This window comes from Mercenaria mercenaria, chromosome 8, assembly GCF_021730395.1.
Source record: "Mercenaria mercenaria strain notata chromosome 8, MADL_Memer_1, whole genome shotgun sequence".
Taxonomy (NCBI): Eukaryota; Metazoa; Mollusca; class Bivalvia; order Venerida; family Veneridae; genus Mercenaria; species Mercenaria mercenaria.
In genome coordinates, this window is record NC_069368.1 from 60,840,323 (window position 1) to 60,912,411 (window position 72,089).

Here is a 72,089-nt window from a genome sequence, read left to right on the forward strand (position 1 = left end):
AGCCTAGTTGTGAATATTATAATATAACTCAGATTTTATTTTAGCAAGAATACCAAACCTCACATAATTATAAATCTCCCCTGACTCAGTAAAAGCAGAATTTTCCCCTTTATAGGGTTTTAAAAAGTATGAATATGGTTATCATTCAAAAGTACATTAGTTAAATCAGCAAACCTTATATATTTACTAATTAGCACATTAGTCTTCTTATTCACATAAACAAACTATTCAACAGTGGATATAAATGCACAGTACAGTATTTGCTTGTTGCTTTTAGCTCACCAGAGCCAAAGGCTCAGGGTGAGCTATTAGGATTAGTCACCGTCCGTCGTCCGTCGTCCGTCTGTAAACATTTACTTGACATCTCCTCATAAACCGCTAGGCCAATTTCATCCAAACTTCACAGGAATGTTCCTTGGGAGAAGCCCTACAAAAATTATTCAAAGCAGAACTCTGGTTGCCATGGCAACCGAAAGGAAAAATTTTAAAAACCTTCTTCTCAAAAACTAGAAGCCCTAGAGCTTAGATATTTGATGTGAAGCATATCCTAGTGGACCTCTACCAAGTTTGTTCAAATCATTTTGAAAATCTTAAAAAATCTTCTCAAAAACCAGAGGCCCTAGAGCTTAGATATCTGACATGTAGCATTGCCTACTGGGCCTCTACTAAAGTTGTTCAAATCATGACCCCGGGGTCAAAATTGACCCCGCCCCAGGGGTCACTTGATTTTACATAGGAAAATCTTCAAAAAATTCTAAAAATAAACCTGAAGGCCTAGAGCTTAGATATTTCACGTGTAGCATTGCCTAGTAGACCTCTACAAAATTTGTTCAAATCATGACCCCTGGGGTCAAAATTGACTCCGCCCCAGGGGTCACTTGATTTTACATAGGAAAATTTTCAAAAATTGTCTAAAAATGAACCAGAAGGCCTAGATCTTAGATGTTTGACTTGTAGCATTGCCTAGTAGACTTCTACAAAATTTGTTCAAATCATGATCCCGCCCCATGGGGTTTCTTGATTATACATAGAAAAATCTTCAAAATTTTCTAAAAATAAACCAGAAGGCCTAGAGTTTAGATATTTGACATGTAGCATTGCCTAGTGGACCTTTACAAAATTTATTCAAATCATGATCCCCGGGGTCAAAATTGACCCCGCCCCAGGGGTCACTTTATTTTACATAGGAAAATGTTCAAAAATGTTCTAAAAATAAACCAGAAGGCCTAGAGCTTACATATTTCACATGTATCATTGCCTAGTAGACCTCTACAAAATTTATTCAAATCATGACCCACAGGGTCAAATTGACACCGCCTCATGGGGTTACTTGATTGTACATAGAAAAATCTTCAAATTTTTCTAAAAATAAACCAGAAGGCCTAGAGCTTAGATATTTGACATGTAGCATTGCCTAGTGGACCTTTACAAAATTTGTTCAAATCTTGACCCCTGGGGTCAAAATTGACCCCCGGCCAATGGGTCACTTTATTTTAAATAGGAAAATATTCAAAAATTTTTCTAAAAAAAAACCCTGACAGCCTAGAGCTTAGATATTTGACATGTAGCATTGCCTAGAGGACCTCTACAAAATTTGTTCAAATCATGATCCCCAGGGTCAAATTGACGTCGCCCCATTAGGTAACTTGATTGTACATAGAAAAATCTTCAAAATTGTCTAAAAATAAACCAGAAGGTCTAGAGCTTAGATATTTGACATGTAGCATTGCGTTTTGGACCTTCACAGAATTTGTTCAAATCATGACCCCCGGGGTCAATATTATGTTGTCCAACATATTTGAATGTTTCAGATGATATATAAGGGCTACTCTGCATAGAAGACATTGTATCGAGTGCTTTTGTGAAATAATGAATGATTCTTCACTTCAGCCCATCGAGAAGTTCTATTTTAGATTTTAAGCTGATTTATGTATTTTCTTATCATGATTTACTTTCAGAATTTCTAAATGCAAATCAGAAAGTGTGGTGACGTCAAGGACAGGAGTTATTTGAATAGAGTTAAAATGGTTACTTTTTCTTTGGATTTGATGGTAATAATGAATCTTATTTTGTTTTCTGACATTGTAATTATAATTCCCCTATGGGTGGGAGAAATGTTGATTTTGCCTTTGCTGTCCGTCTGTCTCTCAGCATTAATCTTGTCAGGCTTTCACAAAGGTCAAACTGCTGGTCGGATTTCGACGAAACTTCACAAAGCTCAGCCTAGTTGTGAATATTATAATATAACTCAGATTTTATTTTAGCAAGAATACCAAACCTCACATAATTATAAATCTCCCCTGACTCAGTAAAAGCAGAATTTTCCCCTTTATAGGGTTTTAAAAAGTATGAATATGGTTATCATTCAAAAGTACATTAGTTAAATCAGCAAACCTTATATATTTACTAATTAGCACATTAGTCTTCTTATTCACATAAACAAACTATTCAACAGTGGATATAAATGCACAGTACAGTATTTGCTTGTTGCTTTTAGCTCACCAGAGCCAAAGGCTCAGGGTGAGCTATTAGGATTAGTCACCGTCCGTCGTCCGTCGTCCGTCTGTAAACATTTACTTGACATCTCCTCATAAACCGCTAGGCCAATTTCATCCAAACTTCACAGGAATGTTCCTTGGGAGAAGCCCTACAAAAATTATTCAAAGCAGAACTCTGGTTGCCATGGCAACCGAAAGGAAAAATTTTAAAAACCTTCTTCTCAAAAACTAGAAGCCCTAGAGCTTAGATATTTGATGTGAAGCATATCCTAGTGGACCTCTACCAAGTTTGTTCAAATCATTTTGAAAATCTTAAAAAATCTTCTCAAAAACCAGAGGCCCTAGAGCTTAGATATCTGACATGTAGCATTGCCTACTGGGCCTCTACTAAAGTTGTTCAAATCATGACCCCGGGGTCAAAATTGACCCCGCCCCAGGGGTCACTTGATTTTACATAGGAAAATCTTCAAAAAATTCTAAAAATAAACCTGAAGGCCTAGAGCTTAGATATTTCACGTGTAGCATTGCCTAGTAGACCTCTACAAAATTTGTTCAAATCATGACCCCTGGGGTCAAAATTGACTCCGCCCCAGGGGTCACTTGATTTTACATAGGAAAATTTTCAAAAATTGTCTAAAAATGAACCAGAAGGCCTAGATCTTAGATGTTTGACTTGTAGCATTGCCTAGTAGACTTCTACAAAATTTGTTCAAATCATGATCCCGCCCCATGGGGTTTCTTGATTATACATAGAAAAATCTTCAAAACTTTTCTAAAAATAAACCAGAAGGCCTAGAGTTTAGATATTTGACATGTAGCATTGCCTAGTGGACCTTTACAAAATTTATTCAAATCATGATCCCCGGGTCAAAATTGACCCCGCCCCAGGGGTCACTTTATTTTACATAGGAAAATGTTCAAAAATGTTCTAAAAATAAACCAGAAGGCCTAGAGCTTACATATTTCACATGTATCATTGCCTAGTAGACCTCTACAAAATTTATTCAAATCATGACCCACAGGGTCAAATTGACACCGCCTCATGGGGTTACTTGATTGTACATAGAAAAATCTTCAAATTTTTCTAAAAATAAACCAGAAGGCCTAGAGCTTAGATATTTGACATGTAGCATTGCCTAGTGGACCGTTACAAAATTTGTTCAAATCTTGACCCCTGGGGTCAAAATTGACCCCGGCCAATGGGTCACTTTATTTTAAATAGGAAAATATTCAAAAATTTTTCTAAAAAAAACCCTGACAGCCTAGAGCTTAGATATTTGACATGTAGCATTGCCTAGAGGACCTCTACAAAATTTGTTCAAATCATGATCCCCAGGGTCAAATTGACGTCGCCCCATTAGGTAACTTGATTGTACATAGAAAAATCTTCAAAATTGTCTAAAAATAAACCAGAAGGTCTAGAGCTTAGATATTTGACATGTAGCATTGCGTTTTGGACCTTCACAGAATTTGTTCAAATCATGACCCCCGGGGTCAAAATTGATCCCGCCTCATGGGTAACTTGATTTTACATAGGAAAATCTTCAAAAAATGAACCTGAAGGCCTACAGCTTAGATATTTCACATGTAGCATTGCCTAATGGACCTCTACAAAAGTTATTCAAATCTTGACCCCAGGGTCAAATTGACCCAGCACAAGCGGTAACTTGATTGTACATAGGGAAATCTTCATAAATTTGCTAAAAATAAACCAGAAGGCCTAGATCTGAGATACTTGATATGTAACATTGCATAGTAGACTTCTACAAACTTTGTTCAAATCATGACCCTCGGAGTAAAATTGGCCCTGCCCCAGGGGTTAATTGATTGTACATAGGAAAATCTTCCAAAAAATTTCTAAAAATCATCAGTTTTACATTTGAAACATGTAGCTCATATTACTCTGGTGAGCGATCCAGGGTCATCATGACCCTCTTGTTATGGAATTGATGCCCATTTCAGCAGTATGCATGAACGTCTGGTCAGTAGCAGGGCTGGAGCCATGATCTTAAAATCAGTATGAGATACGTGATTACAAATCAGGGATTTTAACCACTGGTCTAAACAAGCACTTACATTTAAGAAAAGACCATTTATGACATCATCGTTTCAGCCCAGTTCAGTTTCTAATAGGAACAGATATAAAGCAATGTTATAACTACCATAAAGGACACTGAGGCAGTAAGATGCTGATCAAATTCAATCAGGTGCCCATCTGAACAAGAAAATGAGTCTCTTTAAACAAACACTACGTCAAATTTCATCTAGACAAAATTAGCAGGTATGCAATACAAATCATATTTGATTTCCATGAAACTTGGTCATAATCCAAAACAGTATCCATTGTGTAAATGATCGTTTTTTGTTGGGTTCTGCCATGTTTTTTAGCACAAAAGTAATACACTGTGTCATAACATGACTCTCAGCTACCTAATTCCTTTCAGAATATAACTGAAGGTAAAAAACAATCAATTTCCACAAGGGTGTCAAGTTTTCATATAACAGTGTGCTTCAACTGATTGTCATTTATCTTTCAGGAATGTTGCAGAGGAGCTTTTCACTTCAGCTAAAAAAACAACAGCAGTTGAGACAGGATACAGGAAGGATATCAAGCTGCCCAGAAAATTTGATGATTTAAACGTTTTGACAAAGTCTAACATTATCAAAGCACTCATGGACAACAATTCAATTCAGCCACAACATGATTGCAGCTAAGGTGTGTAATGGGACGGAAATTGTTTAGGACTAATGGTTCGTTGACATTTTGATCTGTTATTACAATGATATTCTTCCTTAGTGTGTTTCATAGTGTAGTTTTATGATAAGTTGTGTAGGGGGGTTTAATCCGCAGTCTTGGTTAAATGCTGTTAAAAATAATGTCTAGACTTATTCTTTCAATTAATCAACCTAATCTGTAATATAGAGTTTCTTTATGATTGGCTGCTTATTTAGTAATACTAAGATATAGATTACTGTTATTCTGATAATTGTCTAGGATTGTTGAACTTTTTCTTTTTTAATTTTAGAAATATCTTTAATAATGTAATAATTATTGTAGTCAATAATGTATTTTTTCCAATCTAGAAAAAACATTTTCAGAAATGATGTCAGTACCACCTTTCAGTTAATGTATTTTCACAACATTAACACTAATAGATGTAGCACACACACACTGTTTAAAATAGTATAGCTAATGCTCCAACAGATAGTTATTAAGTATAATAGAAACTTTGCAAAAGTGCAGCTGGACGTCCTGGTGACATTCACCTAAATTATGGTGTCATTTTGATGAATGAAGGGGGAAGAATATAATGTATAAATCAAGTACGGTTTGCTTTTTATAGTATACATGTTACTGTCAAACTGCATAACAACTTACACAAGATCTGAAGAGATGTTTGCCACCACATACTGAAAATCATTATGAATGAAGCAGCTAGCGAATTTGGAGGTAGAAATAAGAATATAAAATGTTGATAATACATATAGATTATGTATACTTCCTGTTTTAGATTTTGGGCAAAAGTTAAACTATTGTTTGCAGAATTCTAAACGAAGAATTAAATACGATTAGTATTGTTTATGGGAAATTCTAAAAGTAATTTGCAAATATAAGATAAGGGAAAATTTAGGAAATCATCCAGTTGTATATACAACATCGATAATGTCTCCGAAATATGATCGGCTTGGGCCAGGCGAATGCTGCTATCAGTTTTTGGAAGGGCATATCTTCTTACAGTGTAACAAGCTTTAAGTTAAGTGAAGTCAGTGGAAATATTGCAAATCATGAATTTGTTCTCGTTTTGCTTCATTGAAGTATATTAAAGCTAGAGACAAAGCCTATACATTTTTTGAACAACCCTTGTATGTAAATTTTTTGTGATGGGCAAAAGACATTTGTAAATAAATAAAAATCATAGAAATGCAGTCGAAAACCTGTCAAAATATTAGAAAGAAGCTCTTCCTGATGTTTTAGCTCACCTGAGTAAAAAGTTCTCATGAGGTACTTGGATAGCTGAATATCCATCGCCCATCCCTCATTGTCTACAATTTCTTTAAAGGATATAGCGTTCTAATACACTTTACAAGTTTTAAGCAGACTTCTTAGGAATGTTTCTCTGGTGGTCTCCTTTCAGAATCCTTCACACATAGATCATTCCTGCAGAGTTCTTGTTTTGCCATGCCAACTAGAACGGAATCATTTAAAAGATCTTCATATTAGAATGAGCTCACCGATTTTGATAAAGTATAACAGATATGTTTACTGGGTGACATAATTCCTTCAATCATTTTTTTTTTCAAACCATTCAGCCATATGGGAGAAATAGTTATCCCTATATGTATATGGATATAAAGGTATCTTTAAAATATTCTTTGAAACTGCAAGCTTTATTTCAGAATGATTTTACAGCATGTTTATATATATACATACGTAGTGTCTTTATTAGTTATAGAACAATAATGGAATACTTGTATATGTTTGAAAGAATAACTGAATACTTGCAAAGTGCAATAAATTTTGATTGAAGGACCAAAACAGATGAAAAATATGCAATGAGATGAAAGTAAATTGTTTTCCTGTACACTTTTTATCTAAACATATATGTGAGAAGCATTATCAGTTAGTTTGTTTAATTGAGAATATATTTATACGCAAAATAAAATTTTGTTGTACTTTTTGGAAACTGTTTTCAGTATGTTTTGTTTGTGTTTCTTCATGACATCTAAGCTAAATGTGTTCAAGGTGAGCCAAAGTTTTTCCTTTCTTTCTGCATTGTAAACAATTGGACTATTAACACTCCTTACAATTTTAGCCCAGTCTTAATAAAAATTGTCAAAATATAATCCTCAATCAAACTGACAAGTTTGAAAGACATAAATATTGACCTTCCGTAATATTATCAATTAATTCTACTGAATCAATCTAGCAACAGCGGGCATTTCTCCGTAATTCATCTCTATCTCCTGTTACCACGGCTGGATATAAAGTTGAATACAGCTGAAAATGGTGCAACAAGAAATCTTTTTTAAGGAATGACTTGCCCTATGAGCTGGTTTACCGGCTTAGAATCGGTAATACGTACGATATGTTTTTCTGGCAATAAGGGCACTTGCTAGCAGTCTTAGCATGCTAATTTTCTTTAAACAAAACAGTTTTACCCGTTTTCAGACCAAAACTGTTCATGTGTTCATAAAACCGATTACGTGTGAATGTAGTGCTCACTTTTCGTCTAAGTCTGCGCTTGTTTTGGTTATATTTGATTAAGAAATAAAGAACATAAGCTACTTTGAAGAATCGAAGCGACAGAATTCAGCTTGCCGTTTCAGCCATAAAATGATGTCAAAGTCACGTGGTATGGGCACACTGCATATGCTGCCTTTTGTAGCTTGTACCTGTGTTTGACAAAATAATATCACGCAATTCATAAGCTGATTTAACCAATGCAATAAGCAGGCAACCTTACTGATTTTTCCTACTCTATTCATCAGTACAATTACTGTTGTCTAAACAGTGTAGATTAACCCATCAGCCTGTCTCTTTCCAGGTTGTGTAAATGTGTTAATTAGGATATACTTTGACAAAATCATCTCTTACACTACAAAAATATACCTTTGCAATTGTCATTCCTCCAGCATTCATACTAGTATTGAAAATATCCTAGAGTTTTTCATGGAAGTTCCTCTTAAATTCCATGGAAATCCGAACACCAAATATTCAGATAAATTTTCAGGAAATAGTTATTGGGCACTGCGGAAATCTTTCCACCAACAGATTCTCACAAGCTCTCTTCCATGAACATCAAGGAACTAACAATCTATTTTCAACATAATTCAAGGTCTAACTTTAGTGAATTTTCCAATAAATTCTATGTGGAAAGTGCGACGATATAGTCCGTGTTCATACCAATCATGAACATTTTGAAAGGTGTTCATTTTGATTTCAGAACTTCCAGTGGAAAATGTCTGCAAAGATATTCGACATGATATCCAATTTCTAACTGTTCTTAAATACATACTTTCCGTGGAAATGTTGCATGTGACAATAGGTGTTTAATAGTAACTCTTAAATGTGTACAGTTGGATATCATACACTTGATCAACAATGTCCAAAAATCAGACTGATCAACGCAGTAAAATGAATATGCATATTCAAGTATTGATGTTCATATAACTCAATCAGACTTTTATAACTCAGTCTGAGACTGTAAGTTTCTGGAAGAACTGCAACATGAATAGAAAGTGGATTAAACATAGTTTCTTGTATGTGCTATCCCTTATCTTTTCTTATCTATATATTCTATATACAAGACAATAAACATGTTTGAGCAAAATGCACGCGATACTCTTGTTTCTTACTTCTTTGAACAGACTATAATCTTTTTTAGTTATACATCATCACATAATTGCTTGTAAATTGTATCAAAGGACATATTTATTATGCACTGATATTTGTTTTGTTTTCATTTTGGATTACATACCTGTTTGAGATATTCTTAGTGATTTGATGTACATCTGTACGTTTATGCCAACTATATTGTTTGTTCTTTGTTTTTCCTTGTGAAATAATTACTCAGTTTCAACGGTTAAAACATGGTCGACGATTCCATATAACTTAGAGTCATTTAAGTGGGAGGACAGAATAAGATACGACTCAGATCATAATTCCAGAATATTCCTTAGTCCTTTAGGTTGCCAGATTAAAGAGTCATATAAATTGGACTTATAAACCTGTAATAAAACTTTTACCTGGAGGAGCGATGGCTGGAATATATGATCCTCTTTTTCGTAGTCAGAGATTGTTACCACTGGACTCTGCACCACCGCTTCTATAAACATGACATTTGTGAATTTATGAACCAGCATTGACGAGCAATGCTAGCATTCAGTAGTCTGCATAAACAGGTTGAACGAAATGTAACAAACAAAAAGTCCAATTGCCTAATAAGTGATTGCCTTGACTGATACTCCCAACTATATACTTTCTGGAAATTACAGAGTATTTTAGAAAATGATAGTAAATAAGCCTCTAGTAGAATAGAGGGGTTTAATTGATAGTATCAGAAGAAATGCTTGTAAATCAGTTATATCTTAGAAGAAGGAATATTTTGAAATATATGGCTGTATCTCTCAATAATCCAATGATTTTCATGAGGGTCTACAAACACCACTTTACTACAAAAAATGTCCATGCTAGACTTAGTTACTTATTTCAATATGAAAACGATCGAAATAAATGGCAAAAATGCTGTATCTAACCAATTCAAAGAAATGTTAAGCTTCATTACATGTAAAAAATATTTACGTGCAATGCTCCATTATCCAATTTAGCCACTACCATTCATTTTACATTCAAATGTAAATTGACAACATCTTGAATAATTTTGACGTTGAAAGTTCTTTAGTCTTTGAACTATCGCATTCCAGGTATTGACATGTGAAACAATTCCACACTACACATGTTCTCTAAAGTGCCTATTATTCCCATAATATGAAGATCTAAAGACTCAAATGGTTCAAACATGAGCTTCAACAACTTCATGACAGGACGGCGAATGGTTCAGATAGTTAGGCAAAAACGGTGGAAAATAATGCTTTTTGAAAGATGAAAATGTACAGTACGCGTTTTATAAATGTTTTGTTATTAAAAATGGTCTTGTAGAAATCACGCCTTCCGCTTCCATGTATATGCAATTCATGTTGATATTTTTTTCCTTTTTTTTCGCTGGATATAGAATAAAAATGTTAATCTGAAATCTGCCAAGTAAGCTGAAGGTCCATTTTGATTCGTTTTGACGTACAATGATGTATTTTCCACATAATATCTTATTGCGAACCGTCTTGTTTATATCTTATCAAATCTGATGCACTTAGTGTTATTCTCACCAAGAATATATTCGCAAGTCGCAACATACACAGCATGAATTGTAAAAACAGAATTCGTAGTTGATTGCATTCTTGGTGTTTCATCTATCTCAGCCTTTGTAATACTAATGATGATGTTTAAATCGAAAACAAAATTGCTTAACTTATTCATAAAATATGATGATGTACTAGTTTATAAACGTAACATTATTTTCTATAAAACATTTTTTGGATTGAAGCATGTACCATTATGTATATAAGCATCAATATTTTCATATACTTTATGGTACTGATCCAAATTATTTAGTTTTTCACATAACCTACATCCTGACTGCTGTAGGCTAAAGAATGGAGGTCCGATAGTAATATACTTGTCTTTATTACGAAGAAAGTCGGTATATTCTTTTTCATTTCTGCTGACATGCGTCATATATTTTGCTAAATGCTCAGCGCTTTGAAAATTGGATGCATCTATAAATGCGGATTTATCAAAATGCTCGGAATAATTCAGACCTCCACGAACAATTAAAACAACATCTAAATCAAAGTATGTGTAAAACTTTTCAGTCACATAATCTTTGCAGTAATTGTTTTCAAATGAAAGGTAAAATAGATAGTCTTTGTCAATCAGCTTAGTTACACTTTCTTTCGTAAGATAATGTTTGCTCTTAGAACATCGACCAAATACATCGACTTGTATACCGGCGTCAATAAGTTTTGAGACGTACTGTTCTCGTAAACTTTTAGTGTTACAATTACTTACAACCCAGGCTGCAAATTTTGTTTTCGTTTTGAATATGGCTGTGTAGTCTCGGGTAATTTTAATAGAACGTCTTCTCAAAATTTGTATAGGTCGAAATATATCCGAATCAGTCCTATATCCCCATGACCAATTCATAGTATTCCGCAATATTGGATTTTTGTACCAGGCTTGTCTGCCTATTTCTGGTGGTTCCATTCTAAAAAATATCCACACCTGATTTTTCGGACGTTCACTTACAACTTTTTGTAAGCTGTGCCTCATTGCATTGCTGGCTTCGAAAATAATCGCATTCATTTCAGTTTGAGTATGTGTTTTATCCACCATAACACAATTTGAGTACGGACATTCGGTTTTTAAAAACTCATTCAAACCTTTTAAGTCAAACCAGTTTGGTTTATTTATGAATAATATGGAGATCCCTTTTGTAATATTTGGTCCATGTGTTGATCTTGTCGGAAATAGAACGTCTATTAATCCAGATTTATTAACGTCAAAATTATAGTGTGATTTAGGAAACTTTATCAATGTGTATTCTTCAGGTTTATTATATTTAATTTGTAAAACGCGCTTCTCCTGTATATAAAACATAAACACACAAATAACAGCGAAAACAGCAAAGTACAAATACTTTTGTTTTGTCCACGACATCATTCTTTCACGTCGGCTAAATAATGATTCAGGGCTATATCAAATCCATTTATCTATTTTTGTAAACCGTTTGGTACATTTGAGCCGATATTGGAACATACAAAATTCGCATATTTTGAAAAATTTGTTGTTCAATTAATATGCCGCCGCCACTTTTCATTTAAAAGAGTAACCTATATATCTATCTACGCAGAAAAAAAGTACATTTACTGTTTCAAATAAATGATAATATCAAAAGGTTTTCATTTACTAGTATCATATTTCAATATAGGTGAAACAATAAAGCCATGTATTTATGATTTTCCATATAAATACATATTCAATGCACTTGAAACTATTCTGATTCAATTCCTCAATTGCTGTAAAATGCACTTTTGACAACTACAGTTTATAGTTTATAAATCATGCATCAGCAACATTCTAATGGGCTTTAGATGTGGTAGGAAAGATGACACATATATTTATATATTTAGAAATGTCAATATGGTTTAAAATATATTATAAAATGTGTAAAATGCCTGTCCATAGAATTTTATAAAATTATAATAATTATTTTGCAATGTCATAGATCACAAATAATAAAATGTTTATAATTACAAAACGTCATACAATACTTTTAACGAAAAAAAATATAAACAATGTTCATTGCTTAAAAACAATAAAAGATTTTTACTGCACAGATCAAGTGTTGTTGACGTTTTACAGTTTACCATTAGATTAATAAAGAACAGTTGACAAGTAATATTACAATTCATTTAGATTAATTAAAACAAATGTTACAACAAACGTTTTTAAAAAATACTATGATTTTTGGTTGCATGTATAGCAAATTAAGCCTGGAAGCTTATTTCCTATTTGATCCATTTTAAACAAAAGGAAACAAAACGGATCTAAGAATATTGATAAAGTACATATTGTTTTCAAATGTACCAAAACTTACCGAGCCGGAGTTAAAACAGAAGGCAACTAAATATTTGTTCAGACTTTTGTGAAACATTTGAATGAAAATTAAATGAAAAATTAAATAAAATTATTGTCTTTAAGAACAATGGCTTTCTTGCGAGGGTTGAAACAGGGACATATGAAGATGCTGAGATTAAAATTGTTAATAAATTTTGTTATGTTGGCTTAGCATTTAGTACATAGTTATCTATGTATATTATGGTTCATGGCCTGCGTGTAAAAGGAATAGAGTACTTATCTCTATTTTAAATTCACTGTACAATTGTGGTCAATTTTGTCAACATGTGTTTTTATTTTAGATTTTTAATTGTAAAGTATGTCCGCAATTCCTGTATGACTCCGAAACATGGAACTTGTATAATTTTGACATATAGATTTTTTTATTTACTTTTAGATAATGCATTACACTAGGAAATAACTATTGTTTTCCATGGAATGAGATAGACTAAAAGTTATTTAAAACTGACAAGTGTTGATATAGATATAAGATCAGTCATGAGAACAAATAGCCACATTAAAACACGGGCAAAGGAAACTAAACAGAAAAAAAAACATAAGCAAAATCTGCAACATTCACATGCTGCTGTTATAGAAAAGAAGATAGGAATAAAACCATACCAGATTCTATGCATTTTCTACATAATTTTGGAGAAATCGCCAATGATGTATCTTATTGAAAAGTAAAAATATTCTTTTATTCAGGGAAGAAATATATACAGCTTACTATTTGATTCCTTTATCTGTTACCCTTCTTAAAGTATTTTGTCTTTGACAAAATACAGATAGGATATAATGTGAACGCTAATGTTGGATTCAAATGATATTAATCGTTTCCCATATTCAACTGTTACCTTTTGAGTACAGCCAAACAACTCATTAGTCCAAGACAATATTGTTTTGATTAAATGAAAAAAAGTAACTAGTAAATTATGTTTGTAACAGACTATCAGTGCTTCCGAATTATTAGAATATTTACGAATTGAACAATCAAAAAATGAACAACTGATATAATGCCTGATCAAATGGAAATGGTGTTTGTAGAATTAAAATCAATTTCGTAGACTTGCGTACGATTTTGCGTAAAATCAGAGGTCATTCTATCTTTATTCTTCAATTCGAGGACTCAGCGTGAGACTATTCTAACATAGTATTTTAAAGAAAATGGTTTTTATCACATTTTCTCTTACAAAATCTGGAATTAAACCATTTTGTCAGTTATTGTGATTATATTCCCAGATTTATTTTTGTTTTCAAATACCAAAAATATATTCTATTTCTAGTTAAAGATTACCTTGTGCAAAACTATTCTACCTCAAGATAGATTAGTTTTGCAATACAGTTTTATATCAATAATGTAACTACTGTGATATGTTTTATGCAATACTATTCTGACTGAATTGATGATGTCATCACACGAGATTATGATGTCATAGCCCTTTTTATACCACTGTATTGTCTGAAAATGTTTGCAATATTATGATTTTCTGGCCATCTTTTATAAAACGCATAATGGAAGTCTATGTTTGAAGACTTCGAGAAAGTTAAAGTATAACTGTTGTCTTTTTAGGAATGTCCTAGTATATAGATAATGACATTTGATAATATTCATTGACACTTTATAAGAGGTGTAATTAACAGTGTTGCTAATATCATGAAAATAATGACGACCAGCTTTTTATAGCTTACTTTATGTTGAGTCTTGTCTAAACAATTTTTCACGGTTCTCATAAAAGAATTGACCATATTTTTATTTGAACCAATTTATTAGGAATATCGTGTTCTGTTATATTTTTTTATTTCTGTGACACATTCAGTGATATTTTTTTGCTGAGTTTGATGTTGTTTGATGATGTACTGTGACAATGTGACTAATTCAATATATCCTGTAAAGACGCATTACTTAGTGGCACCAGTTTCAAAACTGTACAACTGTTATGCCCATATGCCTTTGCTCTTAAGTACAGATTTATAATGAATTAAATTGACTTCATTTCTAACAAGGATGTCAGTTTTTGCATTCCCTTTATCACTTAAATGTGCATGTTTGAATTGTGATAAGTACTAAATGATTTATTTGGTTTTGAGTATCGATGTAGCTCAAGCTCATTCATGTCTAAAATGTTTGCTTTTCCAAGACTTTAATCATACCGTCTGATTCAAACAGCTTACCTAGATACGGTTTTGTCCTATCTGTGTTTGCACAGGAAATTTAGACTTGATATTGGATAAGTGGTTAAGTTAGCGACATAGAAATATTCAGTTCACGAAATAGTTTCCCATTACTGCAAATATGAGCCAAACCACCTTATTCACTTGACTGTTATACGCACCTGGCATTGTAATCGACGATTCCTTAACATTTCAACACGCTAGATTTCTTGAATTTCAAATTCACAAAATTTTTGATACCAACGTCCCGCATATATGGACAGTTTTCACATAACATATTACATACCAATGCAACATTTTCTAAGGAATAGGGCAACGTTCTTACAAAGTACATAAGTCATAACTAAATATCATGTACCGGTAATTCATGAAGACACTATGAAGTTTGATATTATGTCTATAATTGATGAATGCTTTCAAATGTTAATATCTTCTTTTTAAATCTAATATGATTCTATTTATAAATTGGAAAGGGAAATAAATAAAAGATATGTCTTTTGGACAGCGTGCTCGGCTATCCTAAGAAATAATGGACGTATGGATTCACAAGACAAACGATGTAACTCTACTGTATTTGCGGTTTTGGATATTTCTTGCACGATATGACAATGTGTGACAATAAACATAAGTGAGTTTAAAGTTCAAAGCGATATATCGAACAGTTTAGCCAAACTATGGGAAAGGTATGCGAAAATTAACTAATTTCTATGTCAAAAAGATAGTCTTTCTTACATATGTATACTATGATGGTAAACAATTGGTCGAAGTTTCAAACCTGATGGCAGACACTAATTAGGCCAGATATGGACTGGTAGGAAATATTTAATTGATTTCCAAGTCCAAATGTGACATCATTCAACCACAATAGTTAACAGAGGTATGTACACATGCATACAGATGGAAGTCATTATGATAAACAAGTTTAAAAGCAACATGTCAAATAGTTTTGACAAAACATGGACTTGTACGAAAACTGAACCAATTTCAAAGTAACAAAGGGTCATAATTCAGAGTTAACTGAGTTATTAACTATTGTCTACAGGTAGAAACTAATATGTTAAACAAGTCTTCAAAGTTTCAAAGCCACATATCAAACATTTTTTGAAAAAGTAAAAACATGGACTTGTACGAAATCTTGACCAATTTAAGTCCAAAAAGGGCCATAATTCATCTAAAATACTTGACAGAGTTATATACTCTGGCCTACAGGTACAGACTGCTATACATTATACTAGTATTACCATTTCATAAATACTTTAACCAACGCCGACGCCATGATGAATAGTATGGCTCTACATATTCTTCGAATAGTCGAGCTTGAAATGAGATTACTGCTATGGAAAATAAGGAGAGAAATAAACTGAAAGCCAAGTCAAACCAACATAATAGTTTTATTGCATCATATATCGACTTACAGGAACTTTTGGCTTTCAGTCTGCTCTATATAACAATCATATACTTAAAACTTTTAACTTAAGTGTCTATAATCTTGGGACAAGTGAAGCACACTGTTATGTTTAGAATGAATTTTTGTCGGAAAAGAAACATAAATATTTCCATACTTTTGTATGCTCTGCTTAAATTCAATTTAACTTCAGTTGGACATAAGTACCTTGAAAAGGACCACAATTTAAATGAAAATGGTTCAGGCTGCAATTGAAACAGCTAGTCGTCAATATGTCTCTGTGTTACAACCAATCTAAATGGGCTGCCATCATAAGAGCAGCAAATCCTAAGAATCCATATAAAGTTAAAATAAAAAATTGACATTTCATATTTTCAACTGTAAAAAGAATCGAAAGTGCTTTGAAAAAATTCGACCTTGACGCAGACATAGAGAAGGTCTATTGTTCCATTTTTTCTTAATCTGGCCCATCATTTTGGAAGAGTTCGTGTTATTTAAAACACCAACAACAAAGATTTAGACAGGTTAAATGCATATCAGCCCAATATTTCTTGGCAGAAATACCATGATTTGCCATTCATTTGCAGGAGCGGTATTATACCAAAAGTTCATCACTTGTTTTATTTGGTTCTTCCTAATGACAAAAAGAGTACCAAATGAAAATGTTTGAAACTGTTTCTAAAAAGTGTTTTGGATATCTGCAATGAATGTTGCTTTTCAGAGTACTTTACATTTCAGAGAATCTTTTTTCTTAACATCTATTGTTACAGTTTAATGTTTTATGTCTTTGTAGAATTGCTTTATAATAAATGTTTTTACCAATTGTTAAATGAAATACAGTGTAAGTATAAGTAATGATAAAAATGCAGTTAATTCCATATTACTTTTACCGGTACTTAAATTGCCATTGTGAGTTGGAATATATTTGTAATTATTTTATTTAAGTTATCTAAGTTATTTGTGAAAAAAATGTTAATAACATTCCATTATATATTAATTGCTAGACTGCTTAGACATTTTATTTTCCTTCATAAGACATGGGTCTGAATCACCTCAGATATATTGAAATATTCGAACTGCAGTACTGGAGTTAGAATTATTCTGAAGAAAAAGTTAAGATTGGATTCAATATTTTTAATGTTAAACTTGTCCAACTTGAGATAGAAGAGTCCCACATAAATGATTAACTAAAGTGATGTGTGTCTCTGCTACAAAACTATGCTAAGTTTAAAGATGTTGATAAAATCAAAACACATCATTTCGTTGAAAAACTGAAAAGTGTATTGTATTAATTTAGCCTTTCGAAATGTACTGATCATGCGAAACAATTCATATGGCCAAATCCAACATTAAAACACAACAGTTTTCACTTCCTGAATAATTTCTGAAAGTCAATTTAGAACAGACGTGCTGAGCCTTCAAATTGCTCCGTAGGTTGTGCAGAAACGTATTTCATCGACCATAGAGATTTATGAAAATATTTCACTTCTTATGCGGCGTATCATAAAAGAATGAATCTAATTTAACAAGAACGATTAAAAAGTTTTTGAGGACTTGCATAAGTTATTAATTAAACAAAGGCAATTTTGTTACCAAAATATCAGTAGTTTTGAAATGTTATCATCCATTTCACCAGCTTTTTTATGAACAAGTGTATGCGGTGTACACGTTGCTGATTGTATAGTACGAAAAGGCTTTCTGCCGTTGTAACTGTGTCACATCAACGTTTACTTATATCATATTTTTTTCAAGCGATGCTAATAAATTTATAAACAGGAGAGGACATTTTTTTTTCATTTGTTTTTCTCTTCATGTTTACATTAATTTTTAAACTTATTGACTTACGTATATCCAGTCAGGTAGAGGAAACATGTATAAAAGTCTTATAATAAACGCTATCGAACGAACAAGCTAGCTACATAAAAACGTACCAGTGCGCATCTGATATTGGGGAATGTAAACAAAAATTGGCTATTTGGCATATTGAGAAATTATACAATAAGACATTCACCTGTGTTTGAATTGCTCGGTCTATGTCCTTAGAGTAAAATGGTATGTACTTTTTGCTATCTTTTTAAGACTTTTTCTTCTTTGTTTGTTGCTATTCATTCTGTTTTCTGTTTTCATAAAATAGCTTTAGATGTTTAGTTCTGGGGACAACAAAACATATAAAAAATAACATAATATAATCTGTATTGGGCATAAAATCGCATAAAACATTCATATCCATATATAAGTACAATTGCAAATCATGTGAAATAAAAGAAAACTTGTCACATTACTTAAAATGTTTCGGAGAAGGCTGTCAGACAATTATAATTATAATGACCTTCTTTAAAATATTTTAAAATACAGATTTTTAAGTTAGTTACAATACTGAATTGCGAAATTGAGATACTTTGACAAGTTGTTCAGTTCTTTTGTACTTTTGCTAAACCTCAATGTTTAAATTTTTTAAGTGTTTGCCATTTTGCAAAGAAATAGTTTAAGATATGGTTTTCATAAATCATAATATCATGGGAATGCAATAAGAAAATTAAACTCGTTATCTAGTATATGCTAAGTATTTTTCAATAGCAAGGATATAATGCGAGAAAGAAAAGTCTAAATTTGCATTTATAACATTAAGATAATGTTCCTTTTTTTTCAAACTCGTGACTATAAATGCTTTAGAAACAGAATCTACTTGAGTTTTTGAATACCAATTGTACTTATAGACATTTTTGCATTCTGATTTTATCACGATTTTATCACGATGAAATTAATTTAATAAGTATTTCAAGTAATCAGAAGGTTATTACCCTCTTTTGTTGAGGATTGATTTGATATTACTGATTTGATGATAATACTATTTTCCTCTCTATACAAATTTCGATCATTAGCATCATTTTAATGGGAAAAAGAACGTTTTTACAGTAAGATATTTTCAGCCTTTATATAAAGATTATTGTTTAGAATTATTTTTAGACAACATATTAAGAGTATAATGTTTCGTTGTATTTTTATTTGGTGCCAGCCAAGCTTTCCCTAAAAACCGTCTTAATTGTAGACTGTTTAACAATGAGTTATTTCTGTAAATGTTTGCTATGAACGTACTCAATAATTTTGATTCTTCATATCCAAAATCTTTTGCACAGTAGACAAGCATTGAAACAATTTTGTAGAATGCTTTATAGGTTTATAAAGAGCATAATTCGAATGTTGCGCTGGATGTTTTTGCTTGCATTACAAGTTTCCGCTCTAAATTTTACTCCTTAGTATTTGAATTTAGTCAACACTTCTATTGCATCATTATTTAGTTTTGATTTGAAATTAAAAGGTATTCCTTGATCAAATATTACCATTTTTGTATGTAATTTGTTAACCCGTTTCGATAAAGACCATTGAGCTTAGACACCAAGGCTTCTGGTGTTTGGGCAGAGAGTATTTTGTCGTCTGCGAACAAAAAAAAATGTTTTCGATTATAAACAATCTGTCAATATCGTTATTTCAATCATTTTCCTTGACCGTAAAGAGAGAAAGTAAAGTAGAACTTTGGTATCCCTGTTTTGCACTATTGTTTGATTAAGAAAATGGTGATGTAGATTTTCTATACATATCTGAATGGCTTTAACAAATTAAGACGTAATCGCTTGGCTACTTGTAAAAAAACGCATGTTTTAAAGGTCCACTACTACTAACATCCGAGCGAGTATTACATGGAAACCAGAGTTTGTAGCTGAGACTTCCTATTTACTGAAAATATGACCCACTGCATCGGATCTGACCAAGTAGTCGGGAATATGTTCAACAATAACCAACAAATAAACAAACAAACGAATGCCAATTTCAAACCGAAAGTATGTTTTCCGACTGCTTACGAACCCGCATCTTCGGATTTTTTCGGAAGAATCCTCCGAAACGAGACTAAAACTTATAAATAGATGCAACATATATTATATGCCAAAACGATAACGTGATTTTTACAGACTGAGCATAGTGAATCCAACATTTTTGTAACTCACAAAAACTTCATGAAAATCATTCATGTCTTAATTGTAACCTTATATGTATTTTTTCCCGTTAGACATGCATGACTGAAATAATGCATGAAGTTGTAAAGGTCTTTTGTTTAAAAGGCTTAACATGTTTCTATTGGACCCTTCTTATCAACTAAATATTTTATATTTACGTTCATTTTATTTCTATATGGATTTTTAGTAGATACATTTTTATAATTTCGTAGACGGGTAAATGAAATACCGTTTATATGCACTTTATGCACGCTTTCTGGTCAACGAGTGGGTGTTCCACTGATATAATTTGGTACGTGCATACCTATTCATTTATATTGGTTACCAATTTATTATTGGTATCCGCATGCATTATACAAATACTTATTTCTCTCTCGTTTACATACACCATATCACAAAACATTGTGAGGCATTGTAACTGAAAATACAAACTTCAAATAGGAGCTATCTATATTAAATATATGTGTAGTTAGTTAACTGCATCAAAATACAAGGACTGAAAAAATTATTAAATATCATTTCCTGAAAATGAGTTATTTGAGCTGAAAATAAAAAGACCCTGGATGCAATATTTGGAAAAAATGGAGACAACTCCGCAAAGACTTTATGATATGCTTAGGTGACTATTGACATAGAACCTCATGCAAACTATGCACTTTTTACCTCTTATCATGAACAAGGCATGCATACTTGCCACATGGATTAGCAACCTGAATACAAAACTATGTAAAGATCAAATAATTGATTAATTGCCCTGGGGAAAGTAGGACATTTTTGTCGTGAAATTTGTCAACAAATGGACGATTTTTTTTTTCAAAAAGTCAAAACCCACAAAATTTCACATGGTGAAATATGTTGAAAAGGCTACTGCTGGAAAGAGAACAATCTCAACTACCCATACATATGCGTCAAAGAATGGGAAAAATATCTAGAAATATGAAAATATCGAAGAAATTAATTTCAAGACTGTATGCATAACTTATTTTCATACATGGCATTTATCATAGAAAGGTTTCTTTTCCTCTGCACTGATATAACATGGGCAGGATTAGGATCAAGAAACGGTTTTACTCAACAATTTCACTATATAAACGGATTGTCTCAGTTGTGTAAAGAAGGCTTAGGGTAAGTCTCTACAAGATGCTAGATAAAAGTATCGTCCGTTTTTACATTTATATTTATTTTGTGTTAATCGCTGCCAAAAGAAAACAAGGCACTTAAAGGCGTTTTAGAAATATACGTACCTTGCATAACGACAGCTTTGAGATATGATAAAGATTTGATACATAAGATCTATACCCCTAAGATATAACGATTTGATACAAACCGCCTAATATTTACATCAGATTCACATCGTATTACTTATGAAATTTGCATATTGTATAATTGTAAAGATGTCATCAATTAATCATAAAATTTATCAATTTAAAACATTCCAATATTAGTAAGAGCACAAAATAGCTAGTATTTGAACGTTTTGAGTAACACGTGTAAAACGAGCATTATTACAAAAATGAAAACGTTTTCCGAAAGAATATAGAACTTTGAAAACATGTTAGACACCAGTTTTCGAGTTTTGTATCTTTCATCTTAAAGTAGAAACGTATACATAGAGAATAACAGGTTACTGTCTTTTGAGAATGTGTTTCTCAGGCAAGGCTAGATATGGTCCTGGAAGGAGCGAGGCTAGCCATGAATTATTATCTTACCTTCATGCAACATAAAGGGCAAAACATAGCGGCAGAATAATTTTCTTTAGTTTTTTATTTTTTTATATTTTTTTTCCCAAAACGACACCATTTTGTTTTTCAGAATAACTGCTAAAAGACATGTTTACCTAATTATTTTTGATAAATGCGCCCTTACTAGGTACATGAGTCAATTTACAAGGATTTTAGTCCTCTGCACATCAAGGAATATTGCATGTGGGATAGAATGCTATTTAATTAAATCATCGAGGAAAAGGAAAAGCCTTTTTTCTGCCATGCGGCGTTTTGGGGAGTGCCTTTAAATCATGTCTAACGTTTTCTTGGTGAGAATGGGTATCCGTCTTGCAACCGAACTTCGAATAAAGCTTGGCAGCAAATTAAAATTATTCATTCTGCAGAACAGAGATGTCGGGTACCAAACACAAGGTTAGCCTTTGATTTTCGCTGTTGTTTTATACCATTTGGGATTTTTAAGACATATTTCAGTGCAGTAGGAGGGCGTTTTAATTTTTAAAAGCAAGACAGACACATGCTTATGTCCTCGGAATTCATTATAGGTTTACACAGTATAAATTGTTTTCAAGTCAATGACATGAGAAAGGCTGCTTTTCTCAGACAGGCTTTATCAGACAGTTGTTATAGTAATGGCATGATAAAAAAGCATGATGCCCATTAGATCTAATATTTTTCTAAATAAAACACAAATTATCAAGTATGAGCATTACCTGAATATGACCAGTATTATCTACTCAATATGTAAAGTCTTAAAATAGGACATGTGTGCAGCAAATATTTGCTGAGGTGTTTTTAACTGCAAACATTTTGAAATCTAATACAACTTTTGATTAATAAGGTCCCAATAGTACAACAATAAATGGTCTATTAAATTAAAGGAAATAACGCAATAATATTTTATTTTTGATCTGACATACAAGTATGATATCCCTGAAATACAAGAAACAGTAACAAAAGTATAAATAACATATTTTCTCCGTTGATGATTTTATAAATTTTAGTGCATGTTATATTGTGTCATTTTATAAAACATGCATTTAAGTCTTATATGAGATCCAACATCTAGTTTCCTTTACTCGTTTATATCCGCTTGACAAAATGTATGTCTAAATGTGACAGAAACTCAGAATATGTTGCAACTGTTTGCCATTTAAGAAAATACACGTCAGTAATGTCTATGCTCTATGTAGGTCAGCTTCTTTTAATTATGTACAAGAATGACTTAAGCATAGTTCTTGAGCGATTAAAGACGTTACGCAAGGTGTTACATCGTTTCGTTTTTTCGCCAGGGTGTGAACATTGTGTTTCAAATTTCTTTGCATATTATTCAGGTTAATCTTATTTTTGTATGTATCCTTAAGTTTGTAACGGACGTGTAATTTGTAACTGGCAAAATTTTGGGTTTAGGAGTTGCAAGAATATTAAAGGCTCTCGCGGTAGTTCTACCGGAAAGATCGATATTTACCCCAACTCCGTCCAATCTGGTTGTTCCTAATCCCAGTACCAAACCCATACCTAACATCCGTATTTGAGTTCTGAGAAGGACGAAAGCCTACATCTATGCCATCAAAATACTTAAGAAACAAGTAAAAAACCGCTTATTTTGAAATCTGCTGTTTGATAATATGATATTTTTCTAGTTACCATGTTCAAATCTTTGAAGTCTAAACACTGAAAAGGGTTTCCGTAGCATTTGTTGAGAATCCTTTAACCTGCAACCTTATTTGGGTGATTGGCCAAATGTAGTAAATGACCCCTATAGCTTTTAAGATCAATATGTTAAAGGTTAAGGATACAGTAGCCGGATGATTCCTCTCTGTTTCTTCCTTTAAAAATAGTGAATTTATTCCAGACGTTTCTCAAGTGAGCGACCTAGGGTAATTTGACCATCTTGTTAACTGTATTTGCCTTAATCTGAGGACAATAACAGAATACTGTCAAAGATTTTACCTGAATATATGCCACTGTTTGAAATAGAAATTGATTACGTATTTCGTTCCAACTTGTGTTCTATAAATGTGCGCCACACCCCAGCTCGTTGTAATTGATGGTGATCTACAACGTTTCTCTTTTTTAGATTAGGTAGACATCAGCAAATACATGTGCAGAGTATTATTTAATTCTCTTTTGAGAAACCTGATAAAATGGCAGAAATACCAACTTAAGATGGACAAAAATATGAGGAAATATGAAAAATACCCATAGGTCTGCTGAACAACTATTGCTCTTTTTTACAAAATCAATTTCGTTTAATTTCTCTATGCATGTCTCCACTAGAAATATTGTTTTCTGTTTAGCTTTCAAATTTATACTAGTCATTGTACTTTATTGAAATACCTAGTAGGTGTATGGAAAATTTGAAAGATGTTCAAAATAGCATCATATCTGGCACAAATAAAACTGAATTATGGCTAGTGACCTAGTAGTTTTGTATCATTTTTCAATACATTATAACATGGTCTTGTAATACAGAGCATTTCATCAAAATATATTTATGCGGAAAAAATGGCGAAACAGCCACGAGCGTCTTTAAAAAAATGCCGTAATGCAAAAATTATTCGCACACTTTATTGTGAAAGAGTTATTAGTTATTTAAATATTGCACGGGTTTACACTCATACACTGGTCAAAAGAACGCTACGACCTCCTCACAAGTAGGTTTTAAGTCGAATTTTGGCAAACTCGCACGACGTCCGTACGGATATCGTTAGCTCATATGAGCGTCCAACGAATTTCTTTGAGCTCGTAGTGGACTCAAAAACTCGGTGAAAATGTTTTACTGAGCTCCCGAGTTCTCTACGAGCTCATAGAGATTCTCTATGTCGGGCGCAGCTCACAAGAGCTCCTTACGGGAACCGCACGAGCCTGGAAGAGCTCGTAGGAGCATCGTATGACATCTGTTCGGATTTGGAAAACTGCGAGGCTTGTCGATGCTCACACGGCTATCTATCGCAGGGGACCCGCACGGTCAACGTATAATGTCCGTACGATATTAAGAGCACCGTGCGTAGGACGTGCGATATCCACAAGGGGCTTGCGGCGTTACGATTCATGATGATTCAATGTGGTATAAAAACACTCTGCAGGCTTCTTGCCAATTTCGCACGACTAATCTGCGTTGTCCGTACGGATATCCTACGATTGCTTCCTCGAAAGATCGTCCGGGGCCCTAAGTACAGCGACCAGTCTCTTTTATTGTACAGAGACCGCAAGTATTCTAAAACTGGTGGACTCGTACGATTTTTTAAAACCATACGTACACCCTACGTAACGGTCTTGTGACCTAGGCACTTTCATGAAAATGGTTCTTTTGAGTTCTTTTGAAAGTGGAAGTTATTTCTCGTTTTAATGAACAGTAAAACAAAGAAATAAATTCACGCATTCCATAATGGCTGTCTTGTCCCACTCTAACTTCTGGGTACTCTTAGAAAAAAAATCTATTCTTGTAAGATCTTATGGCGACCCCGACCCAGACCTCGGCTAGCATGTCTATTACAGCTACCATGTCCAACTAACATTAGGTCTGAGGCTAGGTTTGCAGCTCTAACACTAATAAAGAAATTGGAAAATAGCCTCAGACCCATTAAGGAGTAAATTTGGGTTTTCCAAGGATATGCACCATACTATACCCAGGCCGTCTTTCTCAAGGACGACAACACGATTCAGTTTAAAATTTGAGTGTCGGGGGAGCTTTAGCCCTAAACCTAAATAGGCGAAACATTTCGTTATGTAGTAATGCCTAATACAAATTATGATTATAAGATACATTTTTTTCTGAGAAAGCGACCATACTATTCATACATAGATCGCAGTCTTATATATAGGTCACACGCCCGAACAAATATAGAAGTTCTTCGGTTGAACTGGGATCCTTAAATTAAAAAAGCAAGAGATATCTGTGATCAAACCTTTATTTCGCTGAAGAAACTTACGGCGCCTACATTCTCTTGGATAGGCATATCACTTATTCTGAGGAATCAGCTTGTTCCTGGAGCAGCAAATAAACTCATCAAAAAAAATATATATATCACTTCACACACGTATGAAGTTGATTATTCAGTTTCTACAACAGAACATAAGGGACTGAGAATAGATTAATATTTTCAGCAAACTTTAGAGAAATACGTCATACAATGGGTAAAGTGCTATGCGCATGTACGAACTAACAGTGTATTAATTTATGCATCATTCGTGTTGTTTTCCACAATATTGTCTGCAATTATATGTACACATTTATGAGTAGAGCGTTACAAAAGCCTAACGGTATGTTCATTTTTGTAAAAACGAGTAGTAAAGACAGTACTTCTTAGATATCAGGGACCGAAATTTTGAAGGTGAACACTAATATAGGCACCTCTGTCATTTTGAAAGGATTGATATTAGACACATATCATCACACAGGCTTTGATGTTTTTTAGGGGATATATGCTTTGAAAAACTATTTCCATGAAATAACATACAATGTGTATTTTCGATCTACATTATCTCAGATTTGCAGCAACACCACTGAATAAAATAATGTATACAACCTGGCGTCACGATGCGTTTACACGATATGACAGTTATACTCAAGGAATTGGCAGTTGTAGTTTAATATTGGCACCCAACGACACTGATTTCGAAATAGATAATCTATTCGTCTGTGGTATTACTAGGCAATACAAAATGGAATATATGCGTCCATCATTTTTAGAGACCCACGTAGCTCTATCACGAAAGAAGAAAAACAAAAAGCAATACATTGTTACCGAAAAATAAATGATGGTTTTTCTCATTTCACATCATTTCTATAAAACATTATCGGCACACAGCAGGACCTACTTATATACTGATAGCTGCTTACATCGGGTTTGAATACCCTAAACTTTCGACATTTATCTTGATTTTGTGTGTTCAGAGTTACATCGGAAAAAGTATCTCGGTACGCTGTATAAACCAGTTTATAATGATGTTCCGTTGTACGATTGACCTCTAATGTTTATGCCAGATATTTGTTTTTGAAATAGGAGTTTATAAATAAAGATCACAACATATTAGAATGTTTTCAAACATTAAAGCAACATAACCAAAAGCAACGGTAGGTAAAATCTACATATTATATATACATAGTTATACGTATATAGATGCATTTATAAAATTGAAAAATAAATGTTGCTGAAATAGATAACATACCACATAATTAATACTTAAACTGCATTGATGTTTTGTCTCAGAAACATTTACCATCAATGTGCACGTTGAAAATGGGGAAACCCAATTCTTAAATTTGTAAATAAGACTTCCTAAAACTACAATTAAAGTCAAAAATCCTGGTTCTTTAACTTGCCCAGTGTATAGCACTGATACACGCAAGGATTGCCTGGGTTCCTGACCAGAGCACTTCTAGTTGGGTGGGAAACACTTAAAAGCGTATGTGAAAATTCCCGAGAAGCTGCCGGGGATCGAACCTCCGATCTCAGGATTGGAAGGCCAGTGTGCAAACCACTGAGCTATCGGTCTACCTCTAGTATATTTCGTTTTGAAATTTATTTCAATTACATCAAAAGCATCATTATTTCACGTTAATATTGATTCTAAGTGCTAGAAAAACGTTTACATATACAATTATAAGCATAGTTTGAAATGAAGCTCTACATGAACGACAGAAGTGTCTGAAAAACATACACGTATATGTCTAAAGAATAAGTGACATATAATGTACAGTATTAAGTGATACATATCATGTTCTACCTAAAGGTTATTGTAAACAGAATGATTAATAATATATTGACAATGTAATGACTATGCACATGATTATATAGTTTTTCAAACACTATTCGAGTACCTAACAGGCAAATAAATTTGATTTGCAATGTTTAGATCTTACAGTAAAGATCGTTAAAGGTTCTATTTTATTTCAGTATCCTTGTCAAAAAAAAAAAAAAAAAAAAAAAAAAACACCGATCGTGATAGTGGCAAGGAGCAATTGATAACTTTGTTCTCAAACGTTCTTTCTTGTAAACAGTACGCTGATACTTAATTTTGTTTGAATAAACAACAAAAACGTTCAAAATACAAGGAATCTAATATAAAGAAAACAGAGAAAATAGTAGCACACATGTCATATTCTTTCGAGATAGCAGAAATGATGAAACGCTTCATTGTCCACATTTGATACTGTTACAGATATACCTAAACACCACTAAGATGCTTCTTCAGATAATTGTAGTTATAGAATAAAGGTAAAATTAAGTGCAATGAATGATAAATGAAATCACGACATGTCCGACTTATATTGTTTATCCAAAACAAACAGTGAATCTTAGGTGCGTTGAAGTCTAAAAACAAGGTAAGAAATTGAACTTCATATGCGAAATATATGTTTGATCAAAGACCGTGTAAAACAACCTCAAACTAATATTTTACGATGAAATCTGAGTGTTATCCTAGAAAAAGCAAATATGCTGGGCCCCATTACCTACATCGTGTACAACAGCCACAATATTCCATAAAAATACAGGGTCTAGTAGGCCCTCCTTTATACTGCAGTCAAGATCTTTAGGAACGGAGTCAAAGTACATGTCTGGCTTGGAATATCCCTCTCTACAACGGCCACCTGGAACGACGCGGACATTTAAGGTCTTTGGAAGCAGTGAACAAGAGTTTTCAGTGGGTAGCGACTGTCACCCGCTATATCCGCCACTGATCCCATCCAAAACACATGGCCCCATTACGCTGTCAAGCTATTCTTTCAGACTTTAATTCCATTTTTCATTTGTGCAACAGCCATAAAATGGCAATCTAAAATTGACAGCCTCAGAGCATTCTTGAGACCCGCTTGCGAGCAGAAAAGACTTTTCATGAAGTACCTCAATATTTGGCCTTATAAACCGTTACACTTTACAACAGCCACCTGGGTCCACAACAAACTCAATGTCCAGAAAGGCCCTCCTGTATGTTGTTATAAGTCTCTAGCGTCAACCTTGGCTTAACTCTAGCCCCGGGTTCATTTCCAACTAAACAAGAGTTTTTTTTGAATAACGGCCACTGTCTTCTGAATTGGGATACCCTCTCTTCAACGTTAACGAGATTAAACATGGGAAAGGGCTGAAACCCCTATTTCAACCTAGTAAAAAATTGAAAAACAGTATCAGACCAAATTTTATCCTCTCAAGAACACAATAGTGTATTCCTGCTATTAAGCAGTTCCCTCAGACATTTACCCACAAGAGCGGCAACCAGTCCTTTCCAAAGTCCCCTAGGGAGCTTCTACCCACTGATGTGAGGATCAAGAGCTATCCCAACTCACGCCTTGCCACGGGTCATCAGTTGTGCAGAAATGGCCTCAACCCGTGTCTTGTGAATGTTTTGGCGTCCAAACTTAATGCGTGAATATTCTTTAAACAGACTCAGACTAATTATTAAACCTAGTAATGGACAAAATTAAGATTGAAATGATGATAAAGTCCCCATGCTGGTCCGATATAGAGCGTCACCCTCTGCAACGGCTACATATTAACATCCTAAACTCAGGTTCCCTAGGTCCTCCGATTCTACTAATGTAAGTCATAAGAGCAAATCTGGATAACGCCTCTTTCCGGGTTTCTCACAAAAAAAAATATTTAGGATGGCAACCGTCTCCCGGCAATTCTGTGTTTTAGCAATTAATTCAAGGTCTAAGTCAGAGATTGGGCACCCAAACTGAACAAATGAAAATTCCTATCTGACACATTTATTTTCCCCTTTTGCTATAATTAACAGATCCAAGATTCAGAACCTTAAAAATAAATTTAGAAATACAGGGGCAGATTATTTGTTGGATCAAAAATGAGAATTAAAATAGAAATACAAGGGCGGATAGTGGGAGGAGGTATGTGGATGATGGGTGTAATCCCTATGATACAGGATCAAGAAACTGAAAGTACAAAGGAACCAGATGGCCATAGTCCCCCTTAGTTGTTCACCTGACAAACTTACAATGACTAGATTATCTCAGATAAATAAATGACGCACTGATTAAGAAATGGCTTATTTTTGTTTAATTTTATTTTATTTTTTGTGGGGCGTGGGGGTGGTAACGCCATTCTTCAACAGTTTTTCAGCTAATTAATAGCGGGCAGTGTAAACTATGTTCCTTGATTCTGTCCCAGTACAAACATGTTCTTAGCAAGTAAAAAGCCAATTGACCCTTAAATTGACCAAGCGCAACCGATTTGAAAACAAATCGGGAAATACAATTGTTTCATGAAAAAGAGTCACTAGTTGTATTTAATCGATACTTTAAGTTTAAAGCCATATCCATTACACTTTATGAAAAGTATGAAAGCCATTTTCAGTCTCCACGCCATTGTGGCCTTGAAGTTTTTCCTACTGACCCAGCAAACATTTAGGTTCCTTTGCAAGTGTTGCTCAGTCATAATATAAATTTCGAGAGCTGTAGCTTTTATGCTCTGAAACTAAATTTTCGGAACTGAGTTTTACAGGCAAACAGAAAATTCCATTCCTTAATACATCCGTTTTCTTCTTTTTTTTTTCTTATTTTTTTTCTCGAATGGAGCAAATAAAAATACAACGGACCATAACTCAAAGCGACACTTTTCAGTCGCATTATACTCATGCATAATTACGTTCAGTACACATTTATGTAGGAAAGTTCAAACAAAAATTGATAACATCTTCTGCTTAGTCTCAAATTTGCAGCGCCACTATCGTTTCTTTCTTACGCAATTGACAAATTTTGTCAACGTTAACAAATTATTTCTCAGAAATGAAGCGACATGTAAATTATCACAACCAGAGTCATATTTCTTTCCGAAATAATTCAAATCTATCATCCTCCATCCTTCGAGATAGAAAAGTGATTTACCGGAGGCCTTGACACAATACACACAGAGAAATAAGCTTCATTGAAGTAATTTTGAAAATAATCAAACGAGAGAAAATAAAAGTCCATCGCTTTTTAACTTGGCGCCAGAACAGACGTGTATGGTAATGTTTGCGACGTCGCTACAACTAAAATGTTTCACTTATAGCAAACAAAATAGTTGCAAATTCATGTCGGATGTAGTTTCTACTTTAAAATTAAATTAAAAAATTACAAAGTGTAATTTCCCCTTAATGAATCAATTAAAGTTTTTTGATGAAAGTTTTAAAGCATACATATTGATGCATTGTTGTTAGTTATACCATGCTAAAATCAAATATAATGTGTAAACAGTATAGAGAATGGGATTTCATAAAATCATCACGGAGAACATGCCGTGCTCGTTGGTCGTTCTCTTGACTCATTTATCCATAGATCAGCGCTCTCCATATTGTCCAGTGAGAGCGGGCATCATGAATGCTAATATATGTATTTAGCACACAAAAACATAAATCCGGCAAAGTGCACCTATTTGAACAATATTAGGGAGGACCTTAAATGATTATACATACCAAGTTTAATAAATATAAACCACGGGATTTATGAGGGATTTTAAAGGTTTTTTTTTAGCTCGAATGGACCCTTAAATGGACCAAGTGCAACAGATTTGAAAACAAATCGGGAAAATATAGTGCATTTTATTAGACCTAGCGGGGCGTGGTTTCGCGACGGTTCATTACATTATTGTGCAGGGTATGTAGTACATGTAACCAATGTAGCGTTGAATGTTATCTTTGGTTACCGAAGATTACGGAATTAAACAGTTATATTGCTCAACCTAATTTACTCGTTTTTTTTTTAGATTACCATTATTTGCATAAGTGAGAGATTAACTCCGCCCCGCCAGGTCAAATAAAAAAGACTATACTTAATAATGATGAATATCTATCAAATGGTTCATGAAAAGAAGTCACTAGTCACTAGTAGTATTTAGTCGATACTTTAAGTTTGAAAGCCATATCCATTGCACTTAATGAAAAAAATGAAAGTCATTTTCAGTCTCCACGCCATTGTAGCCTTGAATTTTTTCCTACTGACCCTGCAAAAATTAGGATTCCTTTGCAAGTGTTGCTCAGTCATAATGTAAAGTTTGGGAGCTGTAGCTTTTATGCTTTGTAACTAAAATTCCGGAACTGAGACTTTACGGGCAGACAGAAAATGCCATTCCTTATTACATCTGTTCTTTTTTCTTTTGTTTTTTCTTTCTTTTTTCTTCTCGAATGGGGCATATAAAATACAACGGGCCATAACTCAAAGCGACACTCTTCATACAGAAATAAGCTTCATTGAAGTAAACTTGGAAATAAGCAAATGAGAGAAAATAAAAGCTCATCGCCTTTGAACTGGGTGCCATAACAAACGTGTATGATAATGGTTGCGACGTTGCTACAACTAGAATGTTTCACTTATAGCAAACAAAATAGTTGCAAATTCATGCCCGGTGTAGTTTCTACTTTAAAATGATATTAAAAAGTTACAATGTGCAATTTCCCCTTAATGAATCAATTAAAGTTGTTTTGATGAATGTTGTAAAGCACACATATTGATGCATTTTTGGAAGATATATAATTCTTAAATCAAATATAATGTATAAGCAGTATAGACAACGGGATTTCGAGTACAAATTAACAAAAAAAAACTATGAAACAATTTAGCTGGAAAATGTGTAGCCATTTATAACATAAGATTGTGAATTTCAAGTTTTCTTAAGAACCAGCAGAAAATGTTTTATGGAAACTTTCTGTCAAGAAGGCTAAATTTTAGCAAATTTTGCCCACTTTCGGCAGCTTTATACAGCAACTCTAAAGTGTCTGTATTATTTTTATTCTATTTAAAAAAAAGTAATTGATTAAAAACAAAAAACGAATACACAGACAGCAACAACTACTTAAATTAGGAATATAAATAGGAAATAAAGGTATGTTTATTCTGCCTCGAATTAATGAGACTTAATACTGTGAACAATATATCATACAATAATACGGCATGCTGCAGCATTATTTTATGAAAACTAAACAATATTGCAGCACGATACACTTGTTATTTTTTTTTCTTGATATTGTACGTTGTTATGCTTGAGCCCTGATATTCTACCAATTAGTATAAGTAATCAGTTGGCTTTTTTTCTTTTGGAGAATGCAATCCATATGGATAATCACATAACATGTTCACATATTACACCAACTGGTTTCCAGGTCCGAAAGAGTCATCCAAATTGATTATTTCACGTTCATTTTCTTTTTTGATTTTAACTGTGTTTCTGGCAAATTATTCCTGCTAATTAAATCTTTTTTCATTTTGTATTGAAAATTTCAATTTTGAAAATTTATTTAGTTTGAAAGACCATAGATTTTGAGTAGTACTCTTGGTACGTTATTATATCTATTTAAAGGTACAAACGCATTTTTCTAATAGGATCGCTGGTGAGAATCGATCCTGACTCCCTGGCAATGTCACTTAATATTTAATAGTGATGTAATCGAAATATCACGATGCTAGCCTACAGCACCCCAAGAAAACCGCCCTTTTTGTTGTCAGCTTTACTTTAAAATGTGTTGTTTTATCACCAGATCATCACCAGACTTTGATAATTGTTTTTGCTGACACGTTTTATATATTTATGCTACAAGTTTTGCTTGATCACTTGATAGGGACACAGTAATGATTCCTTTACCTTAGATATTTTCGACCACAGTTCTTGCTTAAACGAACGCTAATACACGTAATATTTTTGAGCAATAATTGGTAACATTATTTACCCCACAAACCAGATCCTTCGTTTCGACCTTGATTTGTCACTTCATTTTCTGTATTTTGATTTCTTTTCCCCTCTTATTTGTTATAAAATTTTCAATTTCATAATTCTTTGTTTCTGTTAAAAGTTAAGGAAATCAATTACATTGTATTTCTATTTCAGTATTAAAGTCATTATTATTATCATTTAAAGCTTTTCCTTAATATTTCTTTTGTCTATCTGTTACATTTACTGTTTTCAATATAACTCATTCCTATTTTTTTTTCTATACAAACATTTACAAGTTCGTTTGCAGTAATAAATGTAATAAATCTGTTTCTACATACATAACAATTGTATAAAAAGAATATCATCTTCTGGTGGAGCATTTGATTTAGTTTTTACTATATGCTTATGATCTAATAAATGTCTTCTTTTTTAAAGTCTCATTTAAAATGAATGCAGCCAAATAAGCTTTAAAGTTTCCTATACTAGTAATTAGACTGGTTCCAGTACTTTTGTAATTTTTTTTATTGTGATGATTTCGTCAAGAGGCTAATGGACAATTGTAAATATTAGTATTGACTTTAAATGTATCGAGTAAGTGAATATTATGTGTCTGTGAGTTACATTTATCAGGTGGTTGCAAATATACAAACGCATGCTTTCGATCTGTTACCGAGCAGTAATTTGGAAAGCAATTTCTCTTAGTTGGGTATCTAGTGGTTGAGTTAGTAGTTAGTCGGAGGTATTTCCATAAGCTTCCATGTATGTTTAATTGAATTATAACCGTCAGCATTGAATATTATTCTTGGATACCATAATATCAATTTGCACTACCTTCGTCAGCACCATTTTTGAAAGTAATTTATCATTATTTGTAAACTAGAGTGTGATTTGGTTTATGATTTAGTGGCAGCATATAACTGTCCAAAATCTGAAAAAAAAAATGAATAGATACTTGATTGAATTTTAATTTTTTCCGCATTTATTAATGACCTTCTACTTATCATTCCCAGCTTGACCGTCGCTTCTCGTGAAGATAGCGTTGATGCCTGAATAAATTTAAAAATTCATTTGTTCAACTTGATTCTACATAATCTTTAGATAATTCGACTTTTTTATAATATTTATCACTTAAATATACAAATTGTTACAATTGGAAACAGTTTATCCCTTTATTTTTTGCTTTATAATAACAAATTTATCAATAAGTGAAGATTAATGATTGACTAATGCCATTCGATCTCCATATACATAATTGTTACCATTAGCAAGCTTATTAACAACAATTAAACCAGTCAAAATATGAACTTCTATTATATATAATAGCTTTGTAAATGGATATCTACTTTGTAAATTGATGCTCCTTTACATTGTTTCCAAGAACAGATATCAAAGCAGTGTCTTATTGAATATGTTTTGTTTGTTCGTATCTTTTACAATAGTTTGCTAATCTAAACATATATGAATATTTATACCAGAAAATATTTTTTTTATTCTACTGTCTATATTTATAGTGGTTAACTTTGATCATTCTCCACTACCAAACAATAAGTTATTTATTCTTATATTATTATCATAATATTTTATCTCTAAATCCCGTTCCTGATGGGTAATTTCAATTCTGTCCTATGATCGACATGGATTAATCATTCTTTGCTTTCTTCATAAAGGTTGTATATTATATTATTGACTGGTATTATATCCATTTTAGAATTGAAATATCCTCTGGGAGCATAAAATGCAACCAAGCTAAATAATAACTGCCTTTGTTCGATTAAGACTGTTAACTTGAGTCTGTTAAAACTTGTTTCAACTCGAATAGAATTGACTATTCTACCAACCATAACTAATGTATGTCGTGTCTGTTTTCATTGGATTTATTTTGTTATTTATTAATTTCAGAACATCCAACTCTGTTTGGCACACTTATAAATGGATAAGCCTTAATTATATTTGCATTACTCTAAACAAACAAAACATGTTCAAAATGTCCGTCAGCAAGTGAATTATCAATTAGAGCACAATGAATTTAAAATCTTCAGGTCATGTCTATATGCAATTCCAATCTCCTTTTCTAAGTATAGCATTAAAGATTCCTGAATTTCTTTCACATGCTCCTATATGCTACATTTAACTTTATTTTTACCTTTACCCATATTTTCGTTAACCCTGAGTCTATTCTAAGATCTTTCGATGCTGAGTAAGTGTTGCAATGGAACTTAATTATTTCGTAACTTATTATTTGTCATCTGTTTGTGACAATCTATATTCTATTTGTTAATGTGATGGAATTAAACAATAACATTTTCTTATTTATCAATCACTTGTTTTTAATTACATGGCTAGATACTTAATAATTGAGATTGAATAATGCTTCTTTCCTCGTATCCTTATATAAACCTGATTTTACATTAACAAAAACGCGTATGAAGAAAACTTAAAGTTTCAAGATACATTTATATATTTTTTTTTCTTTCTGCTTTTTGAAAAGTAATGTAGCAATTTCGTAAAAACATTTACTTTCCTTTTTGGAAATTTCCATTTGATAGGTCAATGTGATCTTGTGCTAATTCATCACTCCTGTTTATTTATGTAGTTTTTGTTTTATTTCGAAGACTTTTTAGGCTTAAAGCTCCAGAGGAATTGCTTCCGAGTCCAAATTCATATATAAATTGCTTGTTTAACAACTATTTGTTTTGGTATTTTCCAACACTGATTTTGACTGAATGAATGTTTTTTATGAGAAAACATACTATTGTGACTTTATTTGCACTGTTACCGTAACAAATATCATGACTCGTGTATACTGCGTCCAGATTTTTATTATCATTTTAGTTCAACTTTGCACCGACACAATTTAGGTCATACGGCGACTTTCCAGCTTTGATGGTGGAGGAAGACCCCAAGTGCCCATTGGTGCATTATTTCATCACGGGCGGGCACCTGGGTAGAACCACCGACCTTCCATAAGCCTTCATCACATGAAGAATTCAACGCCCCGAGTGAGCTTCGAACTCACATCGATGAGGGGCAAGTTGTTGAAAGTCAGCGACCTTAACCACTCGGCCACGAAAGCCCCTTACAGTTTATTAACAAAATGCCTTTTATCAAAAGGGTCACAATAATAGAAGGGTTAACCTTTTTTAGGCGAAATGGGCTGAATAACTTTATGAATATCAATTGGCACCAACATTGTTTGTTTGTTTGTTGTTTGGATTGGATCTTACCTTACTGGAAGATGCTCATATTGCTGTGGGATCAATTTAAAATGTTTTGATGTGGCATATTGAGGATTATACTGAAAGTATTTCTTTCCTTGTTATATAAACATTGTATTATGAGTACTCATATATTTAATACGTATTTAAAACAAATTACCAAACATCATTATGTTCCCGCGTTTACATTTAACATGATTGCAGCATTCAACAATATTCTAAGACACTGCACTGCATTTATTAAGATTTTTTTATATCAAGACAAACCAAGAACCACAGCTATAAGAATTCCGCATACATGTTCTGAATATATTGTTTAATTTATACATAATTATTTCATTTTTGGTCGATTGTGAAGGAAGTTCTACAACTTATATTAATCACTCTCAATACCTTATTCCTGATGGAATTCTTCGCCACGAGGGTATGAGAGAAGAGGCCAGTTTCCCTTTACATGCTAAGCGTCAAGCAAGGGAGCTGATTGTACCATTTTTCACGTCTTTGGTATGACGCGGCCGGGAAATGAACCCACGACCACCCGCACTCGAAGCGGAGGCTCTACCACTAGGCTATCGAGGCGAATTATTAATATTATTAATATATTGTGTATGTACCTCTGTAACAGACATGAGGATTCCTTACTTATGTGAATACTAAATCAGTGACCCAGAAATATAATGTTTGCTACAGTTTGGTCATTAAACATTTCCCAAACGCAGCAACGCAATCGTACTACTTTATAAAGGAATTTTGATGATATAATCTAAAAAAAAATACTTAATATAATAATAATTAATGCTATCCTAATATACCTATGTTTGCTGTTTTTCAGGGATTGTCACCAACAACCATAAAATGTCAAAGATTATCAGATAAATATGTATGTATGGGACTTTTAACAGTTATGATGATTTTTAGTCTATTTCTACTACTTAGAGATAATATGACTGACAAAGAAAAATTGTCTCCAGATGAAATTCAAAACCAGTTCGAAATTAAGGCCTTTAACACAAAATACATTAACAAAACATCTGGTGATGTGATGTTTGACTACAAATCAGCCATGTCAGCACTGAATGCAGCAAAAGTGAGTGCTGACGATCCTTTACTACTCGGACTTATTAGAAGATACTATATTGAAAATCCGTCAGATCTTGGATACAATTTGGAAAACCCGCACATAAGAGACACCTCAAAGGGCCAAGCTGCATTTGTGGATGAAGCTTTGAATCATACGGTAAGATTTATAACATTAGATTAATTGTACATGTAGCTGCCTCTCTCATTTCTTTCTTTTCTTATTCAGTTTATATTGAAGAACGGTTAAGGCAGTTTCGATTATATACAATTCAGGATTTTGTTGTTTTCTACCTCTAATTAAACAAGTTTCTAGAAGTACTTTCAGTTAATTGTAATTCCTGCCTTAAGTTCATGTTGGCATAGTTTAAGCAAACATTTGCCCGATGACAGGATGGATTAAACTTAAAGTTTAAACTTTAGTTTCAAAATAAATTATGGTTATTGTAAATTTTACTTACAAGCTTGTCTACTCGTTAGACTAGACATTCTCATATGCATTACTCTGTTAAAACACTATTACGCTAGAATGACGTCACATAATTGTGCGGCGACGTCAATGTTTTTATTGCGACCGAGAAAGAGCGCTTTTATATTTAATCTACTTTTTTACATTAAGGGCATATTAGAATCGAAATAATATATACCCAAACCATATTTTAACAATATTAATGCACTCGGACAGTAATACGTCGTCCAAATAAGTTCACGCTCTCGTAAAATTATTACGCCCGACGTATAACCACCCATCGTTCATAAATAAGTGTTGAAACACTCTTTTGCTATAAATTATTTCTTAATTAAAAAAAACAAACTTTTCACGCAGAAATAAGCTGTAACATTAGTTAAAAATATCAGGCCATATAAAGATATAATAATAGAATTGTCAATTGACCTATGTACTCGAATTTCTCCAAAGTCAGAGCAGCAAAAGCATAACGTTACAGGTACAACTTGGCAAGTTGCAAGACAAAAATCTATTACCTCCGTCTCTTTTGTCAAGATTTAAGTCCATGAACAGGTTCAATCAAAAAGAGCCCGCGGAATTTTCATATTTGTCGTGTTGAGCGACCTGTGAAGTTCTATTTTAAGAGAAAAACAGCATTATTTCTAAGACATGATTAGGCATCGATCCGTCAAACATTTTGTATTATGATTAGTATTTCGTATAATTTATAAGCTACATTTACAAGGCGCAACACATCTGCATATGAATTGTGAAATGTTTTTGTTTCAGCCAGACCTTTCTTAAATTAAACTTTTAGAGATAAAGCTTTGAAACTTCAAACAATAGGTAATAATTGTAAGATTAGTAGACAGGTAAAGAAATGAAACTTTTACTTGTGTTTTGTCAGAGCTCTGGTCTTTTGTAGCTTAAAACAATTATATTTTTTTTTGTTTTTTTAGGTCCTTGATTACTATCAAAGCTATTGCATTAAAAAAAAATTAATAGTCCTGAGCTGATGAAGAAATCCAGCAACCATCATTTAAAGTATTGACTAGAGTCAAACACTCACAAGATCAAAGTTGTTGCCGCACGCAGGTGTTTTTCATGAAGTGACTTTGGCCAGTATTGACAGTTCGATATTACGAACGGATTTTGTGTAATGGAAACGACCCGAAGCCTCTAATCTAATGGAGGTTTTTTTCCAACATGCTTTCTCTGATAGCGATAATAAATATAATGGTAAGAATTCTAAAAACTATTGCAGCATATTAACCTAACAAGAGGGCCATGAGGGCCCTATATATCTCACCTGAGTTTTAATGCTCGGTTGAACAAATTTCTTTGCTAAAGTTACAAATAAAAAGAATAGAAAAAAAAACCTTTGAGAGAATGTCATAGTAAAGATTTTTCAAAATAAGTACATGGAATATATTAAAAACTAAACAAATTTCTTTAATGTAGCTTCAAAGAATAAGAAAGTAGGTCAGTAGGTCAGTTGCTAAGAACATTTAAGATGAGTAATGATTTCTTTTTCTAGGTTACTGACGTTGTCCAAGTTTTTATGCTGTTATGATCGGGGTGCAAAGCCGACATGTCGTCCAAATCTCAAGGCTGTATCATAAACAAAAAGATAATAAATTAAACACATTAATAACATTTCTTGTTTTTATGAATGTAGCCACTATTGCATTTACAAGTTTCATGAAAATAAATTGAAAAATACAGCCCTTATCGCATACACAAGGTTTTTATTTGATTTGACCTAGTTACCTACGTTTTGACCACAAGCTCATGTTCAAACTCGACCTAGATTATATCAATGCAATCATTCTGAAAAAAATCATGATGACCAATTGAAAAATACAGCCTCTATCGCATACGCAAGGTTTTTCTTCGATTTATAATTTTCACCCCCTCCACACACACAAACACACATAAAACATAAATGAATTTGATCTAATTTAGTAGAAACTGTAGCATAAGTTGCTGTGGTAATAAACATAGCATTTAATGACAAATAGCAGCAAATTTTAATTTTTTTTTTGAATTTTGGTAATGTCACAAATCGGCCATGCCGAGGTTATTCGGAAATATGTTGCTTAGGAGCGTATTGAAGCTTAGCGTGCCTAAATCAATCTGTAATGGACACAAAATCTGTCCAGCGGTTTTGAAGATTTTTGAAATTTGCAAAATAGCCATGTAAAGAAAACAAGCCCCGTCCCCTGAGGACAATGTTTAACACAGAAATAGAACTTCTAAAGCAATTTTGGCAGACGGTCACCTAGAGATCATTTCTATAAAATAGTTTTAATATCCAGCAATCAGTTTCTGAGAAGACTATTTTTAAGATTTTCCTTTCGTTTGCCATCGCAACCAATCCTTTGGCAGTTTTGAAAGGGGACAACCAAGGATAATTTCTGTAAAGTTTGGTGTAAGTCTTCCCAGTAATTTTGAGGAAAAAGACGTTTATAAAAATTGTTGACGGAAGCACGACGGCCGACGGACACCAAGCGGTCACAAAAGCTCCCATTCTGAGCTAAAAAAAAAACAAACACCAACAGGTAACAGATGAAAAACAATATAATTTTGCGTCAAAATTTTTATTATTAAACCTATCTCAACAGTATCCTTCCCCACTCCGAACACAATCAAAATGATGCAAAGTTTATCTGAATCTTGCAAAGTTAATCGGCTGTTAATGAAATACCTTGATTAAGTGGATCAACGAGTATAGTCAGCCCTCAAACTTGTATTAAACTGTTTAGAGATACATAAACATATTGCTTGAAGATATAAAAGTCAGTTTATACTAAAGAAATTGATACGGTTTGTAATATACACTATTCCCTATTGAAATAATTCTTGAAGCTCAATATCTATGAAAGAAGTTTTTCTTATATAAGTTTTGTATTTTTTTTCATATTAATTGTTCGATTTTTATTTATATATTCTATATACAGCATTTTGTGAATTGTTCACACTTATCTAAAATACAGGAAAAAGGATTCTACGTAGAATGTGGCGCACAGAGCGGAGAATTTCTTTCGAATTCATTGTTTTTCGAAAGATTTCGAAGTTGGAGTGGCATTTTAATTGAAGCTAACCCGATGTGGTACAAGGTGCTAAAGAACAAACACAGGAAAGCATTTACCATAAATGCCTGTCTCAGCACAAAACCTTATCCATCAATGGTATGTAGAAAGTTTGACATGTTCTACTCAGTATAGCAAACGTTATTGGTAGGATCTACGATCGTATGTTGTAACGATTAAGTGAGCTAAAATTTTATTGATAAAACGTTGTAAAGCGGAAAATTGATGTTTACCCTGCATTTCACAAAACGAATTCGTCTGTGCTATGAAACAAAGTGTATTCTTGGACAACACTGTCTTTAAACTATAATAACAGTAGAAACAAAACGTATCATCAAAGATCATGATTTTTGACATAATTTTGCCTCTTCCCATTATACATATGACTTTTTCAGCATGCTATATAAAGCCTTTCATGAAAAAAATAACATTTACTATAAACATTGCACCAGAGCCTTAAACTTCTGTTTAGTTATCCGGTTATAAAGACAATATTGCTAAAAGAAAGACTTTGCTCCGAATGTTTTGCACGATTATTTTGTGAAATGTAAAGTTCAAACCAATGACTTCATTTACTTAATCATTGGAGTATACCATCGTATGCCGCAACCCCGACACGTGTGTACTATACATAAACTGTAATGTGAACTTATGTTACGTTAAGCGAAAACAGGCACACTGTGTGTGATACAAAACCGTATTTTTCTTATTTCCGGTAATCTAAGTTAACTTTACAAAATAAGGTATTCAAAACAAACCCAAACATTTAAAGTTAGAAAAGTTGTTTTTAGTATAACTTTAAACTTTTATATCATAGACAGTAGTAATTGCACTTGTATAAGTGGCAAATTAAGCCCTGTAATCAGTTATTGAAATTACATTTATTTGCCTTAAATACGAACTATTTTCAGGTTAAGTACGGAAGAAGGAGAATAATTGGCGATGATGTAATCAAGCCAGATTTGCTCGAATATGACGAAGGTCCATATATTGATGTCCAGTGTTTTCCTCTCCATTCAATCCTTCTTGCTTTAAATCAAGTAAAAGTTGATTACTTTAGCCTGGATGTGGAGGGTGCTGAGAAGCCAATTTTAGACACTATTCCTTGGGATAAAGTAGATATAAAAATGATGTCTATAGAGTATAACAAATGGATTGGCGGGGAAAAGTCATTGAAAACATACATGCAGAATAAACATTATAAGTTTTTGACCTCACTTACTGAGCGGCATGTCGCAGATATAATAGTTCAAAAAATATAAATGAAAACGAATATTACTTATCATAAAGTTTAAACACGAAAGTCATATCAGTTTGTAATTGTGCATATGGTACATTTAAACTAACTGCTTCCTATTAATTTTCTTTGTATGTTATAATTAGCAAATAACCATAACATTATCAGATATTGTGTCTTATGTTGCTAGGGTTAAAGATATGATCCTACAAAAGGAAGCAATATCAGCCGACAAAAAATTTAATGCTTAAGCGAATCTTTATTATTTCAGGCTTTGGAAAACCTAGCCTATTAAGCTGACTAGCACATTATTAAAACAGTTCCTTTTTATGTTTCATCTCATCCTTTTTTAATGTTACACACAGCATATTTTTTGTCCACATATTCACATGACAGATTTTCTTAGAATATGTTTCAAGAAGAATGGAGAAAAAGATGATTTTAGAATGACATTAACAACATCATTAAGATATAAATATTTTCGATATACATTTAAATAATGCATCACAGTAGAAAATTACCTTTTGCGCGAAATTATATAAATTAAAAGTATGTGTTTTAACTGACAAATGTTGACAAATATAAGTCGACCGAACAAATGGCCAGATTAAAACGGGAGCAAAGGAAACTAAGCAAAAGATAATTAAAGCAAAACAATATAAATATAAGCGCAACTGCCTCATGCACAAGCAGCTTTTTTAGATAATTATAGAAAAATCGGGAAAAAGGCTATACCAGATTCTTTCTCTGCTTTTTTACGTAATTGTTGAGAAAGATATATGGTATTGAAACGTAAATTATTATGTAGTTAATGGAAACAATATATACAGCTTATGTGAATGCCTTTATCTGTTACCCTTCATTTCACCATTAAGTACTATAAAAAGAAACACACAAACATATCAAAAGTTCAACAATATATTTATTTCTCAGACATTATACCGATAGGATAGAAAATCAACGCTAATGATGGATTCAAACAATAATAATCGTAACACGTATTTATCTGATACCTCTTGAATACAACCATACCATCATTTTTGAATTCCTCTTAGGTGATATAAGTCCAATATCACTTTATTGTGATTAAATCAATTAAAAGTAGCTTGTTTATTATATTTTTAACAGATTATCTTTTCTTTAGATTTTTTAGATTATTTCTGTTTCGAACCACCTACAAATGACATTCTTGTCATGACAGATTTTCTTAGAATATATTTCAAAAAGAGAGCAGAAATAGATTAAATCGAGAGAAAAGATGACATTAACTTCATTATTAACATAAGATAATATTCATCTAAATCATGTATTACAGTAGAAAATTACTTTTTGCGAGAAATAAAGAAACTTAAGGTATGTGTTTTAACTTACAAGTGTCGATATAAATATATGTCAACCGAACGAGTAGCCAGGAGCAAAGGAAATTAAAAAAGAAATGAATAAAACAAAATAATATACATATTAGCGAAACTGCAACATGCTGTTTCAGCTAATTATAGATACAGCGATAAGAAATACTATACCAGATTCTTTCTCTGCTTTTTCTGCGCAATTATGGAGAACTCGTCATTGATATATCTTGATGAAACGTTTTTATTATGTTGTTAATTGAAACGATATCTTCTTAGAATATTTATGAATCGAACCACCTTCAAATAAACATAGAAATATATGAACTAAATACGTGGCCTGAGAAAACGGAAATGATGTTTGTAGAACTCTGATCGATTTCGGAGAACTGTGCACGCTTTTCCTTAATGCCAGAAGTCACTCTATCTCCATACTTCAATTTCTCCACATAATGTGCAGAAATGTTTTTAATCGAATACTGAGATTGATGAAAATATTGTCACTTCTTATGTGTTGCATCATTAAAGACCGTAGCTATGCTAATCGGTACCGATTAAATAGGTTCAGAGGACTTGCGTAGTCTTTGATCAAACGATGCTCTGAGATTTTCTGGTGGCAAAATATCTACTATTAAGATATAAGCAATAATGAAATAAAAATTTGTATCACACTTCTAACTAACTTTTGTTGTGAAAAGTGTATGCGGCGTACACGCTGCTGATGGCATCATACGAAAATGCTGTCTACCAACGACATATTTAACTATTTCATATTAAGGTAAGCTGAAGCCGGTCTTAGGGGGCGTGGACAATGCTGCATTTTCCGTTACTGCTCATGAACAGGCTCAATCAAACCGAGTCTGCAATTTTCACAGATTGTCTTGTTCTCGGTGTTTCCGATGGATCAATTTTTCAGATTTTGTTTACGTTATATCACTCAGTGAACAAATAATTTTGTCAAAGTTGTTTTTGTATATGCGATAAAAAGCATATTTTCTTGCATATTCATATTTATTTTTACAAGCGCTGCTAATAAATTTATAAACAGGATAGGATATTTTTTGTCAATTTTTTTTCATCATGTTTAAATTTTAAATTTATTGACATATATGTGTTAAATCAGGTACATGAAACGTGTATAAAAGTGTTTTATAAATGTTATCGAACGAACAAGCTAGATAGATATATACTTACCTATGCGCATCTGATATTGTGGAATGTAAACGATTAGTTATTTGGCATATTGAGAACTTATACAACAAGATACTCATCAGGGTCTGAAAGTACTCGGTCTATGTCCTAAGAGGAAAGGGGTACGTACTTTTTATTTTAAGCATGTTCTTATTTGTTTGTTGTTTTATTCTCTGTTTTTCTGTTTCCATGAAAAGTTAATTTGACTAAAATCTTACATTTCAAGAAACGCGTTATTTTCTGTTGACTTAATTAAACAAATATTGGGCGATCATACTAATTTTCTTGTTTTACAACACTTGTTCTCAACCATAACGACGCTATTTTATACCTGGGGATTTTCCTTCTTTTTTAGTGTTTTTAAGTCTTAATATTGTTATATTCTCTTTCAACAGAGGTGCAACACAGGCAACACAGTTTTGGTGACGTCATCAAAATGGAAGCAGCAAAAAATTGTCCAGAATAATATCATTGGAATTATATTGTGGGATGTTTTAACTAGTCGAGACTGCCTTAACGACCCCCTGGAGTTAGCGACTCCCTGTCATATGCGACCCTATTTTATGCTCCGGACGCAATTTACTATTAAAAGAGTCTGAACTAAGCAACCCCCTGCCTTACGCGACAAGCGACTGTAAAATCAGGCTCCCGAATCGATATTTAGACCGTTTTCAGCGACTTTGAGACGCTCCCTCGCAAGATTTTACACGACAGAGTTACCGTTCTTTATATCGCGTGAAGTTGTTTGAGACGAGAACTGGTTTGTCTACAAAAGATGGCTGATGAAAAACATAAAAAAGACTGTTTTGACATTAGATCAGCGTGTTAAGGCACTTGAATTGCTCGATTAGGGACCAGCTCGACCAGCGTATAAAGTCGCTGAAGAATTCGGAGTCGGTGCATAAATTAACTTTATTCCTGGTGAAACAAAAATATGGCGGTATTCAACAAGAAACGACGAAGTAAACACAGATTAAAGGTGTAGTCAATAATCGAATAAATATCAATGAACAATTAGTACACAAAAATATAAATATCATAAACCTCAGTGTGTAAATAGTTCAAATGGAACATTTATATTTTACTGCTCCCCTTTATTTTCTTGCCAGATCATGAGCTTAAATTTGTTTTATCAACATCATACGAATGATGCAAATTATTTGAAATTGATATTTTATCAAAATGCAATTAAAGAAAGAGTATTTAATCATTTTCCACTCCTACCTTAAAATAGGCCAATATATAAGTATCCGATATTCATGTATTTCAATTGGAAAAATATATGAAACCAGCGTCATCCTGTTAAGTGAGACTGTTTTAAGAGATGCCCTGTCATATGTGACCTTTTTCGCTGCTTCCCAAAGTCGGTCTCTTAAAACAGTCTCGACTGTATATAAATTCACGCATTGTAGTCAAAGGTTTTTTATTTATTAACTGCACAGAAATCAATACTTTTAGTAGCATCATTTTGCTACTAGGTGTAAATCTGAGGGGAAGTGACCTTTCTTGCCATTACCCAACCCAACATCCTCAATATGGCGGTTTATTTGAGCGTGATCATTTTGGTGTTTCAGTTAACAATTAATTAAATTTATACTCGAAGAAGAACAGTTTCAGTTTGTGGAAGGACACCTACCTTGTGAAATATCCAATCTTTGGTTTTCAAAATGCTAAGAAAAATAACTTCTGATTTTGACTACTGTCGAATCATAAAACACTGATAAATACCAAAATAGAGTGTTTTAGCTCTCTCAAAAAACAATTTAAGCAATCAATGAGGGATCACATACCCAAGACGGTCACATCTCGTTGGAATCACCCCTGGTTTACAAAGAAAATTAGGCGTATTTACCAAAGGAAGAAACGCGCATGGAAAGTTTGTCATTGTAACTGTAATAGTCAGTTTAAGGAAATATCCCTCCAGTTAAGCAAACAAGTTAAAGACTCCATTGAAAGTGCTCACCATGAAAATGTTGACAATACAGTGAACACTAGTGTAACTGAAAACCCTAAAAGGTTCTATTTAATATCAAACAGAATAATTCAGGTTAGAGCAATATCCTGGTACAAACAACAACAATGTGCTTGAGTGCCTGACGATGAGCTTCCTGTATCAGATGGTGATTTAACACCAACAATGTCCGATATAAACTTTACAAACCTGGCAGTGAGAAATAACTTTTGAATTTAAATCCATCATAGGCATCCTTTCAAGAGCTTCTTCCCATTCTTTTACTGAAGGTGGTGACCAAGGAAATCGCACAGATACTCTCTGTCATTTTTCAACCCGTGGTACGACACTGGCCAAGTACCTGCAGACTGGCAGAATGATAATGTTATAGCAGTTTACAAAAAGGTGATAAGACAAACCCTGCAAACTTTCGTCCTGTTTCGTTAACGTGCATCTAGTGTAAGACTATGGAGCAAATTGTATTCAGTAGTAATATGAAACGCCTTGACAAAAATGACTCACTGGTATCCTTTCAGCATGGGTTTCTATCTAACCATTCATGTGGGACTCAACTCCTTAAAACAGTGGACGACTAATCTCGTAGACTCGATCAAAGTAAATCCACCAACACGATTTGACTATAGTAAGGCCTTTGGTACCGTGTCGCACAGAAGGCTTCTACACAAGACACGCAACTATGCAGTTACTGGGACCACCAACAGGTGGATTGAACCATAATTGTGTCATCGCCAGCAGAGCGTTGTACTGGACGGCTGTTCATCCTCTGATGCGCCGGTTATCTCAGAAGTTCCTCAGGACAAAATGTTAGGGTTTCTGACGTTTCTGCTTTATGTAAACGACATAGCTTATAAAGTATCACCTCTGACTATTATTAAGTTGTTTGTTGACGATTGCTTACTGTAAGGTACCATCAACAGCATTAGTGATAAGTTGCAACTTCAGCAAGATCTGGATTCTCTAGTTAAATGGTCTCACACCTGGCTCATAAGCTTTAACGCGGCTAAATGTCATTTCTACAATTGCAACCAAGAAGTGAAACAGCAAACATTTACATCCCTTCTTCGACCACAACTCGAGTACTCTTCCTCGATATGAGACCCGTATTACAAACAAGACATTCGGACATTAGTAAAGTGCAACACAAGGGTGCCCGTTCTGTTACTAGAAACCATTCTTAACGTTACATCTATGCTGAACAATCTCAATAGGCCTCCTCTTAAACAACGAAGGCAGCAAAAACGATTGAGTACTTTTTACAAGGCAGTTAACAACGAGTCTCCTGTTACCATCCCGGAGTTCCTCCAACGTCCTGTCCGCCATATTATCAGAATACACAGCCAAGCCTATATTGAACTTCGAGCAAACTATGAGCAGTATTAGAACAGCTTTCTGCCTCGTACCACCGCCTAGACACTACATGAGTTTTACTTATTTTTGTTTTAACTTGTACATTGAAGTTTTTAACCATTTTTAAAGAAGTAAATAGAACTGTAAAAATATCAGGGCAAATTGATTTCAATGCTGAACGAATAATATACGAAAATATAGACACATTTTATAGACATTTATATTAAATAAGATAAAAGGTAAGGGTAGATTTCTCGGAAGCACAGAGCATCAAAAACACATCCCCAGAGATGGAAGGGAAGGAAATGGTAAGGGGCAAAATGGGCGAAGGGGTGCGGGGGGTGGGGGGGGGGGGGGGGGGGGGGGGGCGAGGAACATGAAGGGAAAATTTGAATAAGGACGAATATACAAAGGAATGCCATGTTCTTTAATAACAGTCACACTACAACGCAAACAACAATAGCGCAGACACTCATGTACGAAAGATGAACACACAACTATGATCAACTGAATAACATAGAAAAGCGAATAGCCACATATAAGAAAACAGCTGGGCACCACAAGCATACAAACGCACCCATACCAGTAGGAAAAAATACAATCGAATACCGTCGTATGATTCCCGCTGCCAAAACAAGGGAGGGAGGGGCGAGGGCACGGAAACTTACTCAAAGTAAAGCCGGAGGGGATTCAAAAAGTAGCGTAAATGCAAAGGAAAGGAGGGGGCAATAGGGGGAGTGAGGAGGAGGAAAAACGCTTACAACAAACAAGAAAGCACACACAACAGACAATACAAGACAGACAAAACAACTAGTTGAAAATATGGGCACCGCCTTGAAACGGTCAGTAACCTATATAAACGAAACTTGGGGTTTAAACGCGTTTAGGGCATGCCAACCTCGCACTTACCCTATTTTCAACAAGTTAATTAACTTAATGTCAATAAAATCCCCGCTGTGAAAGGCTCTAACATTCGTGCAAAAATAACAGATAAATAAAGAAAAAGATAAAATTAAGGTAATTCTAAGGTATAATTACACCAATGTACTCAAAAACTTGTCTGAAGTCAGAGCAACAAGAGCCTAACTTTTAAGGGCACGACTAAGAAAACTGTAAGACAAAAATCAACTTCCTCCGTCTGTTGTATGTAGGAGTTAGGAGAAAAGCATCAAGGCGTCCTACACTTTATTAGACATCGCATCATCAAATAGGAAAGCGTAGCAATTAAGTGTAGAGTGATCAATCACTAAACATCCACTGTGCTTCACAATTTTCGCGTCGTATCCTATTTTGATGAAGTTTTTAACCAATCTTACAAATATTTGATTAAAATATATTAGACAATGTTTAATTTTCCGAATTCTATAAAATACATCTCCATACTACTCCGGGTGTGTAAGTCTAAGTTTTAAAAGTGTTTTATGGTTCATTTGTATTTTTCTAACAGTTCCGACGATCTGTAGTAAAATCTTCTCCTTAGCTTATAATAACGGTAACTTGTTATAACAATTTCTTTGTGGTATGCAGATTTCTGTCATTAAAATCGTCTATCTTTGAGCAAGCTCTTGTAACAATTAAGTTGTGAAATTTAGACACCGGATGATGTTGCTCGAGGGACATCTCCATCAAGGCAGTTGACATATAAAAATTAAAATCGTCCCTTTTATCATATATTTACTTTTCTAGATTATTGTTCACAGTTGTTAAATTTAGATAAAAAATGACGCTTCTAAATCTGAAGTATTAGCCATGTTAAGCTGTAACTCTTTTGGGTAAATATATTTCACCATTTCTGAAAAATATTTGTTGTCCGTATTTAAAATATCTTCAAGATACCTTGAGGGTCCATTTAAAGCTTCAATAACTTCAAATTGTGTCTCAGTGGATAAACTAAGCATAACCTCTCGTTTATAACAGTATAAAAATAAATCCGCAATGAGGGGGGCGCAGTTGGTTCCCATCGGGATACCAATTACTTGTCTGTAAGTTTTATTGCCAAATTTGATAAATATATTATCTAGTAGATACTTAAGCGCTTCACAAACCTGATCATAAGTCCAAAGGTTGTATCTCTTAAATGCATTGTTAGAAAAGAATGCGATTGTTTTATTTCAAGCCAGATAATTAACGTTTACTCATGCAAATGTTTTCTCAATTAAAGCTACTAGTTCGTCTTAATGATTATGTGGTAAATTAGTATAAAGAGTAGAAAAATCGTAAATACTTATCTTCGAACATTTGAAGTGTTTTCATTTTAGCTTTTAGCATTTTTACAACTCCAAAATTCTTGATGGACCAAAACAGATTAACACCCGAGTTCTCATATACCTTGGAGCTATACTTCTGTACGTGTTCTTTCATTGTAGTAAGACAAGAAGTCAAAAGTACAGAATTTTTTTTGTAGTGCATAAGGTTGAATTTGCAATGAATCAAGCTTTATATGGAGTTTTGTGAAGTTAGGGATCCATTAAAGAGTAGGGAGCTTCATTGGAATGTTGTCAAATGCGACAAAAAAAAAATTATACATTGATTTACATGACTTTTTGCATTAGTTTCCTCATCTAGTTGTGATAACTTGTAAGTTTATGTATGTTTCAGTTCATTCTGTAATACTTCTGTGTAGTGAATTAAGCCAGTATATATTTTACATGTGAACTAGACTGTTTTTGCTGATTATGATATATATTTATATCCTATAAGCAGGGCAGTCTAGGCATAAAAAACGGATTATCCTGTCAGGTCATACTATGATCTGTCTCTATATTATGAAAGTACAATGTCTTGCGGATTAGAAAAAGAGCAATTGCAAAGAAATGTGGACCACTAGTACAATAATTGATACAGATGGCAATACTCATATTTAAAAGTCTTAATTGTGATCTACTGACCAATGTTGAAATATAAACTGATTTTAGAAACGTTCTCACATTTTGTTAGTAACATAACGTTTTGAATCTTAAGAAAGGGAAATATATAGAATTACCTCCCCTTAATATTATAAATATTGCAAGAGCTTTTTGTTTTGCAAGCCCGTTTTTGAATAATCTTCAAGACATTATACCTTCATATTATGTATAGAAACAGACTATAGCATGACTTGGTAGGTAAATTTTATTTCTGGGCAATCTTCGCAATTTTAGCTTCCTGGCCATACCATTATTAAGAAAAAAAAAACATGATTGACAAAAACAGAAGTAAAAGAAGCAATTTTGATCAACCGCCACGAGTAGTGGTTGTTATAGGAATGGTCTCCGTCCTTCCGTTCTTCCGTCCATCCGTCCATAACCATTGTGTCCGCTCCATATACCTTAAACCCCTTGATTGATTTTATGAAACCTTGTCAAAACGATTTGCCCAACTCACGAGTAAGCCTTGTCGGCTCAAGGTCAAGGTCTCAACTCAAGATCAAATGTTTGAGCCTTCCATGTTTTCTTTGATATGTATCTCCTAAACTCCTTGAAGGATTTTCATGAAACTTTGGTCAACTAATAACCTCATCAAGACAATCTGCATCATTTAGTTCACGAGTCAGCGATTTTGGTTGAAAGACCAGGCTCAAGGTAAATACTTCCACCCAATACCATCAACCCTTTCACTATCCATAACAACCGCGGGAGATAAAGCTGTCTTTTATTATTTAGAAACTTTGTTTTTAGGTTTTCAGTCACATAAGCATAAGAATGTAAGGATAGATAGTCTTAGGCAGATATTTCTTCTTAATGTTTATCATTCAAATTGATCAGGACTTGTTTGTTGACTAATGTTAAGGTTTATAATCTCTAACCTATGCAAAACAGATAAACACAATAACATTTGAAGAAATGATAAAAAAACAATCAGGATTCCTCTTAAAACATTCAGTTCTCTTACTGAAAAAACGAATCAAACCAAATAAGCAAATAATCTAACATATGCAAACTGTTTTTAGCCATATTGGTAGCCTTTGCCTTTAAATAATTGAAACTCATAAATATATGAAATCAAGGGTAATAAATATATCAACAACCCTTGTTAACATGATGAATACATATGAAATGATGTGTTTTTAACAAAACACTTCTATGGCTAATTTTACAGAATCTGGGTGGGGGCATCTTTGGCTTAATGTTAAATACCCGTCGCATTCCGCATTTGTTTAAAACTTTATCAAATTCCACAATCCAATCTCCAGTTCATAAAATACAGTTTGGTGCATTAAATTCATTGTTTGCAAGCCTTACCGCTTGTCTCTACTGATCACAGAATCCAGAGTCCAGAGTTTGATCCCCGGCCGTGCATATGTTCTCCGTGACGATTGTATAAAATACAGTGTGTCAGAAATTATGCGACCTCCATCTCTTATTCATGTAAGGGAGTTAGCAGTTACTTGTGGTGAATAGGTTTGTTTTGATACAGTATCCAGGAACATTGAGTAGATTAACTGCCTAGCATTATATTATAAATAACTGAAATATTGTGAAAAAAAAACAATGACTTAAAACCAAAACAAGCATTTTTTTACTGACACATTTGGAATAACTGCTACAATATGGCAAGTTTCCTGGTATAAAATCACTTGACCGTAGCCTCTGTGGTTTCGGCCCTATCGCCCAAATCATTATTTGAACCATTTACCTGTCTGGCGGAAGGTACTTCCCGTTAGCCAATGCCTTTGTGTCAAATCTTTTGTTTTAATGTCTTAACCTGTCTCAATCGAAAACACGTTCTCATGTTGAAGATGTATTAAATTATTCTTATCAACTATATATTTTACATTTACATTTTTTTTTTTAAATTCTAATATGACTTTTTGTTAAGGTAGGGCTGCACATGGGGATCATTTTTTTTCGACCATTTGAATTTGATTAAACCCTAACTTTTCAAAACTTGATAAAATACTTTTAAAAAAGAGCAAATAAAAATATTGTTGTTTTTTTCTTTGCTAGACTAATGTATAAAAAAATAACCTCACGCAAGTTGTCACAATAGGAGTCTATGGGAAAATCGCAATTTTCATAAAAGATTTCAATAAAACTTCTCACGGTCGTAAATAGAGATATGTCTATAGTATGGTGAAATAAAACGTATAGGTCCGTATGCTTATTTCTGAGATATTTGCAATGATTAAGTGTTCCGCAAACTTCAAGCTGTAGTAAGATATTACTTTGAATAATTTAATGCGTCAGTTGTTCTAACTTTAGAGAGGTAGTAACGTTGACACTGTAATAAAGTTACTCAAAGGTGGTCATTAACTATTAAAATGATTTTCATTTCCGTACACCGAATCCAGGCTTTATTCTGTGTTATCCGGATAAACGACATTCAGCCATCATTTCCGGTTTATCAAACATGCAGATCAACCTTAATATATTATTTCAATTCCGTAGACGAGAAAATAAAATACCGTTTGAAATGCATCTTATGCACGCTTTCCGATCAGTGAGTCACACTGTTGCGTCTGGTGCTCCGCTGTTAAAGCTTGGTACGTGATTATCAATTTATTTAAATTATTTGTTATAATTTTGGTATCCGCATGCGGTATACATAATTTTTATGTATGTCACGTACACCATATCACAAAACAAGACACTAAATAAATGTATTGTGCAGTTTTACATTAATTTAACTTTGTGTAAATCTCTGACAAAAAGAAAATAAGGAACTTCATAATGTGCAAACGAAAGACGTTTTAGAAATGTAAGTATCCGTAGAGCCAAGCGGGAGGGCTTGCAAACAATGAACAAAACTGTTTGTTTGGAACTGAAGATTGTGGAATTTGATAAAGATTTCATACAGAAGATATATATACCTAAGATCTATTGATTTGATACAAACGGTCAAATATTTACATCAGATTCACATCACCGTATTACTAATCTAATCTGAAACTGAATATTGTTTCATTTCACCCTGTGTTAATTTACAATCATAGAGTATAAAGAAAATTCAGCATTTTGAAGTCTAGTAAAACTTTTGATGTATACGTTTCCAGTAGAGTAGTTCAACGACCAATTCATGAAGAATGCGATACTTCGAGCAGCGCATTGAAATTTTTCATGTGTAAAGTTGACTATATTTCAACCAAGGTGCAGTTTATCTTATGGCAATAGAGCCAACCAGTTTTTGAACACGAGACGGAAAAATTGACCACCACAGCCCGTTTTATTTTCTATTAAATGACATCACTGCGTATCCTTAGCACCTGTTATGGGTACCGCAAGGACACCAACCAACAAATATTTTTAAATTATACACTTCTTCGACGATAATTAATGTTTTCTTTATGCTGATATAAAAATCATTGTTTCACGCCGACAAATATTTGAAAACTGGAAAGAAAATTAGCGTATATGCTATGTACACTTCTGATATTTACAACAGCTGACGGAGTAAGCACAGTTCCTGAGCTGTTAAAGATATTAAACAGGGTTTTAATCGTTTCGTTTCATCATAAGGATGCAAACAATGTTTTAAATTTCTTTTCGTATTATTCATGATAATTTTATTTTTAAAGATATGCTCGCATGGATCCGTTGTAAACAAAAAGTCAGAAAATGATCTTATTCCACATATTCTCAGAGCACAGTTGACAAAATTACAAGAAAAAACGGTATACGGACGTGTAATTTGTAACTCGCAAAACTCGGATTTGGGATTTGCATAATTATTCAACATAAATGTCATGAAGCGGAAGGTTTGTGAAGATCCCAATCTACGCGATTTATTGTTAAATAAGTTAATACATTTGTATAATTTGAATACTGTTTGAGTTCATGTTCACCCGGGGTGAGACTTTCATGAAAATAGTTTGTTTTGTTTTTTTTAAAGGAGAAGTTATTTGTTAATAGATACTCAAACGCAGAAGAAACTGTATTGATAATTTTCATTCTTCAAAGTATACGGTTGTTCAATTTAATATGTCGGAATAATGGTCGTTACGGTTTGTAAACACAACAATATATCGGTCAAACTATGGCTAGGTCTTACGTAATAGCCCGAATTGCTTTTTCGCAGGATTTCCACGAGCAGTATGTATATATAAGCACAGGTGGTAAAACTTGTTTCCTTTACATTCATTTGCACTTATACGATTATACCCCCAGAAAAACTATTGTAAAAGTGTCTGCTTATGGTTGTAAGCGGACACTACATAAACAGAATTGTCTTATATAAACGCACTCTATCAGTTACCTACCTGCATGTGAAGTTCGTGAACGAAGTCATAAACAGTGCCTGGTGTAAAGTATGTCCATTTTCAAGGTCATTTGAAGAGATCAATATTTTAGAATTACAATGTAAATAAAAGTTTTTAACAACACAAGAAAGAATGATTAATTTTCACCTATAAACAGAACGGCAATGATTTATACAGCAGCCAGCATGGAACATCTGCATTACCTGACAAATTAGAAATTAAGTGGGTCGCGCCATGTGAGAACTACGGTGTTCCGATAGGGCCGGTGCCTGCGCCCTATGAAGGCGAAGGTTCGAGTGTACGATGACGAATCGCGACATTACGATGGCGATAACACGACAATCGATGGCGAAGCACGACATCATGATGGTGACAGCCAATTGCACTGTCGCGCTTCGCCATCGTATCTTAGTTCTTCACTATCGTACTGTTGCCTTCCTGTCAATCATGCACAGAACACGAAGGAACGTACTTTATAATTTGTTTATAAATAACATTCTGTCTGGTGAAAACTTCGGTGTTCCGAAGGCCAGCGCCTGCGCCCTATGAAGGCGAAGGTTCGAGATTGCGATGACGTAGCGCGATATTACGATGGCGATAACATGACTATCCGATGGCGAAGCTCGACATTATGATGGTGACAGTCAATTGTACTGTCGCGCTTCGCCATAGTATCTTAGTTCTTCACTATCGTAATGTTGCCTTCCTGTTAATCAAGCACAGAACACAATGGAACTTACTTTACTTACTGATATAATCTTGTGTAACGTAAATTTACAAGAAAAATCCAATTTTATTGAACAGAACAGAACTGAACAGAACTTCATTGAAGGAACATATATTACCAAAAATAAATAAAATAATAAATGAATAAATGAATTAAAAAAAACCAACAAAACAAAGATTAGCGGAAACAAACGCCTGTTTTCTAGACCTAATCAACACTTTTGTACAAAATTACACGACAGTTTTCATATAAGCAACATTTAAGCAAGAGTGCATTGTTTAATTGTTTTAAGCTAATAGTAGGTATTGTAATTTCTCAGGAGCAGAGAAAACAATTTATAATTTGTTTATAAATAACACTCTGTCTGGTGATATTCGTCTGAATATTGTGTTCAAGTTTGATACAGTAATATTTTACAATGATGACATTAAAATGTGATCAATGTTAATGGAACCAGGCATTCATCAATCCTTGCATTTAAAGAGCATTATGTGCTCAGTTGAGCTTAGTAACCATTATATTGAGAGCCTACATAGCTCACTTTACCTCTTGAGACCTTTTTGCTTTTAACAGGCTTTCACAAAATCATTTAAGGCGAGTGTATTACTAACAGATATTATAGACACCCATTACGAAGCCAACGATTTTATTTACAACAAACCTCTATTAAATTGTTAAAACGTAATATATATAAACAGATATATCGTACCTACATTTCAAAATGACACAACCAGCAACGGAGCTCCGATGCCTCAATGTCCACAGTAAAGGGTGGTACAAAGAGGTTTAGGATTTCGTTTTGTTCGTTCGTTTCCTTGTCATAAAAGCGTCTGTCACTTTTATAACTTGTATATTATGTAGTGATGTATACCAATTTACAAACACATGTACAGCCACCCATTTGAAATTTGAATGCAGGAAAAGTTCAGGTAATACAACTAGCTAATACAATATATTTAGAAAGGCACACGATCATAATTACTGTTTATATTTCGAAAAAAAGAGTATTTATTTATTATTTAGTTTTTTATTCATTCATTCATCAATAAACTATGTACACCTATCGTCGTATAAGTCAGATACAGTTACTCGTGTTTTCTTCAAAACTGTCCCCTTACAGACGTAGGAAGCCGTTTCGCTAGGACGAACACCAATTTTATCCTCGGCTTTGCCACGGACAATATTGGTGTTCGTCCTAGTGAAACGGATTCTTACGTCTGAAAAGGACATTTTGAAGAAAACCCCGTACTGTATCTATTAAATGTAAAAATCACTTTAGATTGCAAAATATTCAAGTAGCAAATATGACACGACTTCCGTTAATTGCCATAGCAAGAATGTAATACTGTTGACAGATAGATAAGTGCAAAAATGGTACTGTTGCCGATCGCATTCGATCCGTTAGACCATGTTTGATTAGCGTCATGCTGGACCGTCACATTGAGTTGACGCACATACGACGTCGGTACTAAACCGCCACTACTACTGCGAGGCAATATGGTATAAACCAAGATACGGTTCTGAGATGTTTGAATTGATTCGACTAGACGCCCCTTTTACTGGACCTTTACTGTCCCAAAGTGACGGAGCGGTGCGTTTAAACTGGGTGCCGTTCCAATATCGATGGAAAAGGACTGAATGGAACCAGCTCGTCTTTACTGACGAATCCCGTTTTAATCTCAGCCATAATGACGGCAGAATACGAGCTTACAGACGTCGGGGTGAGGGATTTGCTGACAGAGGAACAGACACGGTGGTTGCAGCGCTATTGTGTGGTGCGGAATCATGGGAAACAGAAAGACGGATCTGGTCTTAATACATAGGGCTATATAAATCAAGTCCTGAGACTAGTAGCCATAATAAGAATTTCCCAGAATAGGTACCATATTGGCACCTCATAGGCCTCCTTTCCCTACAACGGCCACGCGGTGCACATTTCGAAGTGGATAAATTCCTCACACAAGTTTTCAAACCCACTCAGCAGGAAACAAGACTTTTTCTAAGATAGCAACCATACTATTCATTGATAGACCGTCTTCTTACACAAAGATCATACGTCTGAACAAATATTCAAGTTCTTGGGTTGAACTGGGAACATCAAACTCAAACAAGTGAAATATCTAAAACACAGTGAATGATCAAACCTATCTGTCGCGGTTGAAACTTACGGTGCCTTCACTTTCTCTGATAAGCACATCACTTATTCGGATGAAAAAAGCGTGTTCCTCGAACAGTATTTGATATCATTAAAAAATATGACTTCACACCCGTAAGATAATTTTACAGTTACTAAAACGGAACAAAAGGTGTTACCTTGAATAAACATCTATTAAAGAATATGTTTAAATGTTCAGCAACTTGACAACCTAAAATTATAGTATAAGAGAAACCCCAATTAAACCAACTAGAACTAAACATATTATTCGCTGCAAAGCTATAGAAATGGTTGTCAAAGTGACATATTTTAATGTTTTGTACGCATTTATACGCAGTTGTAGAGCCCATCGTTATGAGTATATACTTGCGTGTCCTTGGATAAATGATCGCCATTGGAAAAAATAGGAGAAAACCGTAGAAAATAGGCCATGTTGTCTTGACGTTATTACGTTTAGCGAATAGACATGCACAACGACATAGTATGTGGAAGATAGATTTCAATGAAATGAAACATGTTAAATATGTTTTATAAGTAGTAAGGACCTCACTTTAACTCCCACCTCATTTGCAAAATGAATACATAATTAATCTATTCTATTTAGAATGACATTAAAGATTTGTTTATAGAATGAAATTATTTTAGTTAGAAAGGGCTTGGTACGCTTCCCTATATAAATTGGCCTAAAATAATGGGAAAAAATAAAATTCAATATTTTGATAAACAAGTATGCCTAGTAAATCTACAGTCAAACATTGAACACCGTGGTGAAAAGAACGTTACTAACGTTACCAGTTGTGACGTCACTGATGACGTCATTTGTGCGGGGAAATGCTATATAAGCAAGAAAAACAGTGATATTTGGTATATAATTAAGAAATAAACGATATCCGCAAAGGATAAACTTTTAAGTTTTTACATGGTCATGTAGATCAATGAATATCCTATATCATGTAACAAATTTTGTAAAGTTTACTGTTTGCGGATGACGTGTATTTTGCGAAATTCTGACCTCATATTAGCGTTCTCAGAACGTTTTAACAAGTTTTATCCTTTCTGGCTTTAAAATCTTATTTATCTTAAAGAAATTTCCATTTTCTCTTTAAGAAAAATGCTATAAATAGTAATATTATTTCAAACTCTTCACAATGCATTTATTGAATAATACAAAACAATTGTTTTTTATCGATGGTTTACCGATTTACCGATTCTTAAAAGGACTGCAGGTGTCGGGAGTCATATTTGTTTCCGAGGAGTAAAATCAAATTCAACAAGGAAAACAGAATTTAAATACGTTTTTAGAGCCAGTGCACTATACTTTTATTGCGCCGCTTGATCTGAATACATGTATTTGTGATGTCCCAGGTAGACTGTTAGAATCTGTAAGAATACTAGTCGAAGGTGCCGATGGAATATCTGGCTTGATAATAACTGTTTAGACGGTAACGGGTCTCGGCCGAGTTACTGTGAAACAGTTACCCGAGAGCCAGATATTTTCATTTTCATCTTCATTTCATGATAGATTCGTTTTCTTGCATACCGTACGCTTCAATCAATATAAAAAATAATATAAAACAAATCGAGGGGTGAATGCGACACAGTGCTAAGTGACATTTTGTGAAAAAATCACTTTTTTTCATATATCGACTGTTTATGACCTTGCCCATGTCCTGTAAAAATATCAAGATTATAGCAAGTCATTAAATGAATTTATAACAAAATGGTCAAAAAGTGCTAAGTGAAAATGATATAACTTTGAATGCGACACAATGCTAAGTGCCTTACGTCACTTGGCGCTTTTTCGCACCGAACTATTTCAAGTTTGCACTCAGTATATGTACCAAGTGACAAATATTTTTCAATAATTGTGCCATTTAGTTGGTTTCTTTTAAGTATGATCTCATTATCAGTATCTGGTATAAAGGATTATTTCTTTTTTTGACAAACAATTGATTTTTATTCTTCTTTTCTTTTCACTTGTTACTTTTCACAGTAAACATGTGGCTGTAAACCAAGTATTGTTTACTGTGAAAAAGTGCTAAGTGACAGAATGCATTTAAAGTTCTTCCGATGAAATTGTCTGATTTTTTTTTATTTCAAACATATGTCTCAAGAGGACAGGGAAAAGTATACATTAGTGAAATGTAATTATTTGAACTTAAAAAGTATTTCTATATGTACATCTGCACTAGTTCTGACTAACGTGTTGTAAATCTTGCCTCTTGGGTCAGGTGTACAAATGAAACACCCCCTGATCCAAGCAGTTTACTCAGTTGCAACAGCTTATAGGGAGAATCTGATCCCACAAAGCCTGCCAAATACAATGACCTTATTCTTATTCCAGCAGCATGTCATGTGTTTTATGTGTTGCTACCACACAAAACAAAAAGTACAAAAAATATAGTTGTTTTCAATCAGATTTAAAAATATTACAACAGCTGCCAGAATTATAAAGCAACAGGAATGTTTTTTCCTTCTCCTGTAAAATTTCATGAAATGCACTTAGCACTTTGTCGCATTCACCCCTCGAAATGTTTTCTTTATTATTAAGCACTTTATTATTATGGCAGTGAATGAATTTACCCATCCATTCATAAACTACAGCACATGAGTAATATTACATCCCGGGCTGTAAGACGAATTTTTCCATAATTGACACAACCTGGCAGGCAAGAAAATATCTTCAGCAACGTACCAAATTAATTTCTTAAAACGGATATTTTCAAGGTATTGAAACACGTACTTCTTAAAATATTATACCGCTAAGAGCTAACTTGTAGTTTTATAAAGAATCAACAACTTTAAATTATTTCATATCCATATTTTCATCAATCTTTCCTTGATTCTGCTTATTCTTTCCATATAAATGTACATAATGTTGACAACCATTCAACTGAGTTTTTACGAAATGTTATGTATATAGTAATATGAGAAACACATTTAATCGGTAGTCGTTTTGTTAATAATTTTTGAATTGTCAAAAAAAAAAAAAAAAAAAAAAAAAAAAAAAAAAAAAAAAACCACTTGAATTTAGTTGCATGTTACTGTTATTCTTTTTTTATTTTGAAGTACGCTTTCTGAAACACGTCTGCACACTTATGCAGACACGCAAACGTAGGTGTGGTATAGTATAACTTTATGTAAGGAACCCTTTAATTATCTAAGCATGGCAAACAGATACCTTAATAATAAATGATAAAGAGAGGAACGAGATATTTATGCAGGGTATTTCCTAACTTAATCTAGACATTAAAGATTAAGTGAAGGAAAAAGCAAATATTTTTAAAGCTATGATTTTGTATTAGAAGGTAAGCGGAACTCGTTAGTTTTTAGTCTGCATCAAACCATAAAAAGGTTTTACTTACGATGCTGAAAACACAGTGCCGGAGTACCAGCTTAAAGTTTTGTTTGTTGTAAAACATTTGTTATTTAAAGTCTATAAATACCTGATATTCCTGGCTTAAGCAAAAACACAGTTTACCGCAAGTATGGAACTTCGCGCAGGACGATGCGGAGGAGGATGACATCATTATCATACATCATCTTATCATCTTAATGCATTTGTGATAAATATTCTTTATATACGTTCATCGAAACAAGAATATAACTTATTTTCTTTATTGTTATGTCATTATCAACTTTAATATTGGAATGTTACATGAATATACATTTAAAGGAACACAAACAAATCTAAGATAAATCAGCTGCTTATCAAATGATATGTGACATTTTGGCGGGAAAATAGAGCGTGTGTTTCAAGTGGCGGTAAAATTCCATTCAGACTAAAATTTATAAAAGGCACCATCTTTATATGCAAAATGCTATAGAAATATGGAGTTGCGAAAAGTTCGACGATAATTTTGTGTCTTCAGTATACAAGATTTCCAGATTTGTAGTGTAAGGTCACGTATGAAAAATTTATAGATTATTATTCATGAATCTAATGTGAACATAGTTGATCAAATGATCCCTATGAGTTTCTTTTCTATGTGAAAACGCAACATTCTATTGTTTGGGTTTTCCCATGATGCTATGCTGAGCTACGAGAAAGATCATTTTTCATATTTTGGAACATCACACAATCACTATTAGGTTATGTTTTTTTTTTCAAACGTGATCATGGTTTGACATCTGAGTTCGCAAAATCCAGTACCCTCGCTGAAAATTCTGAGAAAACTTGATAAGAAAATCCGTACTGCCATCCATGCTCCAATCCCTTGGACACAAATCGAACATCCGCAGGAAAATGTGATATGGTGACATTATTCGGTTAGTCTGGGATGAAATGATGACTGATAAAGACTGCTCTATTTCTTTTTTCTTATGTTTTAAACCTTTATCAGCTGATTTTACACCAAAACAAAACAACATCTAACCATCTATGAATCACATGTTTAGTAAAGATATCACGGAAAAACAGTTCCTCTTCCGAGAATCAAACCTGTGACCTGTAATTTGAAGTGTTGTGCTTTACCAAGAGAGCTAACGTTGACGATCTCAACACTTCTGCAGAAATATTGATCGAAATGCAAGTAAACTTGGACATTTCACACATTAAAGTCTGCTTGTTAATTCATAATACTATCAAAACGTATTGAAATTATTTTTAACTAAGAAAAAAGACTTCAAAGCACTGAAGTTTGTTAGCAGTTTCCCTTGAAAGTACTTCTTTCAAATCGGTTATATTTTATAAGTAACCAAAACCCTGATTCCGCTTCTGACATTCATCGGTGGTATTCTTTAAAAGAAAACATTGAAAATCATGTCTATAAACTGAATGAAAAACAAGTTTCTTTTTTGTTCTTAAAGGTGATTTTTTTTCTTACAGAAATTCAAGCATTCTTAAATAGATATAACGAGTCTGCTAACCTTTGTCCAAAAGAAATTTAATTGATTTGCTCCCTACGCGTAAATAAATTTGTTTTAAAATAACATATTGTATGGCTAAATTATGTTGCTGACACCTAAGACGCTAATATATGTTTTATATAGTAAAATTATATTGATACATTCACAGAAATATATGTCTGCCGTATCGACACCGCAAACAGATTTTGCACGGCAGTAATATACCATCAACATCATAAATAACATTTTATATCTAATATATTCTCATCGGAATCAAAGAAGGGGGTTGATTTTCTACGTAAGTCACGGTGTTTTTAATAAAATAATAAATAAAATATTTAAGAACACTAACATGTTCGTCTGCATAAAATAATTTTGTTAAAAGCGACCCGTTACTTCTTTTACCTATACAAAAGGTTGAATAACGTTTCATGTAACGTCAAAATGATGCATAAATGTATATTTTCGTTCAGATAGTCTGGTTAAATATCGGCGTATAAAAGGAGCAATTTTTAAGATTTCGTAATATTTTTTTAAAGATTTATCATTTAAAAGGATGATACTTTTTGCCATTTTAATTAAGGCAATTTGCACGAAAGGCCATTTATCAATGTAAACCGTACCGAGCCCTTTATGTGTGTTTATCTATTGGCTTATCTTATAACGCACCAATTAAAAATGGTTATGATCTATAAAAGGCGCTGTTACTTTGGCTTTCCGTCATTAGACTTTTACCAATTCAATAAAGATATGTCTACCTTCAGATGTTTATTCGATTTTGGAAATTATCGTTACGCACAAGTGAGCGTAAGGCATGGATATCTTAGAGTAGACTTAAGGGAGTGAAATGATGGTAAGCAAACGAAAAAGGGCATCAGTTTAACATTGATGCGATGGAAAAACTTAATGGATACCTCAGTCATGCGGACAAAGCCTTTCGGAGGCAATATATACTGTAATATTACTGAAAACAGGGTTGTGTCGACATAAGACAATACTGGAAACTAGAAAATGAAGTGGTACCTACGAGAAAGTGTATTTGTCTAAGACCAAAATAGTATGCTTGCTTATAAGAATTATTGACAGATATTAGAATGATGTTACCAGGATTGGAAACAGAGGCGCCGCGTTTCTTATAGAGCTATCATATAAACCAGTTAAGAGCGTTACAGGAACCCCAGTAAATTTGAAAACTGGTAGAGTCACAATGACAATAGCTCTACAAATAACAATGACAATCTTTCTACAAATAGGTTGATAAAGTCATTCTTAAAAATAACCACAAGTCAGAAATCAGTGAAGAATACATATAAATGAAGTTATATTACAATTAGATTACTTGGCGCATTGCTTTTATTAAATATGATATTTTCAAAATAACTTAGTCAACATGGTTATTATAACGTCTTAGTTTCTAACATCAAAGTATCTTACTTGATCAAAATGTATCATATTCATTTTGCATTATAAATGTTGGATAATAGATCTATTGCAATGCAAACAATATACTCCTTGTTTACAGTTTCCCCATATTAAGCACCATTCCTTATTGTCTCCGAAATACAAGAGGTGTGTCTCTTTTACGGCTTTACAGTGGCCTTTCTCTTTGATGAAGGAGAAGATGCCGAATCTATAACCATTGATAATCGCTTTGACTCAGGGTAAACCACATTTCGTCAAGCAAGACATAATAGTCCAAAACGCTCCGTCCTTGACTTGCATAACGTCTTAAGAATGTCTCAGTAGCATGAATGCACTTTCCTTGTCATGATCACAAGGGTGTCTTTGAACTAGTACGCTGTTACTTTATGAAGATTTAACCTATTCAATATATTATGACCCATCCCAATACTCCGTAGTTTACAATATTCATCTAGTTTATATGTTGCATCATCGCTTAAAAGACTTGTCAAAATATGTAATAGATATCAGAATGATAACATGAAACGTAATTACAGTATAATAACATATTTTGATAAATGTAAAAGTATAAGTCTGTTTAAATTGCCATCGTATTTGTATTTTAGGTGCAGCACCAATGACTAAGCAAAACAATAAAAGGGAAGATGGGGTGTGGGGGTGAGGCCAATGTCAAAATAACTTTACACTGTACACATGATAACACTTACGTAAACGTCGACGTTGTAGTGAGTAATAATTTGGCATTATTTATTAAAAATATGATCTCGATCTCAAAGAAAACTTTTACTAGATCTTAATCGTAAAAAATGTGTGTTCATGTTGAAAGGTCCACAGGTACCTTCAAGGACTAAGTAAACACGAAACTACATGTAATTATCATTTAATGAAACATTAAAGTTCTAATCTGTAAACGTTTATACAATATGATATATACGTTAAAAACTTTGTAGCATCAGTCTGCATTTTGCTTGAGTAAATCAAACTAAAACAGTAGAGACATAATTTTAGGTCAAAATTCCCACGCTCTCTTCAAGCTTGAAAACAATATCTTTTTTGGAAATCGAGTTTAGTTTCAATTATCTGCCTTTGAAAGTCAGGAAATAATGAAAAATATATTTAGGAGGGCAGATAATTCAAGATCAAGCATGGTACCTATCATTATTAAAACATATTTTTGCTTTTAACTTGATTTTCCGTCAATAAACTAAGTTTGAAGAAATTCTTACTGTAGGAAAATTTGCCTATAATAATATAGAAAACCTTTGACAATAAGTAAAACACCTCCTAACGTATTAATTGGATTAAGAAAAATCCTTGCGCTCATTTGAGAGAAGGAAGATGTCTTTACAATAAAAAAAATGAGAACGATGCACAATTAAAAGTAATATTTTGCAAGCTAATAATACATCAAACAGTCACTTCAAAATACATCAATGAGTAGACAGAGAACGCTTAAGGTGATTACAATCCTCTGTATGCATTAGTATCGGAACAAACTGCATCCAAATCTGAAAACCTCAAGGTGAGCCTGTTTCATAATTTGTTTGTCGAAAAATGTTTTTTCAGAAAAAATATCAAACTTACGTCAATCTTTTAGGGAATACCAAAAGAGCTAGACAATTTGCACAAACGTATCCTGAAATCACATGTAGATGAACGTCTTCCTAGTACAATTTAATTGATGAATCTCCCATTGCAACAAGTTATTTTTCCTGTACAAATACAAACAAGCTGCCTTTAGTCCTTTTTCTAGAAAAAAAATAGATTTTGAACAAGTGCTCTGTAATGTTCTTCCTGAGTGACTGTCAAAACGTATAAATAAAACTGTTTTTTTCCATATTAAAAAGACATGTTAATCAAAACATGATATGCCTCAGAACTAATGAGCATATAGGAAATATCACTACTGTAAATATGTGCTGCTTCGGTTGGTTAATCATCTTTTAAGTGCTATGCAGAAACGGCCCGTATTGCAATTGGCAAGTGCTGTATTTCACACTGTCGGCTACGATATTCTGCTAACTGTCCTAAAAGTAAACCTATGGTGTCTGCGAAACAGCTTTTAAATTGGTAGCCTCCTATTTAAGACCTCGTACTTGTAAGGTTAATGTCAAGAATGCATATTACTTAGACCGCCAGCTTAAATGCAGTAGGCCCCAAGGCAGTTACCAGCGTCCGTTGTTGTATCTCACCTATGCTAGAACTCATTTCGTTGTCATCCCGGAATCCTTACATGTCTTCTGTTGACCATATAGCAAATAAAGGTTTTCGTCCAACGTCTTCTTTCTTTGAATCACATGTGCTCTTACACTTCGAACTGTGCGCAGTAAGAGTCAATAACTGCATGAATAGAAACAAATTGAGAATGAACACATCGAAAACTTAATGACTTTTGGTGTCAGAACTCGATTGATTAGATATTTTTCAAATTCGATTATCATTGCTGGTGATGATAACAAACGTGAAAGCACAATAAGATATCTTGATGCATTTCTGGATGCAAGCTTGAACTTTAAGATCATGCAAATCACAAGAAAAATGAACAACCAGGATAAATTACCTACCTTTTAAGAACATCCGAAAATATTTTAGCAAAGCAACCATTGAAATTTCAGAATTGTCGCTAGTCATTTCATATCTTGATTACTGTAATTGTATACTGTATGGTGTACTAACGGTGAAGTGCGTAAGATGCAACGTATTCAACATTTGTTTGCTAAACTTTTCCTAAACAGAGGAAATTTGACAGTTCCAGCCAAGCATTGTATGACTTACATTCGTTGCCGGTGAAAGAACGATTGAGTCTTCGATACTTTCTTTCATATGTAGCTGTCACATTGACAGAACAGCAATGTATTGAACAGAACTGCTTACAAGTTATTTTCCTAGTAGACAAGGTTTGAGATGAATAGCCTTATTTTGCGTCATACAACAAGTGCAGAATATTTAAAGAAACAAGTACATGTACAGTTGTACAAAAAAATGTGGAATGAACTGTCATAAGCATAATGCTAAAGTAAATCATTTCATACATTTTAAAACAATCTTAAAGGCGTAAACTTGATATCTCTGTATATGAGATTTATATTGTAAAAGAGATATCTGCCCTTGAAAATAGAATTCGCCAATGAAACCCGTTTCTAAAAGCAGATAACTTTTTTTTCAATGCATTTTACCTATGACTTCATGTTGAATTTACTATACGACAAGGAAGTTAAGGAAAATTATATCTAGTTATAAATTTAATGGAAATTTCTATTAATTGTAAAAAATAAAGTTTAAATAATGAACAACTAGAAACCCGCCCGCCTTTTCTGTAACACCTATAAGAGAATATTCACGGGATAATTATTTAGATGGTTTTTCGGTAAAGTTGGTGTTGGTTTAGTTCATTCTGACAAAAAGGTAACAACCAAGCATAAAGTAAATAAAAATATATATTCCGAAATATAACAAAAAGAAAGTAACACGATATTTCTCATAAGTCATAAGGCTAAGCTTAATAAAAGAAATTGTTTCATTTCAATCTAATACAGATAAATGGTTGTATCCTACAAATGACTTTAATGTAAACGGTATTTCAGTATTACGGTGCGATCGACCAAGCATAGTTATATGTAAAAAATTTTCTGTCGATTTTTTATGTTTTGGGTTCAACAGTATTTCAGTTATGTAACGGCGGGACGACTGTTGTCGAAATATATCTTTTATCATCATAACAAACAAGATAACTAAACGATAATTGTATTTAAACGAACTTTTAAGGTGTGAATACTTTGTCTTTTGTTTGATAAAAATGCATTTATAATTTTCTCTACTTTTGTTTGTTTACCAATTACTATATGATTACTTCATGTTTCTAACATTGACCTTTCTTCTTAACAATATGAATCCATGAAATACAACAATTGTAAAACTAGCAGTCTCATCATTATCAAATCTGCCAATTAAATTCCTTTCTAAAATCCTTTTTAGTCGTCGTTGGTACTTTTTCAAGAACAAGGAGTATCATTGTCGGCATATACGAGCTTTGCCAGGATTTCATACTTTATTAAAAAGTAATGTAATGTTAATGATGCCTTATGTATTTTGATAAATCCTGAATACACATTCCACTCTTACTGAACTTCTTTAAAAAAAAATCTGATGAAATATTTTAGAGGAATCACACAAAGGTTTGTCCATACAATGTAGTTAAACTCCATCAGGTGGTCGTTGAATTTTAGGTATTTGTCCCAAATTTCGAGTTGGTCGTGTGCAAAAATTCCTGTCTCAAGAATATTTTCTTGCTTGAGGCATGTTTTGAGTATTGAAATCAATATATAAATTAAGGTAAGTGTATTTTTGTCTTTTTTTAATAATAATTTTTGAGATAGTTGGCAATTTCTTTTATGAACAGCCCATTTATCATACAACTTAAATAAAAGATTGTTTGATATATGTTCTTCGATAAACGAAAGTATTGGTTTTAATGGACACTATGGTCTTATTGGCCGTCTATAGAGGTTAACGTTATTCCAGGAACATCAATTGTTTACTTCCTAATCAATGGCTATTAAATGTTAAGTATTTTATGCTTTCGTTGCTGTAACGGTAAGCTATATATTATTCATTTTATAAATCTTTTTACAATAAATCAGTTAATATCAGATGGTAAGTCTATAATAATTCAAGTACAGTTAACATTGCATCCTACAGAACTACTGAAGTAATGGCAAGTTGATAATATTTGAAGCACCATTCCCTAAAACTCTAATAGCATCAGCTTTAAATAAAATATAAGATATTCTTATTCAAATTTATGATTATATCATATTGTTTTTATGTTTATTTGATTTTAAATGTTGTGGATTAACAGTCCAAACAAAATGTATATAAATATCCAGGAAAAGACCTTATTACAGACTGGTAAACAAAACACGCACACACACGCACACATACATGTAAACGCAACCAATCGGGGATGTAAGCTATAAATCTACCAACTGGGAACTTCTTTATTACTGTAGCTACATTTATCATATTTCTATCAACTCTTATTATTATGATCTTAAACTTATCCGAGGCTTTAGATTAAAGCTATCTTCAATTGTTAAGCAATGAGATTTTTCATATTCAGAGCGGGGAATTTTGTGTTTAAACCATCTTAGGTGAATGTGTAACAAACCGGGTGTTTGTGTATAGACGAAATGTGGAATCGTGTGTTTCATCAAAACGGGGAGTTAGTGTAAAGACTAAATGAGGTATAAGTGTATAACTAACCGGGTACGTGTATAAAGTTGAAACGAGGAACTAGCTATTAAAATGGTGAATGCGGAAGTTCCTATTACATATCATATATATGAGAAAAGACAACCGAGGTACTTAATTTGATTTGATGGGTTTTTACGCCATTTTAAACACTATTTCAGTTTTGTCAGGTGGGCAGTTTACCCAACAATCGTTCCTGGAAAGATCAAGTACTAGTACTCAAGCTGTCATCTTTCTTACATAAAGAGACCTGGTCGGTAGCAAGGATTGAACCCATGCCCCTTAATCAGTGAGTACTTACGAGTGATTTTAAGTCAGCGATTCTTACCAACCGAAAACAGAAGAGAAAGTTCTTTATTCTGTATGTAGATAGATGTAGCACGTCAACCATTCGACATTCAATCAAAAATTGTCTATGTCAAATGTTAACATTAAAATAACTGTTTATGACAAGACATAGAACAATCGAAGAAAAAACCAGACTCTTGATGCAGAGACATAACAAAGCACAAAACAGTATCTGGTTTTATCAGTTGTGTGCTTAAATCACTTTCCATTGCCTACAGCAACTTTTGAACTTCGATATTATAAGATTCTTTCACTGGTTATAGGTGCAGATAGGAATATCCGGCCTCGAGGGTAACTGTTTAGGGGTTAACTGTTTAGGCGGTAACTAGGCTCTCTTCCGAGTTACTGCCTATACAGTTACCCGAGAGCCGGATATTACCATATGCACCTATAAGCAGTGGCAGACTCTTTTTCTTGTATACCGGTTTCAAGAAATAATAATAAAAATATCAATTGAACAGCTTTCTTTTTTAGAACTATTTCTTATGGCAGTGTATTTAAACAAAGCGCGGGAAACCAACGTCCGTAAACAGGAAAGACGTCATGACGTTTCAAAACAAACAACAATGTTTAGTTCCGGTTTGGTTTTACCAGTTGCAGCGTAACATTATGATTTTTTGATAAAATAACGTGATTTGAATCGAGAAATATACTATCAGGAACCAATAGGAACTGTCAAGGTATTGAATTTTCATTCCGTTTTTTAAATAGAATATAAATTACTACACAAATCTTTTACATATATGTAGTTCTTATACGTCATTTACAGCATGAGAGTCATCTTACACCACCCCGGGGTGTAAGATGGACTTTTCCAGCACCGAAAAAAATACCGGAAATCCCCGTCTGGTTTGCAAGAATAACTAATATTGTATGTTTCAGTTCCTTCTTTATGTTTTAACTGAAAAATTTAATTAGGCATTCACAAATCTCAGGGCGGATACAGGAGTTGGTGTAAGGGGTGCCAAATATTTGTAGTAGAACAACTAGGAGGGTCCGTGGGCATGTCCCCATCTCCCCCTCACCCCACCCCACCGGAACATTTTGAAAACAATAGATCAATCTGGTGCATTCTTGGCGTTCTGAGGTGCTTTTTTGGTATTGAAAAAAGACAGGTTTTATGATAAAATCAACCCAAATAACATGCTACGTATAGTCCATGTTTTAATGACTCGTCAAACTTATTCTTGCTTAAGTATCTCTGAATGGAATTTCTAAGCCAAATTTCTGAGGATTTTTATGGGGAGGGGTAACTAAAGTTTATCAACGTAAAATAAAAAGCTTTATAGGAGCTCATGCAAACTTATCGGACTTTTATTGTGCGAGCGTAGCGAGCAAAAAAAAATACATTGTTTTACCCAAACAAAAGACAAATTGCCTATGCGAGCATAGCGAGCGAGAAAAAATGCATATTTATATTTTCACCAAGAACAAATGATGAATTACCTATGCAAGCGTAGCGAGCGAGAAAAAATGCCCCAATCCCTGGGTCCGCCCTTGAATCTGTGCTAAGCAGACAATTTATTTTTCCTTCAATTCTATTCGT

General features: G+C 33.4%; 1 protein-coding gene across 1 annotated transcript; it reads left to right on the forward strand.

Annotated features, from left to right (window-relative positions):
* The first annotated feature begins 17,738 nt into the window (after positions 1–17,738).
* LOC123566259 (uncharacterized) lies at positions 17,739–45,159 on the forward strand. The gene is made up of 4 exons (XM_045360202.2): positions 17,739–18,361; positions 37,739–38,143; positions 41,428–41,622; positions 42,435–45,159. The coding sequence occupies exons 1-4, from the start codon at positions 18,359–18,361 to the stop codon at positions 42,783–42,785; spliced, it is 954 nt and encodes a 317-aa protein (XP_045216137.2). The 5' UTR covers positions 17,739–18,358; the 3' UTR covers positions 42,786–45,159.
* Positions 45,160–72,089: the final 26,930 nt, after the last annotated feature.

Bases quoted from the DNA above. Each gene is read 5' to 3' on its own strand.
- LOC123566259 (XM_045360202.2), top strand. The intron at 38,144-41,427 runs GTAAGATTTATA...TCTAAAATACAG, and splicing joins ATGAAGCTTTGAATCATACG to GAAAAAGGATTCTACGTAGA. The intron at 41,623-42,434 runs GTATGTAGAAAG...AACTATTTTCAG, and splicing joins CAAAACCTTATCCATCAATG to GTTAAGTACGGAAGAAGGAG.